Here is a 72089-nt window from a genome sequence, read left to right as displayed (position 1 = left end):
CTGGAGGCAACCAGGACCCGGTCCTTCACAGTCAGGTACAGCCGCTCTGCAGCGCTCTCTGCAGAGACCTCACCGGAAGAGCCACCCGCATCGCTGGGCTTCCAGTCCGAATGTGACGTGCCGTGACCCACAATGTCAAGCTCTGGGAGGCCGCACCCAGAGGGTGGCAGAGGTGCGTCCCCTAGAATCCCCTCAATGGGGATCCCATCACTTCGCCCGGCCCAGTATGACTTTAGCCAGGGACACAGCAGTGAGCTCTCCAGCTATACCAGCAGAGAAAGGCAGTACATCTTTTAACTGGGGTATGTCGAATGGTGGGGGGTTATAACCCCATGGGAGGGGCGGGACATAAGGGAAAGAAAAAAATTAATAGAAGAATGGTTCTAGGGAAGGTGGGGCACTACAAATATAAGTACAGGCGTCATTACATTGCATTTCTACGGATTCAACCTGCATTTGTATTCAATCATAAAACAGGGGGTAGTAAATAGGTATTCCGTCATGACCACTGTTGTAGTTGCTCGCAGTTGATCTTTGAAGGGCAGGGAGCTGGGAGGGGATTGATGGTCACGGTGTACGGGTTGAAGAATAAAGTATAACTCAACTTACCTGATCCGTGCTTTATTACAACCACCACATCAAAATCAGGTGTAAGCGGAGACACTCTCGGTTTCCCTGCACAAAGCGTGGAAATGACTACTGTAGATATCCTACCATGTCCCCCGTGCTCTGCAAGGGAATGAGTGCTGGCATGGATGTGTGAAAACGTGTTTTAACCATCAGTGTAAACACAATGAAAAGACAGGCAAGGCTTTTTTTCTAAAGCCAAGGGGGTGGGGGTAAGCAGGGGACTTTAAGGAGCCCTGGCACGGCCCGTCTCAGACACAATTTTTGGAGCTTGCCGAGGATCTCCCCGGGCTAGCCCCGACCCACTTAAAGCACTGGCTTTAATACATTCCTGTGAAATTAATGTACAGTTTATTGACACATGTTAGTGATCCATTCTGCTGCTAATTCGTACATAATAAACTGGACGAAATTAAGATAGTTGCTGGGCCAGAGCGCTCAAGTTTCCCGTGGTCATAAGGAAACCCAGTCCTGTTTTTTCCCTTTGAATACTGGGACTTGCTGTTTTATCTTTATCATTTTAACTTTCGGAAAACTACATGTCCCGGAATTCCAAGCAAAAAGGGCTGGAATCGGTATGGCCTTGGTCTGGGGAAAATCGGGGGAGTGCTCAGTCAAACCCATTTTGCGATTCTCTGGTTAAATGTGACTTCAAAAACATCAAATACGCTCAGTTCCAGACGTGCAGTACTGAGGGGGAGGGGCGATTCTAGCAGGCAGTAACTCCTCCTGTAATTGTCTGTGGAAGATTGTTTCCCTCCGATAAGGGACTCCCAGTGCCATTGCCTTTAGTGCATCAATCCTTTCTGTACACCGTGAACCCTGACCTTATTGAAATGATTGCAAGGGCAAAGAAATACGCATTTAAGATATTGGCACACCTGTTCTGTATTTTTATTTCTAATTTGTATTTGTAATTTTGCAACTACAATAAAGAGATCCAACAACACACTGTGCTGTGAACAAACGTCCTACAGATAACGTACCGAGATAGTATATCTGGCTGGCATATTTTTTAGCAAACGCTGGTGCTCTGTGTGGGGGAGGAGTGCGAATGGCTTATTAGCCAGACAGACACGTCTCATTTCTCTTTACCTTGCCAATCAACTTGACTTTCATTATATGTAAGTAGGGCTGTGGGATTGTTTCTATGGATACCAGCATGCTACCTGCTCTGACACTCAAGAAAAAATACCTTTGAAGTAATTACAAAATCAGCTTAAACGTGTGCCTTGCTTTCGCATCATGATCCAGGAGTGAAGGTTTTTTTGCTCTCATAATTGTAAATTGGCTCATTTTTTTTTAGCTTGCTGCATCGATTTGCTGCTATCTCTTGTAGTGCTGCAGCAAAAAGTAAGTTACGTGAACGATGCACATTGATTTCAACAGATCCATAATTCATACATACCAAGCCCCCTTCTATTTGCGAGGTGGTAGGCCAGACGCGTATATTTGATTTGCTTTCTGGGACTCGTAGTCCTGGTTTCATAATGGGGAAATCTAGGACTACAATACCCAGAATGACAACAACAAAAAAATAGGAGCGGACTAGCACCTCCCGAATGGAATGGATCATGCTATCATGTGTGATATTTGAATTCTTTTAATCCTCATGTGCGGACACCTTCTTTGCCATCAATATTCCAATAGAAAATTCAGAGATGTGCCAAATTCACAGGATGGGTAAACTGGGAAACAAAAAAGTGGGCCTGGAAATGTTTTTTTGAAAAAGCTCAGCTATTACACTGTGTAAGCGAACGCAGCGAAAAAAAAAGATGCCCTCTAAGGAGGCTGTGGAGGGGTCCTTCAGCCTAGAGAATTTGGAAAAAAAGGTTCCAATGGTGAATTAGAAAACAGATTTGTTCATATATAAGGAATTACAAAGTGGTACAACATAAAAAATGGGGATATAGCATTGATTAATTGATTTGTTATTTATTATGCGCCTATAAACAAGTGTTTCAAGGCGCAACAAGGCAAGTGAGGGGGCACAAAGGGAGGACAAGACAAGGATCTTACTAGGCCACGTGTCATTGAGATCATGCAAGTGCGCAACAAGACGTGCCGGGAGAAGTGCACCCAGAGCATCAGGGCCTTGAGTTAAGAGCAAGGAAGGCTTGGACTACAGGGGGCAACCCCAGCCGCGTTAGTGCAAGTTTAGCCAGGCAGCAGTGCAAGTTGGGCCAGCCACGGCAAGTGCAGGTGGACTGGGCGGGGGGTGGGCGGGACTGGTGTCCTGTAAGACTCAGGCGACACTGAGCAGCCAGTCAGCAGACGGAGCAGGAGCAAGGGAAGGTTAGCAGGGAAGAGGGAGCGAGAAAGATGAGGAGAAAGGCGAGGTCTTGAGGACTTTCTAGATCTTAAGGAGATCCGGCTCCTGGTGGAGAGAAGCAGGGAGGCCATTTCAGAGGGAGGCACCTGCAGAGGAGAGAGATCTACCCCCCATTCTCTGCTTAGAGAAGCGACTCAACCGCAGAAAGTTAGAAGTAGATGAGCGAAGGGCTCTAGGAGGAAGGTACTTAGGAAGAAAGAGTTGAAGGTAGTGAGGGCCACAGCCCCAAAAAAGCCTTGTGGACGATGCAGAGGGTCTTAAACTTGATCCTTGCAGCCACCGGGAGCCAGTGGAGCGATTTCAGAGCCAAAGAGATGTGGTCCCTGGTCATAAGGCCAAGGATAAGTCTTGAGCTCTGTTCTGGATGACTTGAAGAGGGTGAAGAGTAGAGATAGGCAGATTGAGAAAGAGGCTGTTGCAGTAGTCCAGAACCGGGGCTCTGGGGACAGTGACCTTCTGGGGGAAGGTGAGAAAAGGGAGAATATCTATGAGGATAAACAGCCGGGAATGGGCCTTCTTGGTAAGGTCTGTGATGTGTGGAGAGACGGAGAGAGCAGAGTCGAAGATGACTCCAAGGTTTTATGCCTCACAGTAGTGTGAGGGCAGAAGGCCCGAGGAGGGTGGCCAGGGTGAGAGAGGAAAAATGGGAGCAGGGGTCCTAATGAGAAGGATCTCAGTCTTACTGGCATTAAGGCAGAGATCGTTAGTGTTGCACCATGCCTGAATAGCAGATTGACAGTCAGGGATGAGTGAGGAGGAGGACGAGGGTAGCCTGAAAGAGAGCTGTGTTTCATCCCCATAAAACTGAAAGTTAGAGGAAAAGGCAGAGATCCTGAGGGCCAAAGGGGCCAGATAGACATTGAAGAGTCAGGGGGAGAGGATAGAACCCTTGGGAACACCACATATGGAGAGAGAGGTGATGGAGAGAAAGGGCCCCAGTTGAAACTGGGAAGGTTGGTCTGGGAGGAAGGAGGTCAGTCACGCCAGAGCCTGTTCCGTGATGCCAAGGGTCTTGCGGAGACCAGTAATCAGGATGTTGTGGTTAACCATGTCAAATTCAGAGGAAAGGCACAAGGAGAATGAGGACAGAGAGAGAGCTAGAGTCAAGGTTAGATAGCAGATCTTCACGGGTGTTCAGGAAGGCAGTTTCCATGCATCTGGCTGCTCTGAAGCCAGAATGATGGTCATGGAGACAACCAACAGATTCAGTCTGGTGGGTTAGCTGGCAGATAGGCATAATCCCTGTGCCATGCCACCATTTACATTTTGTAGTACTTCCTTCCCTTTTTGGAACTCATTAGGTGTCTCCTTTCCTTTATTTTTACAGGCTTGGAGTTTGTTTTCCTTTTACCCTCTTGGGTGCCTGAATCTACCCTTTCAACACGGTGTGGAAGAGATTAGTGGATGCTTTTAAATTTATCCCCTGAAGAATGTTCGCCTGAACTGGGCAGTTAAGAACAGAAACATGTTGGGATGCTTGTTGTTTTAGTGACACATTGAGATTTTTTTGTGTGTTATGTGATATCTTTTGTGTCGTATAAATAAGTTATTTGATGTTTTACATTTGTTTTATATTTGTTTTTTAATGTTTAGTACACTGTGTTAGGTGAGGGTAATGTTTTTTGTTTAAATTCAGTTTAAATTATTTGAATAATAAACTTGTTATACATTTGTGTAAATCAGTTATAGCAGATGGTCCATTTTTTCAGGACTAGTGATGCTGGAAAACCTTATAGAGTTTTTGTGTGAGGGGGTTGGAGGCAAGTAAACAACACGTATCATCTTGCTCTTTATTGTATTACATATATCTATATCCCCGTTGGTGGAGTAGGATGTTTTCATGTTAATAGGGATTCTTTATACCTATTTAAACATATTAGATAGCCAACTTCTCCAGGAGTTTGCCCAAGAAAGGAGTGATAGAGATCAGGCGATACTTTGCCAGAATAGAGGGGTAGGCAGAAGACTTTTTAGGTAGGGGGTGCACAAGGCAGTGCCTGAGAAGAGAGAGGAAAGATCCAGTAGCGAAGTAGTGATTACAGAAATCGTCAAAGGCTGGAGCGAGAGAACCAATGTTGTCCTTAATGGTTCTGGAGGAGCAGGGGACCACCTGATTGGATGAGACTTTCATAGACTGGACTTGTCTGGAAACATCTTGAGGTGTTTCAGTAGAGAGGGAGGAGAGAAGGAGAGGAGGGCAGGGGGTGTGCTAAGGAGGGCCTTTGAGAGGTGGAGAGAGAGAGAAGAGGAGGACAGTGCAGATAGGATGTCCTGGGTTTTAGTGGTGAAATGAGAAGCCAGAGCCGTGCACAGGACTTGGGTAGGTGTAGAAGAGGTAAATACTGCAGTAGAATTGGCCAGCTCCTTGCAGATTTTGAAACGTTTGGCTGTGTTGTTATAGGCCGCAGAGATGCAGGCTTGCATATGGACCCTCAGGGAAGATGGAGAGTCTGTATTGCCTTTGGAGCAGGTGGCAGGCCAGTTTGTCAGAGAGTGCACCCAAAGCTCCCCACTTTCGTTCACCTACTCTGCACTTATGTTTCAGAGCGGTCGGATCGGAGCCATACCAAGAATTGCACTTGGTGGCAGGCTTTAGGCAGATCCTCATAACAGGGGCAAAGATATCCAGAGTGTTAGAGATGGAAAGTTGAAGGTTGGTAAGAGCTGTGTCAGGATGGAAGTCAGCCGCAGGAGTCGCTGGAGGAGAGAAAGTGGAGACAAAGGCAGCCACCGACACTCACTTCATAGGTCGAATGACTGCAAAGGAAGGTGGCAGTGCTGGGTGGGCCATTGTCTAGGGAACAGGAAGCCTTAAGTACGGAGAAAGACGAAAGCGGTCAATCCAAGATAGAGGAGCAGTGAGAGGATTAGAGAGGTGTGTCCGGCAGAGTGCGTCAGACCAGAGAGTAGAATGGAGAGGGAAAGAGAGTCGCATAGGTTGCGAAAAAGCCCAGAGGAGTCCAGGTGGATGTTGAGATCCCAAGGAGGAGAAGGTGGGAGGTAGAGGAAAGGAGAGAGGAAGTGAGGTCAGCCCATTCAGAGAGATCGAGGGTGACCTGACCAGGTGGCCTGTAGATGGTGACCAAGGTCATAGAGAGGCCAGGAGAGATAGAGAGCCTGCAGACCAGGCATTCAATGAGGAATAGCTCTGAGTGGGGATGATGGAAGCAGGGATCCACTCAGGAAAGATCAGGGCAACTCCACCTCCAGGCCTAATGGGCCTGAGCTCTGAGAGGATCTTGTAGCCCTCTGGGAGGAGTGTGTCAAAACTTGTGATAGAGCTGGCCTTGAACCATGTCTCGGAAAGAGCAAGAACATCCAGGTCCAAGTGTTCAAGGAGGTGGCAGATGTCAAAGGAGTGTTTGACAGCAAAGCGAGAGTTCAGAGTAGCCACGTGGAGCAGGTTGCCACTTTTAAAATACTTCCAGGGGGGGTACAGGGGAGAGGATTACCCATCAGAAGTGGCAGAGGAGCCAGAGAGGCGGAAGGAGGAGGCAGCAGAGAAGCCAGAGAGGTAGTGGATGGCAAGGGAGCCCGAGAGGTGGAGGACAGAGATGGCAGAGGAGCCAGAGAGGTGGTAGAAGGAATAGCAGGAGGAAGAAGGAAGGTGATGAGGCGAGTGAGGCACCTATCAAATAGTTGGAGATTGGGCGGAGGGCCCTGGACCATGACAGTGCCAATTAGATGGACATTAATGATGATTCTGGAGGACTGGAAGGGGACTGAGAGGACATCCCACGGGGGCCACCATTAATGGAAGAAGAGAAGGAAGGAGAGAGAAGTAACACCATATGAAGGGTCCAAAGGTCGGGCGAAGGAACGACAGAGGATGTCGGTGAGAGTCTGTCTGGAGGAAGCACTAACATAGGTCTCAGCGATGGGAAGGCCTGGATTGGAGACCAAGGTGTCCTTTTTGAGCTTCTTCCTACCAGTCTCAGTGAGAAGAGTAGGATAGGAGATAGACAAACAGTTACAGAAGATGGGGGTAATTGAGAGCACGGTAGTGGGTGTGCTAGAGGGCAGAGAAAGGGCAGGCGAGAGGAGAAGAAGAGGAGGAAACACTGCAAAGAGCTACGCCCCACAGGGTACACAAGGAGGGGATTTGTGAAAAAAAGGGGATTAAACAGAGGGAGCAACAGGCAACAGCAGAGCGAAGAGACAAGTAAGCAATGGCAGCAACAGGCCGTGAGTCGAGAAAACGGTGGGAGCTGACCAGGCTCAGCTCAACCTAGAGAGGAAAAAGGCCTGTAGGGCAAAAGTAGTGATCACAGCATAGGAGGAAACGTAGAGAAGAGGAGAGAGGCCTAGTGGACACAGCAACCCATGTGCAAGCACACTCAGGAACATTTTCCTAGAGGGGAGATGCAGAGAATGCAGAGGAAATGCAAAGAACAGTGATAGAGGTCAATACATTCACATAGGCGGGAAAAATGCAGAACAAGCAGGGGAAAGCAGAGAAACAGTGATGGAGGCCAAAACAATCACCTAGATGGAAGCAAATGCAGAAGATGCAAAAGAAATGCAGAGAAACAGTTGCAAAGATACAGAAAAACAAAGTACGGCTACCCAGTACCCAGGAGAGGGACAGCCTAATGGATGCGTAGAGACAGTGCAGGGCGAGATTCGCATTGAAAAGGAAGTAAGCACGAGGTAGGGCTGTTTAGTAGGATGCAGTAATGACTGCGTCCCCGCCAGCACCTGTCTTACCTTGCGGTCGCTACTGGTTGACAGCTGCGCTGCATGCCCGCACTCTGCGTTCCAAACCCTTCATCGCCAAACACCTCTGTCACACAACACTGCAGCCTTGTCCTGCGAGAGCTTTGTCAGTTTCAGGTGTGCAGAAATGTTACTTATGTCTGTCATATCTCACTTTAGCCCAGTTGGGATACGACCCAACATTAAAATATCAGCGTATCCAGCAATTGGACTGGGGTTTCCCTCAATTTCGATGGAATACCTCTTTATAAGCAGACTGGGAAGATCTGCTGTGCAGAGGTTAAATAATGTAGGTGTTATATTTTATTCTAAGCTATCTTTGGTGCAATAGACCAAATTCCACCGTCATCTACACAAACTTAAGTGGAAACACCTTTCCCTTACTTTCCACGACACACAGGGCATGGCAGTGGTTGTTTCTAGACTAGTCTCTTGTAATAGTTTATAGTTAGGCCCCCCGAACAAAACTATCCTTTGGCTACAAAGCCAACGAAAGAGGGCAGTACGAATTCTGTTGGGCCGCAAGGGGAGAGACCACATCACCTGAGTCCTCATTCCTATTATTTGGCTACGTATGTCCAAAGAATAGTGTTCAAAACTCTCTCCATTATGCATTGCTCGTTCTGGGCCAAGCTAGTGCCTGCCCACAACAATCACTAAGGCAAATGCCTTCCGAAGGCTAACTGTAATATTGTGAGGTCCAGAGGGCCAAGGATGACAGGACGCAGTTACTGCAGACAAGTGTCCTTTATTGTGAAGACATGAACACTCAAGTAAGATGGTGGCAGTAGGTATTAGGAGGACAGAGACACCTGCCATCGACATCAGACTCTGACTAACTGACACACACGGAACACTTAGGACAGAACACACAGGGAACATTCTGAGGGACCATGCAGCAACCAGGCACCCAGGATTCCATTCTTCCACACACAGACAGGGAAGACATGATGTAACGATAACGATAACGCTTGTCTTTGGACATGTAACTCTGGCCAGTCGCCTTCAACGGAGTCCACCATGGAGGAAAAACTCTTGCAGGGTGTGGTCCCAAACTCTGAACAACTTGCAGTAGACAATGAGGCTGGAAGATGACATGAAGTTTGAGAAACTGTTTAGTCACTTACATGTCCAGACATGGGAATCCGCATTCTGGGCCAGGCTTCTCTGCTGCCATGGATGTGGCCGTCCACATCCTATCAGCATTCACATTCAAAAGGCAGCAGCACTACAAAAAGAAAAGCTGCAGCCTTAACGTTATTAGGTAGGACTTTGTGTGTTTACGGTAGCTGGTGAAATCTGGACTCCACCGTTCTATTTGCTGTTTAGGCTTTTCTACTAGTGTATAATGTTGTAGCAGTTTCTCCTCCAGTAATGTGCTTGAATTTTCACTTGCATAACTAAGGATATGTTGTTTCTCACTGGGAATGATTAGTTTCCCTTCTCTCCTCCTCTCTGCACTATGCTCCCCTCACTACCCGTGGGATCTTGAAAGAGCACTGTACCGCATCGTGCCCCTAACAGTTTACTAAGTAACAGGGGGCAACACCCAAGGGACATCAACAAACAAGACAAAGTTAGAAAATACATGAGTGGATTGAGCTAGAACAGTGGACACTGGCCACTTGATATAATCCAAAACATCTGCTCAGAGAACACATAGGTCATCACAGACCACCCACCAAAACCACCCAGAAATGTTGATTTTACAGCCAACTGAGCCCCTGGATTGTGACCTCAATGCCTACCCAGAACAAGTGAAGCCTAAGGAAAAACTCCAAGTTACAACTAAAGCAATGGGTAATGTGGACAGAAGACAGGCCAGGCAAAGTAGCCCTGATACCTTTGTCACAAGAATGTCTAAGGCAGCATTGAGTGCAGCAGATGCCCAACACTATGAAGCCCAGTGTGCCCTACAAGACGGGAAGGAGGCTGATGAGAACATCAAATAAATGTTTACAACAATGAAAGTTGGGATATTGGAGGTATCTCATAAGGCAGAAAGTATTTCCTGTAAAGTCCACTTCATGCACCTGACGTTCGAAAAGCATGCACGTAAAATGAACGAGGACACCAACCCAATCACAGTCTACATCCTCAATTATAGAGGCAGAGAGGAAAGGTTGAGAAGAAGGAGACCAAAGATGATATACACTTTCAAAAAGCAAGAATATCCATCTACCCGCACTTCACCACTTCGGTCCAGGCAGCGAGAAAAATATTCCAAGGAGGCAAGAAAAAGCTATGCAAGTGCAATATGCGCTATTCAGAGTTTACTCAGCAAAGCTGCAATAGCCAACCAATAAAGGGAAGATTAATTTCTTCACCACACTAGGCCAAGGAAACCTCAAACAAAGGTAGCAACAACGCCACAAGACCACCATACTTGAACTACAGTTGACCATAATGTGGTGAATGGAGAGGCACAGGGCACACATAGATATATAAACTTTACGAATAGTCAAGCACTGCTGGAGCACACGGCTGAAGTATAAGCATCTCCCAACAGCAGTAGCTCCCACGAAGAACCATATAGTTAAGAACTACCTAAAAAATCTTCACAGTGGCATATGTGTGGGCAAAGGGTGTGCTTATTTTGACAAAGAGAGTTTATCTCCCAAATATTTCAGACTACTTTCGGGCACATTGAGGCTAGTACCCCAGAGAAACATTCAAATGTTTTGTGGACAAGAACCCCCATAAAGTCAAAGTATAATAATCATCTTCTCCCTTACAAGCAAAGCTGTGGTCGTTACACCTAATACGTTACGCCTTACAACCATACTTGTATCAATTCCATTACCCACACATTCATTTTTCACCCGTGAACAGCGTTAAACACACATATCACCCAATGCCCCACAGAAGCACAGTTGACTTGTTTGCGAGATCTATTGGTCAGCATTACCGGGTACTTCCTTAATCAATAAACACCCCCTAAAGAGTTTGTCTGGATTGAGATTCTACGAGAATCATAAATTCATTGAAAGCAAGGTCTAGGTTTAGTATTTATGTAGACCTTGTGTACATTATTGGCATACTCACCTGGGCTCTCGTCCCCAGTAGGACCCCAAACAGCCCACCTTTTTGACACTCTCGACAGAGAAATGGGACAGACCACTAGTGGAGGAAGTTCTCTAGGCTGGTCCCAAACCCACTTTGTAAATGATGTATAGTTAGAGATTATTTTATACAATACGAATAGCCCCACTAACTAAATTTACTTTGCACATTATCAGACAATATTAACATGCTCCAAGGAACCCACTTTCATGGGGGGATGAGGGAATACCTAATATTAGGGAAGGAAAGTGTGTCAAAGGGTAGGGTCACATATACAGTAAAGTGAAGTCCTTCCAGAGGAAGAGCCTGTCTGGTCTCAAGAGTAGACATGTAGTAATTCAAGGTACCAATCAGGAAAAGGAGGTGGTCCTGGTCCAAACCACAGGTGGCATCATTATTTCATACTATAGCTAGGAAATTACAGACAATATCCCAAGGTATACTAATTCTGGGGGCTAGCCCTTCATGCTGAGGATCCTGGTATGATGTTTTTTCTGTAACATTCAAAACTTGGATTTACATTTCTGGAGGGGACTATTGGTAAATACGGAAGAGGATCAGCATACAAGATAAAGACCAATAATATAGGGATACTGATGATGCAGGCTTACAAGTATGCACTTAAGCAATAAATGCATAATATATATAGGGATTAAGAATACAGCAAAAAAAGCCCCTCTACAAAGAGAGGTAAACACCACTTTTAAGCACAATGTATAGAAGTGCCTTCGCAAGTGCCTGTAAGAAGCCTGCAAGAAGCACTGCAAATTTTGTAGCCTGCTGTTGCGAGTTACTATGTGTTTGAAAGTCTTCACGTGAACGGTGCGTTATGCCCAAGGACTCCTGTGACTGCTTGCCTTTTGCATCTGCTTAGAGTCTTTAACTCTTATTTTGGACTTTGCGTGGATTTTGTGCGGACTCAGGTTTAAGTACACTAACCATCGTCTATTTTTTCTTTACTCTTATTAGATCTTTGAGACCCCGCCCCTTTTTGTGTCAGCTTCACCATGAAGCAAGAAGCCTGTTTGCCTGTTCGCCGTCTTCGCATGCGAGAAGGCTTTGGGTTTTTCTTGCATGGTTTTGTTTTTGTGCTTTTGGTCTAAGATTAACATAGACGTCCACTTTAAGGGACGGGTATGTTTTTTGTACGGTAGGATTGGGGGTTTTACCTACCGACCATACTAGAAAGCTCCCCAAAATTTCTACCTCTTGCAGTGGGGAGAAAACCAAATTGTAAGGATGCCATAACCCTGACGAGTCCTCAGTGTAACAATACCAGCATTGAATGCTCCTCCCCTCTAAAAACCAAGGTACTTGTCGCAAAAAGGAAAAACAACAAGCGTGTGTTTGGTAGAGGCCAAACCAAGTCTGCCAGGAATATCTGGCGCAATTTGATTAAAGAAGACTTATTAGGTTCAGACAGAACATCGTATCTAGATACATCTGGAGAGGGGGCTGTATTTTGTAATCGGGAAGGCAGCATCTTGGCGGCTGACACCATTTCCGAAACCATGAAAAATAAATGTAAAAATCAAAAGGGGATAACATAAGGGTGCACCTGTGAGAAAAATAACGACCAAATAAAGGGGGACCTATTCAAGCTCTTTCCAAAAAAAATAGTCACTGAGTCAACGGGCAAGTCGGTTGGAACCTCTGTTGTGCCTGGTGCTCTCTTAAAGAAAGGGGTCGAGGAGTGAAATGAAAATGACCCAGAAAAGGTAACAGTCGGCTTTTCACCGAAAGAAACTGCTCTCAGTAATGTGGATGATATTACTATAGTTACGCCTATGACATTTGTTGATATTTGTGACATGTCTTCAACAGTAAAGGGCGGCCTCTTAGTCCCCATCTGGAATTGTTCTTAGGGTCAGTAAAGTTGCCTAAATATTTCGGAACAAGATCAGGTCAAACTGTCCAAGCTGCTATGTCAGAGAATAAAACAGGATCCTCAAATCGGATAACGCATGAACAAGCAAGGTGCTTGAAAAAAACAGAGATAAAAACGGGGGAAGACTCTCTTATGGAAGATATAATAAAGAGAGTTGTGAAACAACTAATGGCTGACTGTCCTGAGAAGCAAAATCTTTTTATTGCTCAGGTGAATGTCCCAACCCTGGGTGTCCCAGGAATAAAAATATTTGAAGTAGGAATTCAAGCTGAGTGTCCCATGAAACAAAACTACCTCTGGATCAGGAGGTTTCTCCAGTCCCTGATGTACTGGGAACAAACATTTCTGAAGTGGGAAGTAAAGCTGACACTCTGCTGCCAATACCAGCCAATAACAGGGTGGGAGGTCAGAATGACAAATCAATTGGCAGCACTCGAAAAAATATATCTGAAGAAAAAAGTTTAAGTGTCAAATAACAACACATTTATAATCATTCGATGGGCCAAAACTATTTAAATAACATGCATTGTGCAGTAGATGGGAAGCTTGACTCACACAAAACGGTTCAAAATAGCATTTTGAAGGTGGTGCAATGGGGGCAACCATCTAAATTATCCAAGTCTCTTGTTGTATTATTTATTTGACTATGGGGAGCCTGAGTCTTTAAACAGATGGCGAATCTTAGCTCTATTAAACGAGATTCCTGCTTTGAGAACTCTGTCCTCTGCGGACATTAAGCATGTTGACTTCATACACCCTGTGCGGTATGATCATGTCCGGCTTGTATTCAACACAAGGTCGGTGTATGATGCTTTTTTACAGAAGACAGAGGCATTCAATAAAATGGGCGATGTCATATTATCGTTTTCTCCTGGTTTCATAAGAGCGGAAACTAAAAACACTGCCCTGACAGACAAGCGGCTACTGTGGAGGATTGTTTGCCTTTAATCTCCAATAGATCTTTGGGTGTAGGGGAGGATAAAACAAGCTGGCATTGGCTGGCAATGACACCAAGATACTCTATTCACCAGTTGAAAGATTTAAAGGCAAATCTTTAATAATTGCGAAATCTCGATCCTCTCCTGGAATACTCGCCATGGTCATTTGGAAAATTCTGCTGATCTGTGTACTCAATTAGTGAGACATTCGTTTTTGTGTTTTCAGGAGACTGGGATGACATGTATATATGCATTGGATGGTTATGAGTTCTATTGTTAACTAGCCATACAGGGCTCATTAGGGTGTCCTGCTGGAGGTCTTTTAATTGCTGTAAAATTGGACAGAAACATCAAAGTGGTTAAATGCATTAACGTTGCGGAAGGTATTCTGGCACTTAAGATCAATATTTATACTTCGAAATGTATTATTCACTTACTGTTACTAAATGTTTATTGGTCTCCTAAGAACAATCTGGCATTGTGTCTAGAACTCTTGAACAATTCCATTTCGGAAGAAATGACAAATTGTATTGGATAGCAGGCAGTAGTTGCGGGTGATCTAAATGTACACTTTAAACAAGCCATTGTTTCCTCCGCCTCACAGACAAATGGAACAATGCTTGGAACAAAATCCTCAGGTGATCCCAGACTAATGGGTACAGCTGGTCTCCTTGGCGACCAAAAAACTCGCAAAAGGACCATGCAAGTCTTAAAAATTAGTTGCTAAAGGTAACTTAGAAGGAACAGTGTGTCCCTTGGGTTTCAGATACTAAATTCGGGTAAGGTCGCAGGTCACTGGATGGATGGACAGCCGGGAAACCCGTCATAAAAAATCAAACAGAATAAGAAAAAATCCAGGGCGAAGCGCCCAATCCGGTGCAAAAGGTTTCTTTAATTGTGTAATTCCTTAACAAAATGGCCCTTAGTATGACACGTGTTTCGGCCCAAGAGGCCTTCCTCAAAACAGGGCTAAGTGCATTCCTTACAAAAACATTAGAAAATGTAACAAACCTTGCGTGTGTATGTACAAAAAATTAAATTGAAAGCATGTAAATGAGAATCGAATCCAATACCATGCCAACCAATACATGAGTGTAAAACACACAATATCAGTACCAGAAACCATATATATACATAGTATGTTCAAAGATTGAAGCAAAAAACATAAATATTCATGTGTAAAGTGCACCAGACAGAGAGAAAAGGGTTGGCAATGGGAAGGATACAAGGGAATTAGTGAGAAACAAAATATTTGGTTTGTCCCAAACACAATAAATCCATGAGTGAAACAATAAAAGTAAATTATAAACAATACAAGTGACGATTCAATGAGAGGGGAAGGGGAGAGAAGACATCCACATGAAAAACAGAAGACAAAAAAGAGATAAGTCCCATTAGTATTATTCATTAGAAACAGTATCATTTGTTGAAATAATGTCTCAAACTGAAAGGCTTACCCTTCGCATGAGTTATGCTATTTCTCACAAAATGTTCCTGGTTTTAATCCCATAGATTAGGCTGCTGTTATAGTAATAGTTGAGATAGGGTAACCATCAGTCCAAATTATTCCAAATCCATGTACAAAAAAAATCAATCAGTACAGATGTAACGTGCCGGTATATAAGGTAAAAGAATTACCATCCCTCGATTGTCATCAAGTAAGGTCATAAGCACGCCCTGTTGAAACGTGCTCACCAAAAACTTAACGCTATTATCCTGTATATATGATTGTGCGATCACATATCAGCCGAAAACAAACACTTTATATTGTGAAAAACACATATCGTGAAATCCTGACATTTTATGGTGAAATGCTACCGTGCCGAAGCAGATCTAGTGTGCCGCTATCGTGACTAAGCATTATGCTTTCAAGCCGAAAACAAAAAGCGTAACGTACTTACCAAGTCATTTGCGTTGGCTAGACGAGTGAGAGTTAGGCGGGCCGGCGCCATCTTGGGACTATTTGTTTACTAGTTCCCAAGGTGACATATGGATCGGTCCGCCTGTGGCATGCCGTTGCTAGGCAGCAAAAAACGCAGTTGCAAGTAGCAACGAAGTTTGAACCAAGCTATTCAAGGTTGTAACTTTCTAGTTCCATACTATATAATAAGAGATGAAGAGAAAAGTATCTCGGCTTGAGGGGCAAAGAAATGGTGAATCATGTAAGCCACTTACTGTGAACTCAGCGACACAAAAATAGTTGTCGAAAAAGTAAGAACACATTCAGGTCATTACCAAGGTAACCTCCCACACAATTGGGAATCAAATGTAAGCGAGTAGCATATTAAACAAATACATTATTCTCTGTATCATGATGGATACTAATTCTAAACGATCTATTTAACCTTGCAGTTTAACAATATTATCTCCTAATTGCATTGCACATAGAAAAACGCACACAGGTAGTCCCACATTTTCACTCTAATTAAAAATCCTGATACATAGCAATAACAATGATGTATGTACACCTGCAAATTATTTACATTCTAATGTGTTAGTCAGGTCAGACATTAAGGTCCCCATACTTGCTCATAAATATCTTATAAGAATGATGCCATTTCCGTATCAAAGTTCAAACCCAACATAGTTGTGTAACAAATGAGTCTCGCCTCTGCTTGGCGAAGCGCTAGGACTCTATCCCCCCTCTTTTATTCGATTGGACCTGTTGTAGCCCTACACATTTAATTAATGATTTCTCATCACATTGATGGTTTCTCTGCCAATGTACCGACAGGGGTAGGGTCGGGTCCTGTCTTCCGATTTTACTTACATGCTCACGGATCCTAGTCCTTAGTTCCCTCTTGGTGCTACCAATATATAACTTGTTACAAATACAGATAATTACATATATTACAAATTTTGATCTGCAGTTCAAACTCTGTTTTATCCTAAACTTTTTACCATTAGGGCCCATGAGTTCTTTGGTCTTGTCCCCTGCATAGGGACACATAGTACAGTACCCACATTTACGAAAACAAGGTGCATGTTCCGTGAGCCAGGTATGTGTATTCTCCTTCTGTACATCTGGTAATAGTGATGGACAAATAATGGTTTTCAGTGTATTAGCCTTCTTGAAGATGATTGTTGGTCTCTCATCTATAAATTCCTTAAGGTGTTCATCTAAATGCAATAACTGCCAATGTTTCTGTAAAGTCTTCCTGATCAGTTGGTGATCTTTATTAAACTGTGTAATAAACATAAGCTTCAAATGCTTGGCCTTTGATGTGTTCTTGGCAATTAACGTGTCAGTTTGCTGAAGATTTCTCGTTTTTTCAAAAGCTTTCTGTACACATTTATTAGGATATCCTCTTTTCCTGTATCTATGTCTCAGAAATTGGCATTCTTGTTGGAATTTAGAGTCATCTTGACAATTTCTCCTTCCTCGGATATATTCTCCTAGGGGAATGTTGTGAATTGTAGAGTGTTGGTGACAGCTCTGTGCATGCAATATTGAATTGACTTCTGTCGGTTTACGAAATGTCCAGGTTTCAAGATGATCATTCTCTACATGTATAGTTAAGGAATTACACAATTAAAGAAACCTTTTGCACCGGATTGGGCGCTCCGTCCTGGATTTTTTCTTATTCTGTTTGATTATTTATGACGGGTTTCCCAGCTGTCCGTCCATCCAGTGACCTGCGACCTTACCCGAATTTAGTATCTGAAACCCAAGGGACACACTGTTCCTTCCAAGTTACCTTTAGCAACTAATCTTTAAGACTTACATGGTCCTTTTGCGAGTTTTTTGGTCGCCAAGGAGACCAGGTGTACCCCTTTGCCTGGGATCGCCTGAAGATTTTGATTAACTTACAGCTTGGCAACAAGGCAGGCCTGGCCAATACCGTGATAAGATGACAGTTTACTTGAGAAATCGAGAAGAAGAAACGAAAAATCTTTTTACTAAGAAAGGAGACATGACACATGCTTTCTCAAATCTAAACAAAAGATAGGAAGATCTACGTACTAAATTTATGAAGTTGGAAAGATTGTCTAAAAAAGAAATAGACAAATATTGGGAAAAAGTTTCACTGGAAAACTATGTCAAGAATGACCAGGTTCCACGTGACCTCAGAATCCTGATCTTCCCCAATTTTAACAGCAATGATGACAACGATCTAGCAGAAGCATGGGAGACTTACCTTAGCAATAGCTCCATGAAGATGCTTGATCTATTAATAGAACATGCGTCAAGAGAACACAATAAAGCAATAGAGGGGATCGAGGCCATTAAAAAGGAGTTTGGAGAAATGAAAGCGAATGAAGAGTCAAAGAAGAAGAACTTTGATAAAATGTATGATATCTTACAAATTTACCAAGACGAAGTCAAGATTAGAAAACTATGCAAAAGCTATAGGGATGATCGTGACTATAGAAAGGACAGAGTTTATACCTTTCAAACTGAATACGATAACTCTACTAAGCCAACATCCAGAAGCTCTACACCGAACACATCATCCGCTAGCTCAGAAGTAGATTCAGAACCTGATTCTGGAGATATAGAAGTCACAAAAGAAAAGGATAAATCGGATAAAAGCTATATGAATCAAATTAAAAGATACAAAAAGGGAAACCGTAATTTACTTCAGAAGACAGTCCGTTTTCAAATACCACCAGTAGTGGACGTTCCTACCCCACCGCAAGGAGGAGAGGAAGGAGGGGGGATGCAGCCAGCGGAACACAAGGCAACGCATCAGAAAACAAACGGCAAACCAGGCCCAGCTCAAAGGAGTTGAGCAGGAACAAATAACTTGTGATCTAGTACTCAATCTTTCGACCAGACCGATTTTAGCAGATGAAAGAAATCTACTTAACAAAGGGTTATCCTTTTCACCATCAAAAGGATACAATGACATTGATATTCATATAGATCTGTTTAGATTTATAAGGAAACTAAGGCAAAACATTTTTTTTCGACTAAAGCACCAGGCGATTACAATGCCAAAGAGGCCCCAGTACCTCTCAGTGAATTGACCATACAGGATATAGAGGATACCTTCATATTAAGATCTCTAATGGAAGACGAGTACTTTGAAATACATAATCTCCTGTTTGAGTTACAGATTACACCAGACCTCCTATCATCTAAAGAATTGAAAACAAAATCTAAATTCAACCCACAAATCTCATCAGATAACATCATTGATACTTTTTATCAGGTGGTCACACAAGACTTCTACGATTTAGCCCGTAAGAAACATTTTGTACCTATGGATAAATTAACAAAGGGAGAAAGACTTGCACTTAAAACCCTATCGGAAGACACCTCCATAGTGATCAAAGAGGCTGATAAAGGGGGAAACATTGTTATAATGGACAGAAAAGACTATCTCTTTATGGCACATAATCATTTACTAACGCCAGGTTGCTACAGAAAGCTTGCCTTGTCTGAGCGTCAAACTATACTAAATCGGATTGAAGAATCTGTGCTTAACTGGGATAGGAAGGGTATGATCACAGATGAAGAAAGAGCATACTTCCTCACCAAGAATCCGATAACCCCAACTATGTACTTCTTATCTAAAGTTCATAAGTAGTACGAAAGTATCCCTGAGGGACGCCCAATCCTGAGTGAAATAGGGTGGGTCACTGAAAATCTTTCTGAATATTTGGACAGCATACTAAAACCGCGAGCAAGCTTAGTCAAATCGTATCTACAAGACTCCTCCAACCTGATTCGCATACTACAAACATCTGTCTGGCAAGACTCTTTTGTGCTGGCAACTTTGGATGTCAAGGCGTTGTACACGTCGATTCAGCATAAATGGGCACTGGCTTCAATTGATTATACCTTCAGAAATGACTCTGCGTCCTACTACTTGCAAATAGATATGTTAAAGGAAATGCTACAGATAACCTTGGATTCTAATATGTTCACATTCAATGACTGTACCAGCAACTCAAAGGGGTGGCTATGGGAACCAAATATGCCCCTGCATTAGCAAATATTTTTATGGGGATGTTGGAAGAACATACAGTACATCAAGACCCAGCATTTAAGGAGAAAGTTAAACTTTGGACCAGATATATTGATGACATTTTTGTAATCTGGGAAGGAACAGAAGCTTCCCTCTGCGAATTCACCAACAGACTCAATCTGAATTCCTTTGAAATTGAATTTACTGGTGAACAGAACCGTAATCTAATTAATTTCCTGGACCTTACTATACATGTAGAGAATGATCATCTTGAAACCTGGACATTTCGTAAACCGACAGAAGTCAATTCAATATTGCATGCACAGAGCTGTCACCAATGCTGTACAATTCACAACATTCCCCTAGGAGAATATATCCGAGCAAGGAGAAATTGTCAAGATGACTCTAAATCCCAACAAGAATGCCAATTTCTGAGATATAGATATAGGAAAAGAAGATATCCTAATAAATGTGTACAGAAAGCTTTTGAAAAAATGAGAAATCTTCAGCAAACTGACACGCGAATTGCCAAGAACACATCAAAGGCCAAGCATTTGAAGCTTATGTTTATTACACAGTTTAATAAAGATCACCAACTGATCAGGAAGACTTTACAGAAACATTGGCATTTATTGCATTTAGATGAACACCTTAAGGAATGTATAGATCAGAGACCAACAATCATCTTCAAGAAGGCTAATACACTGAAAACCATTATTTGTCCATCACTATTACCAGATGTACAGAAGGAGAATACACATACCTGGCTCACGGAACATGCACCTTGTTTTCGTAAATGTGGTTACTGTACTATGTGTCTGTATGCAGGGGACAAGACCAAAGAACTCATGGGCCCTAATGGTAAAAAGTTTAGGATAAAACTGTTTGAACTGCAGATCAAAATTTGTAATATATGTAATTATCTGTATTTGTAACAAGTTATATATTGGTAGCACCAAGAGGGAACTAAGGACTAGGAACTGTGAGCATCTAAGTAAAATCGGAAGCCAGGACCCGACCCTACCCTGTCGGTACATTGGCAGAGAAACCATCAATGTGATGAGAAATCATTAATTAAATGTGTAGGGCTACAACAGGTCCAATTGAATAAAAGAGCGGGGATAGAGTCCTAGCGCTTCGGCAAGCAGAGGCGAGACTCATTTGTTACTTTAACACAACTATGTTGGGTTTGAACTTTGATACGGAAATGGCATCATTCTTATAAAATATTTATGAGCAAGTATGGGGACCTTAATGTCTGACCTGACTAACACATTAGAATGTAAATAATTTACAGGTGTACATACATAATTGTTATTGATATGTATCAGGATTTTTAATTAGAGTGAAAAAGTGGGACTACCCGTGTGTGTTTTTCTATGTGCAATGCAATTAGGAGATAATATTGTTAAACTGCAAGGTTAAATATATTGTTTAGAATTAGTATCCATCATGATACAGAGAATAATGTATTTGTTTAATATGCTACTCGCTTACATTTGATTCCCAATTGTGTGGGAGGTTACCTTGGTAACGACCTGAATGTGTTCTTACTTTTTCGACAACTGTTTTTTTTGTGTCGCTGAATTCACAGTAAGTGGCTTACATGATTCACCATTTCTTTGCCCCTCAAGCCGAGATACCTTTCTCTTCATCTCTAATTATATAGTATGGAACTGGAAAGTTACAACCTTGAATAGCTTGGTTCAAACTTCGTTGCTACTTGCAACTGCCGTTTTGTGCTGCCCAGCAACGGCATGCTGCAGGCAGACCGATCCATGTGTCACCTTGGGAACTAGTAAACAAACAGTCCCAAGATGATGCCCGCCCGCGTTACTCTCACTCGTCTAGCCAACGCGAATGACTTGGTAAGTGCGTTACGCTTTTCGTTTTCGGCTTGAAAGCATAATGCTTAGTCACGATAGCGGCACACTAGATCTGCTTCGGCACGGTAGCATTTCACCACAAAATATCTGGATTTCACGATATGTGTTTGTCACAATATAAAGTGTTTGTTGTCGGCTGATATGTGATCGCACAATTATATATACAGGATAATAGCGTTAAGTTTTTGGTGAGCACGTTTCAACAGGGCGTGCTTATGACCTTACTTGATGACAATCGAGGGATGGTCATTATTTTACCTTATATACCGGCATGTTACATCTGTACTGATTGATTTTTTTTTTGTACATGGATTTGGAATAATTTGGACTAATGGTTACCCTATCTCAACTATTACTATAACAGCAGCCTAATCTATGGGATTAAACCCAGGAACATTTTGTGAGGAATAGCAAAACCCCTGCGAAGGGTAAGCCTTTCAGTTTGAGACATCATTCCAACAAATGAGACTGTTTCTAATTAATAATACTAATAGGATTTATCTCTTTTTTGTCTTGTGTTTTTCGTGTGGATGTCTTCTCTCCCCTTCCCCTCTTCTTGAATCGTGGCTTGTATTGTTTAAAATTTACTTTTATTGTTTCACTCATGGATTTATTGTGTTTGGGACAAACCAAATATTTTGTTTCTCACCAATTCCCTTGTATCCTTCCCATTGCCAACCCTTTTCTCTCTGTCTGGTGCACTTTACAAATTAATATTTATGTTTTTTGCTTCAATCTTTGAACATACCATGTATATATATGGTTTCCGGTACTGATATTGTATGTTTTACACTCATGTATTGGTTGGCATGGTATTGGATTCTATTCTCATTTACATGCTTTCAATTTAATTTTTTGTACATACACAAGCAACGTTTGTTACATTTTCTTATGTTTTTGTAAGGAATGCACTTAGCCCTGTTTTGAGGAAGGCCTATTGGGCCGAAACATGTGCCATACTAAGGGCCGTTTTGTTAAGGAATTACACAATTAAAGAAACCTTTTGCACCGGATTGGGCGCTCCGTCCTGGATTTTTTCTTATTCTGTTTAATTCTTGGAACAAACTTTCTCCCTGGGGGTTGGGTGTCACTTCTGACTGACAGCCCTATGCAAGGAACGAAAGTGGAGCAGAGGAACCAATGGTGTACCTTTTTCTTGAAGCTAGGATTTGTCTTCAGTTAGAGAGACGGAAGGCTCATATTGTAAAGTTCCAACATGGTCAGATGGCCTCAGATCTTCTGTAATAGACTATATTTTCATGACCCAATTTTTGTCTGAGGCAGTATTGTCGTTTAAAATAATGAAGTCCGGTCTGAGTGACCATAGCATGTTAGAATTAATTTGGGACTTGGGGATGAAGCAAGATTCTAGCCACTGCCGGGCAGTAAATCTGAATGTTAATCAGGCTAAAACAAGACTTCCCAAGGAACATATTGAAAGTAAATAAACTGTTTTTGAAAGAAAATTCTCAAACTACAATAAATGAAAAGCGAATACTGTGTACTCATAATTACTTTGGGTTGTTCACAGATAGACAAATTAGGTCTATAGCTAACAAAACAGCAAACAGACGTCCGCAGGGAGTAAAGCATAAACATGGTTATGATAACCAAGTTAGAGAAAAGAAAAATGGATGCAATAGGGAGATTAGACACTTAAGAAATTCTGGCTTAAATCGGGTACTTATTACAGAGGGGATAATGAAAATAAAGCTGAAGCATAAAAATTGGATGAAAAACCATAAGATGCAACTTCTTCAAGAAGATAATGAAAACATGTTGGCAGCCATAAAAGACAGCTCAAGCAGAAACATTTAGCTCTTACTTAATAAGCTAGAATCAAGCCAAAGCATTTCTCAGTCAAACTCCATTTCGGAACAAGCTTGGCCACTTTGGAACAACATATGTCTCAAATGCTACACTGAAAAGTTGGGATTCCACTTTCATATTGCTGTGGGATGTCAAATTTACGGTGGATGAAATCAAGACTCACATAGAAAGTGCAAGTTTGTCTCGTACTGCTGGTCCTTATAATCTATCAAGTGCACTGATGAAAAGGGATAGTGGACTCTGGGCTAAGGCCCTATCGTTTTTGTTTGATGACATTATTAGCACAAAAACCATACCATCCTCCTGGCACTTCTCCTATATTATCCCCATTCATAAACAAGGGGATAAAATACAACCGAAGAACTATCGGCCTATAGCGATTTTGGATGCTGATTCCAAAATATTTACGGGGCTAATACTTCGGAGTGGTCCGAAGAAAATCATATTTTATCAGCGCAACAGTTTGGATTTAGAAAGCAAACGGGAACAGATGAAGGAGGTCTTTTACTGACAATACTAAAGCAAAGGGCATGGAAAGCTGGGTCAAATCCAATATATTTATTGGCGATTGATCTTTCATTGGCCTTTGACTTGGTGGACAGGGATGTTTCATGGCCAAAAAAAAAGAGCTGGGAATACCGGGTAGTATTCTATCAATCCTAATTCACCTCTATGAGGACTCTCATGTTCAGGTATGTTTGAACACGGATGGTATGTTATGTTGACAGTCCCAATAGAAATTGCCAAAGGCTTGAGACAGGGGTGTATATTCGCCCAGACACTATTTTATCTTTATGTGTCAGATGCAGGAAACTGCCTGGATGGGCCTCTTTTGTACCACCACGAATCGTTGGGAAGAGAGTCGCCTGGTGTGCTTACCCCTACGAGTTTCTTCTCATCAACCAAACTCCAAGGGGACTGCAGTACATGATAACAGCATTTTGTTCCTATGTTGCATTTGACCTTTTACGAATAAATGCGAGTAAGAGAGTTATCATGAAATTAACAAATTGTAAATCTGTGAAGGGATATTCATGGTATATAAATAAGGTAAAATTAGAAGTGAAGAGTTCAATGAAATATTTGGGTTTTCACATTTTTGACAAATTCAATAAATATCAATATCAAAAACATTTGCAACAAAAGATATCCCTACAACTTACCCAAATGAGGAAGGTAGAAAATAAATATGGAAAGTACTCTTTGATTCCATTGATACGATTTTATAATTTAAAGTTCAACCCAAAAATGACATATAGCCTGGAATTATTCCCAAAAAGTATTATTATGGTCCTTAGGAAATTCAAGGACAAGATATGGAAGGCCATAATGTTCTGCATACCAAAATCTGTTCCCATTGAGGCAATACGGTGTGAATTAGGGTTGTTATCATTGGGTCACCATGTTCTTTGGCCTCAATTGTCACTGTATAGAAGGTTGTTTGTACACTCATCTGATAATCTGTATAGAATACTGGGCGGGGGTCTAAAGCAGGGGTACTCACAGGTCAAAATATTATTAAAGCTGCAGACATTGTGTTTAAAAATGCTCGAAATTCTGGGACTTTCCCGTAACACTCTTATAGAAAATCCAGTACGGGTAAAGAAGTTAATACAATTCGCAGATTGGACTGCGACGATGAACCAAGTAGTCTCCATGACACTTTTTTTCTCAATTGGTTACACATCAAAAGCACTTGGGCCAACTGGAAACCTATTTGTTTAGATTTCCAAATAAATGGTGGCGAAATGCCTATATGAGATTTCACTTTAATGTTTGCCCGACAGAAGAAATAATGGAAATAAGATCATTGAAAAGGTCTCCTGTGATACATAACGGAATGTTCGCCTGTCGCTTTGTAAAGAACAAACGTAGAAAGAAACACTTCAACACCTGCTCCTTCACTGTAAGGTATTACTTACGGATCATATCAATGTCTTTAAACCGTTTGTCCCTAATTTAGAATGGGTACATTCTGATTGTCTGTGGTGGGGCATGCTGCATGGTCCATCTGTGTCCCTGAAAATCGCTGTGGTCCATTTTTTATCACAAATCTGTGGTGTTGTAACAACGGGCCCTGATAGAAGCAATATTCCTCAAGTGTCCTTGTGTGAGGAATAGTTGTAGGAGTTTTAATTTATTATATTAACTGCAATACAAATGGGGAATGGTTTGAGTGATATGTTCCAAACTTGGTAGTTGAGGACTATTGTGGCTTTGATTAGAGGCCCAAATGGGCAGAAACAGCAATGAAAATGTTCTTGTACAATGATTGGAATTTAAAATGTTATTATGAGGCCGAAAAACTGTTTATACTTTCTTTAGGTATTATTATAATTTTAACTTTATCAAAAGTGTTTTAGGAAATCTTTATACTATTCATGTGATTTCTTATTTATTTTTGTAAAGGTTTGCTTTGCAAAGCATAAACAAATAGTAAAAAAATAAAAATAAAAAAGTATAGACATAGAACGCTGGGGCAATTTTTGAGTCTTTCTTAGGCAGAGGCTATGCATATTATAATTGAATGTCCCCCAACACATTTGTATTGTTACTCCAATGCCTGCTGTTTCCAGTGTCTAGAAATCACTAAAAAGATCTAGACGCAGCCATAGGCAGAATCATATGGAATGGCAAGAAAGCCAGGAAAAGTAGGAATGCGTCAACCCTGTTCAAAGAGCAGGTGGCACTCTCCATGTCAGACATAAAGCTATATCCCAGGGCAACTCATTTCTACTACCTAACAAAGAGCCCAAACCAGCCACGGTAAGAATAAAAGAATCATTATATGACCCTTGCACATTGGAGTCATACCACTTCCCAGCATAAACGAGGGGAATCTATAGTTGTAGGGAAACCATATAATATACTCAACAATTAAGGGAATGTTATAATATATTGTAAATGTGTAGCATGGAACCCCAGCTTCTCAGGGACTATCCAGATCTGGGACAGAGTTTGCCTGATAAACCTCTAAGCACAGGGGGAAGAAAGGAGTCAAACATATATCGCAGCTGGAAGACAATGGTGCAGTCAGACCCCTCGAAGATAGGAGGAGGATAGGAGGGGACTCCTTCTACCAAAGAAGATGTTCTTTAAATACTTCCTATCACAACACCACATCCATAGAATGTCACGTCCTTAATTAATGAAATTAACGTGGGAATGTCAGTGAATGTACACCATTAACAATGTGCAGAAGTGCCATGTGACCTGAAGGGTGGTGTTCCACTTCTGCAGAGCAGACATGATCTTACAAAGAAAGGACAGAGCCATGGAGCGCACAATGACATGTGAACAAGATCAAGGAAGGGAGCACCCGGACGAATGGTGGTGGGAAGGGATGCTATTCGAATGAAACCATAGAGTGAATTTTTCACCAGGCTAGTAGGAAATTCTAGTAGAAACTGGTAATGGGATTTCTTTTAGGGACATATCAGTGACACGGCCACGCTTTGGCCGATGTTGGAGGAGATGCCCATCAGAAGGTACGCATGGGCAAATATAAAGATTCTTATCAGGCACACAGTCAGATCTTATGGCACAAGATACTCCTGTCCCCAATTCCGAATTGTATGTGGATGCTCCTCAGAAGGGAGCATATCTGCAGTAGATTGGTATCTCTGAAGAACCTCAGCCACTGTTTCTAATAAATGCTTCACCATAAATTCGATCAAATCAGATCCACCAGCTCTAGAGTGGTGGTGGAATAGACTGTTGGTACTGATGGCCACAGAAAGGATTTCTCATACATTGCAAAGGCACCAGGGTCTATTCCAGGCAAAATGTGGGGGATCCTGTATGAGGGAGTGTAGAAAAAGAGTAAGTTACTATCCGGATATACACTTCCTATCTCCATCAGATATTCATAGAACCGAGGGGGATTGGTAAGGTGACGATAACATATCATAAATGAAAAGTCACTAGTTCAGAAGCTTACATACCCAGCCAGGGGCAAGAGACCCGGAGCAGGGAATATGATGGGGGATGAATCTTATAGAATCAAGTCTATAGAGGTTTAGCACTGATTGTCTATTCAAATGCTAAAACATGATGCATTAGAAGTTGTGAGGAGGTGGATGGGGGCAGGTGAGGGGAAGCCACCCCTAGGCCTTTTTTGGTGTTGATATATCAAGATAAAGAGCTCAGACTATGAATGAAACAATCTGTCTCTCAGTGTCATTTTTTTATGCAATGAAAATATTAAATAAAATAAATACAAACAAGTACATCATTTGTCTTATATAAATAACTCTACATAAGGATCTATGGGATCACTGCCAATAAGAAATATCGAATGCAAAAATGCCGACTTATTTTCCTCTGATTTCTGCAGTTATATGTGGGGGAGACCCGCGCAGCCCCTCCGCCCCCACACCCATGACATAATAAAATTACACCCCCCAAACATATATTTACTGCGAAAATCGGGGGGAAAAACCATGACATTTTAGCATTCTGGATTTTTTGATACCCATAACAAAATGGAGGTCTTTATTTATATAAGAAGAAATAATAGCAAGTCACAAGGAATTATATAACAAAATTGGTCCATTGTGAAAAGTAATAAGCATTAATGATTTTAATCAACATAGATTTGCAATGCTCTTTTCCATTTGTTGGTTTTGTTTAAATTTCAATATTTGCTGATTGGAATCGACATAAAAACTGTATAAAAACTTACATAAACATCCATTTGCTATTGGTTTGTGTGCGCAATGCACTTAATTAATGATCAATTATTAAAGTCTGAAGTTTTGAAGAAGGAACATTTTCCAGAATAACGTAGAGGAAAGGCTTCCTTCTCTTACAGACACGGAGGCAAGCATTATGCTTTCTATTTCTAGATTTTAAAGTCCAAGCAGCAATGATTTAAACTTAAAAATCATATCATCCTATCAAAAACACAACATTTCCCCTAGAATTCCGGGAAAATGTGCTAGTTCAAACCATAGTAAACAGGCTGTCAATAGTTGACAGGAGTCCACCAATCCAGAAGCTTCCTGTCCCTTCAAACTGGCTCTCCTGTCTCCTGGTGTCCTCTGCTTCGCTGTGACTGGAACCTGCAGATTTAAGTGAACGACGTGAAAACCATAACCACCAAACAATGAGGAACTGCAAATATGCGAATTTCCACTCTGCTGACTGTCCTCCGGGAAGATACAGGGCCTCATTACGACCCTGGCACTCCCGTAATGAAAGGTGCCGGTACGGGACCAGCACCGTTCATTACGGGATGCCTTATTATGAGGTCCCCTAGCGGGACCTGCACAGAACATCTGGTCAGACCAGACGTCCTTAGCAGGTCCTGCAAGGGGACGAGGAGCAAATAACAGGCCCGTTATTAACGGGCCCGTTATTAGCTCCATCCCCATTTCCATTGAGCCCTATGGGGGCTCAATGGGAATGGGGATTGGTTTTGTGAATGAGGAATTACCGGGTCCTCCAAGGTTGGAATGGCCGGTAATTCCTCATTCACAGAACTCGGAGCTGGAACCTGGTATGGAAGCAGCCATGCCCTTATTAAGGGCATGGCTACCTCCATACTCGTAAAGAGGCCCACAGTGTCCAGCTTCCTCTAAAGACAACGCCGGCTTCACATCCGTCCTGAAACAAATAAAATGCGAATGATAAGCACTAGGGTAGTCATAAATTATTCATGATTCTCGCTCCTTGCACATACTAGAAATGATTTCCATCAAACCCTTAATCGTCAATACAAAAGTTATTAAACAGTCGTCCTCCCACATTGATTAGAAATAACATCTAGCATTCGTTCAAGAAATAATATCAATGCAATGTAAATATTTATCAATGAAGGGTGGGGAAATGCTCATCTCTGTGTCTTTAGTAGAATTAAGAGTTGCCTAGAAGTTATTATGGAACATCTTCATTGAGTATCAAGACTGTAGGTGAGAATTATGCTTGTTTATTTATTTATTTTAATCATTTGTATAGCGCACCAAGCCCGGAGGCATCTAGGCGCTTTTCTTAAGAGGGTTGGTTACAGTAGATGTTTGCAGTGGTCATAGTTTACAAACATTACAATATTCGCTTTGCACGTGTGTTCAGTTACTTACATTGCTTACATAGATCGCATGCATTGTTGTTTCATAGGTTGCTTTGTTTTACAGCATGCATTGGGCTGACGTCTGTATGACGGTTCATTGAGTGTACCATCTTTGACATGAGTACATCCTAGGTAAAGTTGTTCACATTACATTTGTTACATTGTCTAGTGGTGGCACAAATCTGTGTTGAGTGAGGATTGGTTGGGAGAGGGTAAATTGGCAATGAAGAGGGTGGGTGGTGGATAGTGGAATTAGGGTGCAGCAAGTGGAGGTAGGTAAGAGCTTCTAGCAGTGTAGAGCAAAGAGCCAGGTTTTGAGGCTTTTTTCGGAAGGACCAGAGGGAGGGGTCCGATCTTAGTGCCAGTGGCATGGAATTCCATTGTTTGGCCGCAACCACAGGGGAAGCTGCAGCCTTCAGCTTTTTGTCGTCTAAATCTGGGGATCTAAATCTGAGGAGGTGTGAGTAGGCTGAGCAGGTAGACCTTTTGGACTGGATTCTGGATATTTGGCTGGCAAGGTAGAACGGTGTGCTGTTGGAGAGGCACTTGTGAGTTAGTGATAAGGTTTTGAATTTGATGCGATCCTGAACCGGCAGCCAATGGATATTACGCCTGGGTGAGGAGATAAGTTCTTTTTTGGAGTTGTTGAGGGTGTCTCTGATTGCATTATTCTGAATTATTTGTAACTTACTGATGTTTTGGGCGTTAGATCCCGCAGAGAGGGAGTTACAGTAGCCGATTTTTTGATAAAATGAGTGCTCTAGCAAGGGTGATGCAATTGTCAGTAGTTAAGAAGGGTCTTCTAGCGATGATCAATTTGGAGGTGTAGGCTGCTGCTGAAACGATGGCATTGACTTGCCTTGTTAGGGAAAGTGATGAGTCCAGATAAACTCCCAGAGTTTTTACCTCCTTAGCAACTGAGATAATGTTGCTGTCAATGTTAAAGGATATGTAAGACTGAGGTAGTTTGTTTAGCCTAGAGTGATTGCCAATGATGAGTAATTCTGTTTTTTCATCATTAAGACAAAGCTCATGTTGTGCCATGCAGGCTTGGATGGTAAGATACATTTGGTTTCGTGATTTGGTGTTGGTGTCATGGTTTGCTGTGATAGGTGGGGGTATTTTGGTCTCATCTGCATAATTGGTATACGTGACACCCAATTTGTCTAGGAGGTCGAATAGAGGCTTAGTGAACATGTTGTATAATGTTAGAGAGACATGGGATCCTTGGAGGACTCCACAGGTAACTGGGGCCGGGATGGCTGCAAAAATGGAGAAAACTCTCATGGTACGGTTGGACAGGAAGGATTCAATCCATTTTAGGGCATTGGTCGAGAAGAAGGCAGCAAGGTCAAGGTGTTGGCAGAGTATATTATGGTTGACCAACTGGAAAACTGCGGAGCGGTCGAGGAGGAGGAGGATTGCCAGATCCCCTTTATCTTTGATTTGGTCCATTTGGATTTTGAAGTCCAAGAGGGCAGTTTCCGTGCTGCGACCCGGCCGGAAGCCTGATTGGCAGAGGCCTGAGAGGTTATGGGTTTCTAAGTATTTTTGAATGTGTAAGTATGCAACTCTGTCAAGTATTTTCAAAAGGAAGGGTACCATTGTGATTGGGCGGTAGTTGGTCGGGACATTTGGGTCTAAGGTGTTTTTTTTTTTAGCAGAGTGAGTACCCAGGCTTCTTTCAAATTTTCTGGTACATTGCTGGTGGAGAAGGTGCTATTAATCAAAGTTGTGATGAACGGGGCCAGCTTATCAGCACAGTCTTTGATGAGAGATGCTGTGCAGATACCTCCTTGACATCTTGATGGCTTTATTCCCTTGATAGTTTTTTGTGGTTTCGGCAATGGTGATCTGTGTGAATTTGAATCTGGGAGTGGAAGTTGGATGCGTGGGGTGTGGGTCTGGGGGCATGTTGACTGTGGCGAGTTTAGTTGATTTAGCTTTGATTTTGTTGTGGAGTACAGCAACTTTGTCGAAGAGGGCATTTTGGATATTTGTGCACCAGAGCACTGGTCTAGGGATGGGGCTGGTGATTCAAGCTTCCATAGTATAGTGAAGAGCTCTCTTTTGCCTGAATTGGCATTCTCATTTCTCGTATTGTTTGAGTTGCCCTTCCATTGGATGGTGGCTACCTTGTACTCAGAGCCTAAGGTGTTGAAATGCAGTTTGTTTGCATGGGTAGGTGTTTTTTTCCAGGCGCTCTCTGATGTTCATTTGGCGGTGCAAAGGTTTTTGAGGCTAGCAGTGTACCAAGAGTTGGTGTGGGCAATAGGTTTAGCTTTGCGGTTATCCAAGGGAGCAACTTTGCTAATGGCCTCCTGGAGGGCTTGGTTGTTATCAGATTTCGACACCTCGGACCCCAATTCTTGGTCACTCCACTCCCCTTCCTCCTCAACTGTGGGTTGTGGATCCAAGCTTCCGCCAAACCTCTTCTTCCACAACGCCTTTTTTTTGTATGAAGATAGGGTCTGCCCCGAAGGGAAGCCACCCTGACCCTTTGTTGAGTGGTCCAGGGAGCCCCTCTTCCGGCACAAACCAGTTTACTGGAAAAAGCCGTTAGGCATAAAAAAAACCCGGTCTGGGCGCTATCTGATGGTATCCCCACAGAGAGGTAATGGTGGGTAGAACTGGTGAAGGGTGAGTATGGAAGAGCCAGATAAATGCCCAGAAGATCTTCAGTAATAGCCAATAAGCAGGCAGAAAAATGGGAAAGGCAAAAGGTTAGCAGATGGGCATACAAGGGGACTGGAGAAGAAAAAATAAAAGCAACAAAGGAGGAAGCTGTGGGTAAACAATAGCACATGCAAAACAAAAGAATAAGGATGTAAGGTGGCAGAGTCCAAAGAGAGAGCTAACAAGCACAGGGTAAAGAAGAACAAAAGGAATAAATGGCCAAAAATACGCCAGAAAGGAAAACATGATCGCTCCAACCTGAAAGCCTAACATGACTGTGTTCCAATGCATAGGCTTCTGGGTTGGAACGGCGGAAAAGGGCTTCTGACTGCAGCAGCCTTGGAAGACTAGACCATCACAGAGGGCTGCGCGGAAACGTGGCGGGGTGGGCTAATGGCCGCTCCAATGTCATCGACTCCAAAGACGCCAGCCCCGACGGCGTGTGACATTTGTAGAGTGTTGCCATAGCGGTGGGGCCGGAGGTGGTGTTTAAGTGAGTAGTTAGCGGTAGTTGTCTGGGGTGATGTTCCTATGGTTTCTTGATAGTACCGCCAGGGTGAGTTGTGGAGGGGCATTAGGCTTTGTTGCCACACTAATAGAGACTAGAATGACATTGTAGTCTGACCACAGACATAGGTTGTTAGCTAGAATGTTGGTAAAGCAGTTGAGGTCTGCTTGCCAGTCCAGTGTACGTCCTTTGTCATGCGTAGGGTTGGTGATTAGGAAGGTGAAGCCTTGTGCTTCAATAGTATTTGCAAGAGCAATAGCCTGTGTGTCTAATGGGTCATTTAGACCTACATTGAAGTCTCCCAGAATGGTGATTTTTGTCAAGGGTTTGGTGTTGGTTGCGAGGAGTGACACTATGTCTTCCTCGAAGGAGGTCATGGGCCTGGTGGTTTGTAGATAAGGTGAAGAGGGAGGGTGGATGTGGCTGGGAATTTTGAAAAGGATCAGTTCTCCCGATGGGAAGGCTTGATTAGTGGTTTCTCTCAACCTGAGGTTATTTTTGGCCATGAGCGCCACTCCACCTCCTTTGAAGACCATTCTATCTTCCTAAGGATGGTGTACCCTTCAGGGATGGCCAAGGAGAGAATGGGTCCAGCTGCTGGGTGCAGCCAGGTTTCTGTGATTGCCAGGAACTCTAAGTCGTTAGTGGTAATAAACTCAGCGATGTCTAATGCATGTGCCAGGAGGCATCCAGCATTAATAAGAGCACCTTTAATGTTTGTTAAGGTATCTGTTTGCACATTGTCCAGGGAGTTGATTATCAGCAGTTAGGTTTCATTGGTTCTTTCTTTTCTGATGTGTGTTTTGTGGTTGGGAGTGAGTCAGGTTTTCTAGTTGTGTGTAGTTCTGAGGGAAGATTAGTTATCTTAGGGAGGCTAGCGTGAGTGACACTGTTTGGGCGTGAGCACGTTCGTTTTGCAAGGTGAAGACTTCTGGCTGACACGAGGGTCTTCGTTCTGGGGGTGAGTCGGTCATTCCTCCGGGTTGTGGGTGAGGCGGTGGTAGATAGGTTTTGAAAAATTGGAATTTGGTGAGAAGCTAGGGTTTTTTTCTGTGTTCAAGGGAGCATGGTGCCGTATGGAAGGAGAGGCTGGGAGCTGGAGGTACATTCCTGAACTCCAGCGGGTGTGGGGTTTTCATTTCAGTGGTGCTCATGAATGTGGTTAGAAGGTTAGTAGGCAACAGGAAGGGACGTGTCTTACGAAGCAAATCTGAGGGTGGAATGTCGTATGAGTTGGGGAGCACATGCGCCATTTGCAAAAGGCGTGGGAGTTTCGACTGGTGTGTTTGGTAAGGAGGGAGGCTATTTGGACCATGGTCACTTTGGTTTGGTGGGCCAAAGGGGAACAGGGCTGGTCATAGGGTGAGTTCTGTGGGGTAGTGTATGTAAAAGAGGTTGTTGGTTTGTAATATAGGGCTCCTACCTAGGTTTAGCTGGGCAGACATGGGTTAGCCGGGCCTATCTGACATGGGTTAGCTGGGGCCTATCTGACAAGTAATAATTATACTTAGATTTGCATGTGCGTGGGGTGGCTGCCACTGGCCGACCGGAGGTCGAAGGTCATAATGAACACACCATAAATTGATTTGCAGCCCTGAGGTTTGAAGCACATGGAACACACATCTAGATTTGATTTGCAGCCATAGGGCTTGGAACACAAGGGAAAATACACCTAGATTTGATTTGTGGCCGTAGGGCTTGAAGCACATGGAAAATACACCTAGATTTGATTTGCAGCCATAAGGCTTGAAACACATGGAGAACACATCTAGATTTGATTTGCAGCCATAGGGCTTGAAGCACATGGAAAACACATCGATTTGCACCCATAGGGCTTGAAGCACATGGAAAACACAATTAGATTTGATTTGCCGCCATAGGGCTTTAAACATATAGGAGAGTTTCCCGGATATAGCACCCTAGAGGGCAAGTCTAGTTGTACAGTATGACTTGTAGGTTTGTGAGTCGTGCTGTAGCAAGCCTAAAAGTGCAGGATGTTCAGTAAATTTTCAGTGTCCAGTGAAAGAAGACGTGGGTTAATGGGAGCGTAGGCCAATGAGGTGTAGTAGTCAAAGGTTTGTAGGGTGCAGTCAAAACTCGGATTGTTCGATGGAAAAGTCTCAGAAGGCGCTATGGTTAGCGTGCAATTAATTTCAATTTCACCATAAGTGGTGGGGAGGCAGGCTGACACAGTCTGCGGGCCGGTAGTGACTGAGGGTAATAGGGCATGTGGGGAGGTGGTGCAACGGTTAGGCACAGCACACTGAATCGTGTCTTACTTGTTATGTGGTCCTTGCCGTTGTATGCAAGAGGTGTGGGCAGCAATGAGCGGTGAGGGGGAATCTGTTGTGTGGTCGCGTGGTGCGCCTCCATGCTCTGACAGGCTCAGACAGGAGCGTTAGCAGTGGGGCCAGTGGGGCCCTGCACTTTTAGAATAATTTTCAAATATTTGTCCGTAGCACGCAAATAGATTCTGATGTGTGTGGCATACCTGTTTAAGCTCTCAGCATCCCGCAGATGGTGATGAGGAGTACAAGGAAGGCTCAGGGGCCTTAGCAGTGGGGCCTTTGCGGGGGGGGGGGCAGCCTACGCTTGCCGGCTGTACCATTGGGCGGTTTGTGGAGGGTACCAGCCAATCAGTGCCAAGTTAGGCTGCTGTAGCTGTCGATTTCTCTTAAGGTCATCAGGTGGCCTTAAGATCTACATCTTTGAAGGTGTAGATCACGGTAGGAAGTAAATAGCGACTATATAAGCTGATTCGTTTTGTAGGCAAAGCACATTCACTATGACACACAACATAGAATGCACTACACTTTTAGAATGATTTTCAAATATTCGTCTGTAGCGCACAAATATATTTCGATGCGTGTAGCATACCTGTTTATACACAATGTAAAAGGATGTGCATTGTGGGGCCTCGCAATGCAGGGGAGACACTTCGCAGCCGCAGAGGTGATGCTCAGGCTTCCCCTGGCGATGAGATGTTTAAAGCTTTCCTACCACTCACAAAACCATTTTGAGATAAACAATCACTGAAGATTTGCTGGACCAAGCAGCCATCTTTATAATATCTTCCAGTGATACTGCCACCTGGAACACTTTATATGTCATAGCCCATCTAACGGAACATGCTCTGCATGTGGATACCTGCTTGTCAAAGCGTCCAAAGTACCTATCTCAGAGTCTGTGGCATGACTGACTTGTAAGGCTTCCTGACCACTATGAGCAGTTGACCTCTGAGATAAACTCCAAGGGGCGCTATAGGCTCCCCTTAGGCTTAGAGACAACAAACCACACATAGCTGTGGATTTTCTGGAAACATAGGGGCACGATGACCTTGAAATTCCATTTTGTGTGTCTCAGTATATGAAAAGCAATATCATCCGGAGAGTATAACCTATCCCATAAGTCCAGAGCTCGAACGTCAGACACTCGCCTGCAGGATACTAACATAGCATGATGGTAAGTTTGCCCAATAGAGTTATATGGGAAAGGTCTGAGTTATTCACCCTAGCCTAAAATAGATTCTGACCACTGGCATAACAGGGGACCCCGCAGCCCCCGTGGCGACCACATGTTCTGGGAGGGGGCCCCACATGGAGTAAAACAAATTTTTATTTTTTTTTACTTTTTTTTACATTTTCTTTTTGAATTGAATTGAAATTATTATGAAGGCAGAGTGAATACAAAAATAAACATTCTTTTTGAAGTCCGGGGGTTACCCCCACCCCATGACATGAAGACCCTAGCCTGGAGGCCTCCATGTCATGGGGTGGGGAAAGCCCTATGACTTCAAAAATAAATAGTTTATTTTAGAAGTCACTCTGCCTTCATAAAAAAAAAAAATTCTGTTATGGTTCAGTCCTTAACGGAAATAATTTCTTTATAAAGTCAGAGTGACTTCAAAAAGAAACAATTTATTTTTGAAGTATTATGGCTTCCCTCAACCCTATGACGTGTGCGAGTATATGGTGAAAGAGTGCACACAAATATATGGGTGGCTGGGTATGCAAGTGTGCGTGTATGGTGAAAGGATGCACACTAACAGGCCGATTCATGTAATTCCTCACAAAAGTGTCGCACGCGGCTGGCGCACAGCGTGCCCGTGCGAATGACTGCGCCAGCCGCCTGCGATAAAATCAATTTCCGCGCACAGCGTATTCATGTATTCTCGTCTCCAAAAGCAGACGTGGCGCAGAGTGGCGCAGCGACACTGCAGCAGCGCCAGTTACGCCCCCAAGAACGCCCTTGCGCAAGGAAAAGCCATCAAGATCGCAAAACCATCGCAAAGGGCTGCGCCAACCCTGTACCAGTTTACCGGACTGGCAAACAGCAAACGCAAAGCGGGGAACGCGTATTACGGGTGTCGGGAACACACGTGCGCGAGAAGTTTCACACGCGATCTGGCCTGGGGGAGCGTGTGCGTGTATTTCAGGGGTGCGCGAGAAGTATTACACGCGAATGGCCTGGGCACGCGTATTTCAGAGGTGCGCGAGAAGTTCCACAGGCGATTGCCCTGGGCGCGTGTATTTCAGGGGTGCGCGAGAAGTTCCACACGCGATTGGCCTGGGCGCGTGTATCTCAGGGGTGCGCGAGAAGTTCCACACGCGATTGGCCTGGGTGCGTGTATTTCCGAGGTGCGCGAGAAGTTCCACACGCGATTGGCCTGGGGGAGCGTGTGCGTGTATTTCAGAGGTGCGCAAGAAGTTCCACACGCAATCTGGCCTGGGGGAGTGTGTGCGTGTATTTCAGGGGTGCGTGAGAAGTCTCACACGCGATCGGGCCTGGGGGAGCGTGTGCGTGTATTTCAGGGGTGCGCGAGAAGTTCCACACGCGATTGCCCTGGGCGCGTGTATTTCAGGGGTGCGCGAGAAGTTCCACACGCGATTGGCCTGGGCGCCTGTATCTCAGGGGTGCGCGAGAAGTTCCACACGCGATTGGCCTGGGCGCGTGTATTTCAGAGGTGCGCGAGAAGTCCCACACGCGATTCGCCTGGGGGAGCGTGTGCGTGTATTTCAGAGGTGCGCGAGAAGTTCCACACGCGATTGCCCTGGGCGCGTGTATTTCAGAGGTGCGCGAGAAGTTCCACACGCGATTGGCCTGTGCGCGTGTATTTCAGGGGTGCGCGAGAAGTTCCACACGCGATTGCCCTGGGCGCGTGTATTTCAGGGGTGCGCGAGAAGTTCCACACACGATTGGCCTGGGCGCGTGTATTTCAGGGGTGCGCGAGAAGTTCCACACGCCATTGGCCTGGGCGCGTGTATTTCAGAGGTGCGCGAGAAGTTCCACACGCGATTGGCCTGGGCGCGTGTATCTCAGGGGTGTGCGAGAAGTTCCACACGCGATTGGCCTGGGCGCGTGTATTTCCGAGGTGCGCGAGAAGTCCCACACGCGATTGGCCTGGGGGAGCGTGTGCGTGTATTTCAGGGGTGCGCGAGAAGTTCCACACGTGATCTGGCCTGGGGGAGCGTGTGCGTGTATTCCAGGGGTGCGCGGAAAGTTTTACACGCAATTTCAGCAGGGTACGTGTATTTCAGGGGTGCCGGGGAGTCCTACATGTGATTTGGCAGTGTGGGTCCTCCCAGGTGTTCCCTGTACACCCTCCACGGCCCCTGCAGGCAGCCCACACCACAGGGGACTACCCTGCATCCCTGGTCATGTCCCGCAGGCAGCCCACCCAACATGGGCATGCCCCCCAGCAAAGGCACATGTCTCCTTGCACTAATGATCAACCCCTTGCACCCCACCCCCAGCATTGCGGGGCACCTGCCAGCAGGCCCCCACTCATGTCCCACTCATGTCCCCACCACCCCCACCCCCCAACACTGTGGGGCACCTGCCAGCAGGCCCCCACCCATGTCCAACTCATGTTCCCCACCACCCCCACCCCCCAGCATTGCGGGGCACCTGCCAGCAGGCCCCCACTCATGTCCCACTCATGTCCCCACCACCCCCACCCCCCAGCAGTGCAGGGGCACCCTCCACCAGGCCCCCACCCATGTCCAACTCATGTCCCCACCACCCCCACCCCCCAGCACTTTGGGGCACCTGCCAGCAGGTCCCCACCCATGTCCAACTCATGTTCCCCACCACCCCCACCCCCCAGCACTGTGGGGCACCTGCCAGCAGGCCCCCACCCATGTCCAACTCATGTTCCCCACCCCCCCAACCCCCCAGCATTGCGGGGCACCTGCCAGCAGGCCCCCACTCATGTCCCACTCATGTCCCCACCACCCCCACCCCCCATCAGTGCAGGGGCACCCTCCACCAGGCCCCCACCCATGTCTCCCACCACCCCCACCCCCCAGCACTGTGGGGCACCTGCCAGCAGGCCCCCACCCATGTCCAACTCATGTCCCCACCACCCCCACCCCCCAGCACTGTGGGGCACCTGCCAGCAGGCCCCCACCCATGTCCAACTCATGTTCCCCACCACCCCCACCCCCCAGCACTGTGGGGCACCCTCCACCAGGCCCCCACCCATGTCTCCCACCACCCCCACCCCCCAGCAGTGCAGGGGCACCCTCCACCAGGCCCCCACCCATGTCTCCCACCACCCCCACCCCCCAGCAGTGCAGGGGCACCCTCCACCAGGCCCCCACCCATGTCTCCCACCCCCCCACCCCCCAGCACTGTGGGGCACCTGCCAGCAGGTCCCAACTCATGTTCCCCAGCCAACATGTCATCACAATCTAGATCCCTGGTCCCTATGGCCAGCCTCCAAATGCAAAACACCCACCCGAGTATTGCATCCACCCACTCAGAAATGGCAATTACATGACAGAACACCAATTGCAAGTTTCGAAACAAACACATGTCCCTCACATACACCCAATGGGTGTCAGTGAATCTCAAAACCCATATCATGATATGCATGAAACCAATGAGATGATACTACACATTGAAGTTCGATAAAAAAATATGTATTAAAGGAAACATAAATAGAATCAAAAATAAAGAAACAGAAATGGGAATGTACAAAAATGAAAAGAAGCATGTCCGTGAAAAAAAGCAAAAGCAAAAATCTTAATCCAAAGTAATGGTGTCCAAAGTCACTGTCCACAAAAGCAAATCCAATGGGAAATAATAATTGAAAGCCATTGCTCCATGGGTAAATTGTGAAAGAAAAATAAAATCCAACAGTGAACTATGTACAGACGAACAAGCCAGGGTCCATTATCCCAACAAAAGAAATGAAACCTATCAAACAACACTAACTAATAAAATAAACTATATACAAAAATGTGGCCAATGTCCAAAAGGTCCAAAATAAATCAAAAAACAAAGGAAACCTAACACTACCTACATAGCTATGTACAAGGGCAGCGGGCTAGTCTGACGGCTCACTTTTGGATGTCCCGGCCCAGGGCATCATCGAACTCCTGCTCAATGTCCCGGAGGCGGTCCTCCTCCATGGCCCCGAGGGTCCGCAGGGCCGTCGACGTGTCCACCTCCAACCCCCTGCGGATTGCCTCGAGGCACTCGGCACACCTCAGGGCCCTCCGCATGGAGTTCTGCGCCCTGACCATTGTGAGCCGTGCCTCTTCAGCCCGCTGCCGCTCCGCAACTATGGCGTGGCCCAACCGCTGCCACACGGAAGACACTCTCTGTCCTGGGTCCTCCTGCCCTCCGGCCGATGCCTGCCCCTCCGATGTTAAAGGCCCCGAGCCTTCATGGCTCCCACCACGTTGCTGCTGCTGCTGTGCCTCTGCCCGTGCACTGTCTTCTGCTGCCTGCACATCCTCCGCCGGCTGGGGTGCAGTCGTTGATGTGGCCACCCCTGCTGGACGTCCGACTCCCGACTGTGGCAGGGATGCCTCCTCCACCAGCCTGGCCGCACCGTCAGAGGCAGCTCCACAGGGCACCCAGGTGACTGATGGGTGGGAAGATGGCACGGAGGACGACTGGCGCGTAGGGGGTTCAGTTGAGGAGGGGGTCGTAGCAAGCCCCATCAAACGGAGGAATCCGGCCTAGGTGACCTGTCCCAGCAGGCTGACGTGGTCAACGAGCCATTCGAGATGACGTGCAGTCTCCTCATGAAAAGACTGCAGGTCACCTCGCATGGCCCGTTGACACAACGCCACACCAGTCAGGACAGGCTCAACCCGGACCCGGATAGCCACGTCCGCAGGCAGAGGAAGGCCAGTTGTTGTTTGCTCATCCCCTGCCTGAAAACGGGTCTGGACGTAGGCATCCCTGCTGGTGCAAGATGATGCAGGGACAGGATCAGGGACAGGATTGCACACAGGCACCTCCGCGGCGGCCTGTGCTGCCTCCTGTCCCTGGTCCTGCACTGCACCACTAGCACCAGTGGGATCCCCACCTCCAGACCCCGTCTCTGTTGCTTGCACGGCCTCCTCCTCCACCAAACCCCCCACCAACCTGGATGACTCTGTGCCATCTTCCCCCGTTGGGCCATGTGGGGTCCCAGCTGCCCCTTCTGCTGCCGAGGAGTCCAACTCCAACCGCCGCCTCTTGGACCTCCCCCCGGCAGCTGCGGCCTGGGACGCGGCACCGGACTCCTCACTCCCCGACGAGATGACAACATGGGAGGGGAGCCGGGCCTTGCGTCTCCGGCTGGCGGTGGGATCCCCGCCGCTGTGCTCCACAGCACCTTCTCCGCCCTCTTCATCAGTTGACGCTGCAGACAGGGAGAAATAAAACACAGGCATCAGGGCACTGTACAATGGACACATACACACATGACAGTTGTACATGAGTGGCATTGGCAAACCTCAGACATGCCATCACAATCCCCAACACACATGTCATTTCAACTCGCACACATGAGCCATACCACAGCCATTTCGCAACTGCCAGCACCATCCATACCCATACAACGGCATGAGCAGGCAAAGCTGAGCCAGACATCACATGCAACACAGGAAGTGCACCACACATGTACACACACCACCACACTTGCATGCATGTGTACACCTCTGGGATCCCCGCCGCTGTGCTCCACAGCACCTTCTCCGCCCTCTTCATCAGTTGACGCTGCAGACAGGGAGAAATAAAACACAGGCATCAGTGCACTGTACAATGGACACATACACACATGACAGTTGTACATGAGTGGCATTGGCAAACCTCAGACATGCCATCACAATCCCCAACACACATGTCATTTCAACTCGCACACATGAGCCATACCACAGCCATTTCGCAACTGCCAGCACCATCCATACCCATACAACAGCATGAGCAGGCAAAGCTGAGCCAGACATCACATGCAACACAGGAAGTGCACCACACATGTACACACACCACCACACTTGCATGCATGTGTACACCTCTGCCAAGTGTCGCAGTGTACAGATGGGCATCCATGTCACATCTGCCAATCAGGCTTCCACATCCCGCTGTCACATGCATCCATGTTGCATCACTGTTGCACCCTTGTCAAATACACACAAATGCACATGTACACAGTGCTGATACATGCAGCTGAAAACAACATACATGCGTGACATCACGGACATGTCTACTTACATACACATTCATCCAAACATGTGTACCCACACAACTGCATCTGGCATGCAAGCCTACACACACAAGCACCATCCATGTCTCACACATTACAGCCCTCGCATGTGTTAGCCCCACGTCCCTGTACACCCCCACCCATACTCGACCCCATACAAACAGATGTGCAACCTGCACTCTACTGAAACATCACCACACGCACAGCTCACAATCAGGATGCATGTACACTTACCGCTCGACTCCAGACGGGTCTGCCTCTCAAGGACCTGTACGTGGAGCGCTGGGGATATGCGTTCCAGGACCCTCATCTAATCTTCTGACAAGTGGCCCCAGCGCCCCTTGGCATCCGCTGCCTTCAAGAGGCGCCGGGCCTTGTTCAGGGTCCTGGACCGGAAGTCCTCCCAGCGCTTCTTGACATGTTGGAAGTCGCGGACTGCCACCCCCTCCGCGTTGATGGCAGTCACAATGTCAGTCCAGATCCGAGTCCTTCCTTCCTTGTCGGCGCGGGAACTTCCGAAGAGGGCATCATACTGCCCCAGGACTTGCTCCACCAGGACACCAACTTCGGCGGCACTGAAGCTGGTGCCCCTCTGCCTCTCTGGCCGGGGGTGGTCAGTGGTGCCAGATGTTGCAGTGCCCGACATGACAACCCCAGAGGCAGGAGTGGGTGGTCAACTGGGTCCTGGGGCTGGGCTGTGGAGCGATGGAATCCCAGTTCGGAGTCTTTGATTCCAGCAGGGGTGGTCACAGCAACAGCACCCCTGGCTGATGTGCAGGCAGCAAATGGCAGGGCACGTGGGCAGCAGGCAGTCAGGCAGCAGCAGATGGCAGGTGGGAGATTGCTCGGGGCTCTGGGGGGCAGTAGTTTGGCCTTCTGGGCAGGAGCGTGGTCTTCCGTGTGCTTACGCGTGGCCAGCTTGATACGGAGTGATTTGGCACGTGAAAATTCTGCACGTCAGCGTGTAATTCGAGGAAAGGCCCTTAGCGCGTAAGCGCGTCAGCATGCATACGCGATTCCATTGGACCAAAGGCCCTTAGCGCGTATGCGCGTCTGTGACGTATCGCGCACGGGCGTTGCTTTTCGTGGGGTGCGGTGCGTGTGTTTTGCAGACGTTGGGGTTCACACGCTATCACTTCACAGCGGGTGGGTGTTGGCTGCGCATTCTTCTACACGCAAGGCAGACGGTGAGTGGTACCCTGCTCCCCCAGGCCCGATCGCGTGTGAAACCACCCTCGAGCCACAGTAATACACGTACCCCGCTCCCCCAGGCCTGATTGCTTGTAAAACCACCCGCGAGCCCCTGAAATACACGCGCCCAGGCCAATCGTGTGTGGAACTTCTCGCGCACCTCTGAAATACACGCACACGCTCCCCCAGGCCCAATCGCGTGTGGAACTTCTCGCGCACCTCTGAAATACACGCACCCAGGCCAATCGCGTGTGGAACTTCTCGCGCACCTCTGAAATACACGCACACGCTCCCCCAGGCCCAATCGCGTGTGGAACTTCTCGCGCACCTCTGAAATACACGCGCCCAGGCCAATCGCGTGTGGACCTTCTCGCGCACCTCTGAAATACACGCACACGCTCCCCCAGGCCCAATCGCGTCTGGAACTTCTTGCGCACCTCTGAAATACACGCGCCCAGGCCAATCGCGTGTGAAACTTCTCGCGCACCTCTGAAATACACGCGCCCAGGCCAATCGCATGTGAAACTTCTCGCGCACCCCTGAAATACACGCGCCCAGGCCAATCGCGTGTGGAACTTCTCGCGCACCTCTGAAATACACGCACACGCTCCCCCAGGCCCAATCGCGTGTGGAACTTCTCGCACACCTCTGAAATACACGCGCCCAGGCCAATCGCGTGTGGAACTTCTCGCGCACCTCTGAAATACACGCACACGCTCCCCCAGGCCCAATCGCGTGTGGAACTTCTCGCGCACCCCTGAAATACACACGCCCAGGCCAATCGCGTGTGAAACTTCTCGCGCACCCCTGAAATACACGCGCCCAGGCCAATCGCGTGTGGAACTTCTCACGCACCTCTGAAATACACGCGCCCAGGCCAATCGCGTGTGGAACTTCTCGCGCATCCCTGAAATACACGCGCCCAGGCCAATCGCGTGTAGAACTTCTCGCGCACCCCTGAAATACACGCACCCAGGCCAATCGCGGGTGTAACTTCTCGCGCACCCCTGAAATACACGCGCCCAGGCCAATCGTGTGTGGAACTTCTCGAGCACCTCTGAAATACACGCACACGCTCCCCCAGGCCCGATCGCGTGTGAAACTTCTCGCGCACCTCTGGAATACACGCACACGCTCCCCCAGGCCCGATCGCGTGTGGAACTTCTCGCGCACCTCTGAAATACACGCACACGCTCCCCCAGGCCCGATCGCGTGTGAAACTTCTCGCGTACCTCTGAGATACACGCACACGCTCCCCCAGGCCCGATTGCGTGTGGGCCTTCTCGCGCGTGTAGAACTTTGGCGCACATTTTTTTCCTGCGCAGGGACGCTACCGCCTGCTTTCGTGTGGCGGACATGTATGGGCCTGTGCGCGTCTTTGCCCGTGCGCTGTTTTTCCCTATTCGATTGCATGAATACGTGTTGTAGGCGAGCGTGTGGGCGTTCTGCGCACTTGCCTCCTGTACTTCCCCCGTGACGCCCACATTTTCACGAGTTGTTCCCCATTCTGCGTGTGACGCCCCGTGTTACGCCTCCTTTTGTTATGTGCGCCACGCTATGTGCGAATTTGCTGTGGCCTTATCGCACGGCGTTCGATGACCTGTGTGTCAGCGTGCGCCAGCGTGCGCCGCACACTTTTTCAGCGCACATCCCACATTTTGCGCGTGCACGGACTTCCATGAATTGATGTGCGATGTTTTCTGTGCGATAATCGCACTTGCACTGCGATTTTCGCTATTTCACTGCGAATCGCACGTTTTTTCGGCACCCATTAATTCCATGAATCGGCCTGTTAATGTATGGGTGGATCCCTGGGTGTGCCTGTATGGTGAAAGGGTGCACACTTAAATGTATGGGTAGGTGCCTGGGTGTGTGTGCCTGTATGGTGAAAGGTTGCACACTTAAATGTACGGCTGGCTGCCTGGGTGTGACCGTATGGTGAAAGGGTGCACACTGAAATGTATGGGTGGCTGCCTGGGTGTGCCTGTACGGTGAAAGAGTGCACTCTTAAATATATGGATGGCTGGGTGTGCGTACGTGTATATGGTTAATGGTGTGTGTGCTTGTGTTCAGTGCTGCAACAAAACCTACATTTAAGGGGGGGCTAACCCTTCAAATGTTGGGAGATGTGCTAACTTCACGTGTGATGGGGAGGAGAAAGCTTATTTGTGTGGGGGCATCTAACTTTTTTACGCATTTTAATGAGACTATTCTAGTGCAGCTTCAATGTTACACGCAGTTAACTCTCTCCTTTAAGTCTGAAAACACCCACTTATGGACTTTTGTGAGAATGGCTGGTCTCCTGGTCCCTCTCTACCCTTCCTATGACTCCCCTGGCATGCAAGCACTAAACCCACATCACAATTTCAATTGCTTACAAAATGTGGCATTTGAATGCAGGTACTAACAGTGAAATGCTGTACATTAGTAATTGCTGGGCAGGGCCTTTTCTGTCCGGCAACTGCTCTGTAGGTCAGCCAGGTCAAGTCAACATGGCCTACAATTTCAGTGGAGGAGGGAGTGTTGAAGCCCAGTCAGCACAATGGTGTTGCACCACTACTTGAGTTTAATGCCTTGACTACTTATTGGTAATCTTCATTACTCCTAGCCCTATTCTTCCTCATCCCAGTACTTGTGTATGAGGCTGTACTTTTGTATGAGGCACTATGCCTCTTACACAAGAACTGGGATGGGGTAGAGGTACATGAAGGTAATGCCGGACTTAGCTACATGTAATCTTCATTACTCCTAGTCCCACTCTCCCTCATCCCAGTACTTACCAGTGAGGCAAGGAGCCTCATATGTAAGCACTGGGACAAGGAAGAGGGACGTGGAGGTAATTCTGGGCCAATGAGCTGATTTTGGAAGTTGGGGTAGGGGATGGGAGGGAGAAGGGATGTGTTCGGCTGTGGGATTGTGCAATAAATCATAATGTTCGTCCATGTCCATGCTAAGCAGGCATATGTGGTATTAGTGGCTAGAGAGGCATTTTGGTGCAGCCTAGTCATTCCTCAGTTTGGTATGACTTTTTTAAACTGGGCATTTCTGATAAAGCAGTCCTGCTAAGTGTAATTACCTGGCTAGACTGGCATTTGGGTTCTGCCAGTCTAGCCCTTTCTTACTGCGGCACTGTATATTTTTCTGGGCATCTGTGATCAAATTATATGATATGATAAGTCATACATAACGCACCTTTACACAAGTGTTTTTAGGCATGACAAGACAAGGGAAGGAAAACAAAGGGAGGACAAGACAAATGACGTTACTAAGCCTTGTGTTATTCAGATCATGCAAGTGCTTGAACGAGAAGTGCAAGGGGAAAGGGAGTCGGGAAGTGCAAGGGAGAGGGGAGGGGAAAACAGGGCAGCAATGCTCTGAGTAAGTGCAGCCAGGCCAGCGCAGCTCTGGGTAGTGCAAAGAGAACAAGGGACTGTAGGGTTACAGTTACAGCCCTTAACTGCGTGGTAGGCCCGGAGGCAGTGCAAGGGTGACTGATCAAGAAAGAGCCTGGACTCAGTGAGATTGAGGGTAGCCAAGCAATCTGTTGGTACAGCAGACAGGTAGGTCAGGTAGGTCAGCAGGGGAGGGAGAGAGAGAAAGCAGAGAAGAGGAACGTTTTGAGCTGCTTCCGGAACTTCAGGTGGTCAGGCTCAAGTTTCGGAGGGGCAGGGAGGTTATTCCAGAAGGAGGCACCTGCAGGGGAGAAGGATCTACCCCCCCACCCCACTCTCTGCCTGGAGAAGCATCTAACCCTTAGGGCCCGAGAAGGAAGGAATTTTGGAAGAGAGCGTTGAATGTAGTCGGATCCCACCCCCAGAAAGCCTTGTGGACAATGCAAAGGGTCTTGGACTTGATCCTTGCAGCCGCCGAGAGCCAGTGGAGAGATGTCATAGCTGGAGAGATACAGTCCTGTGGGCTTGAGGCCAAGGCTAAGTCTTGCAGTCCTGTTCTGGATGAGTTGCAGAGGGCGGAGAGTAGAGGAAGGCAGATTGAGATAACCAGAGCTCTGGAGACTGTGAGCTTTGGGGGAAAGTGAGAAACGGAAGAGTCCCTTTGAGGAGGTGCAGCTGGTAGTGGGACTTCTTGGCGACATCCGGAATGTGAGGAGAGAAAGAGAGAGTGGAGTTGAAGATGACACCAGGAATGAGCAAGAGAGGAGAGTAGGCTGAGGGGAGCCTGAAGGAAAGCTGAGTGTCATCCGCATAGCACTGTAAGTTAGAGGAGAAGGTAGAGATCAAGTGGGCCAAAGGGGCCAAGTAGAGGTTGAAAGACCAGGGTGAGAGGATAGAGCCCTGGAGAACGCCACATGTAGAGAGACGTGGTGGAGTGAAAGGGACCAAGTTGGACCTGCGAGGGGCGGTCCAAGAGGAAGGAGGTCAGCCACTCCAGGGCCTGATCCATGATGCCCAGGTTCTCACAGAGTCAATTGATCAGAATGGTGTGGTTTACCGTGTCGAAAGCAGAGGAAAAGTTCAAGGAGTATGAGGACAGAAGGACATGCTGGAATCAAGGTTAGAGATCAGATCTTCACAGGTTTTCAGGAGAGCAGTTTCCATGCCTCTGGCAGCTCTTAAACTAGACTGATGGTCATGGAGACAACCAACAGATTCAGTGTGGAGAGGAGAGTAAGCTGGCAGTTGGCCAGCTTTTCCAAGAGTTTGGGAGAGGAGAAAGTTCCAGTGGCAAAAGAATGATTACTGAATTCGGCCAACGCTGGATCAAGGATGTCAATGTGGTCCTTGATGGTTCTGGAAGAGCACGCGAGCACCTGTTTCGACGACACTTCCATAGATGGGACTTGTCTAGAAGCCTCGCCAGGTGTTAGAGCGAAAGAGGAGAAAAGAGGAGGAGAGGGAGAGATGGCCAAAGGGGGCCGAGAGAGGAAGAGGGAGAGGAGATAGTGGACAGGATGTCCTGAGTTTTAGCAGAGAAGCGAGAGGCCAAAGCCGTACAGAGAGCCTGTTCAGAGAACAGGAGAGGTGGAGACCGCAACAGGATTGGTCAGTTTCTTGCAGATTTTGAAGAGTTTGGCTGTGTTGTTAGAGGCCACAGAGACACAGGCTTGAATGTGTGATCTCTTCTTGATGAGTCCTATTGCTTCGACTGGCATTTTGGTGCAACCAGTCTAGGTATGTCTTAATGTGGCCTGGCATGCTTTACTGTAATGTTATTATGTGTCTGCACTGGTCCACATTATGCAGCCAGCTGGACATGTTTTCATTGTGACATGGAATTTTTAATAGCAAAGTATTAATGTTCATGTGTACTGTTGGTGACTAGCATGTATTGGATCGGTGTTACCGTACACAACAATAGCAAACGCTGTGGCTTTTCAGCCAATTTTTCTCTGAAAGTGTGCTGTATATTGCATTAAAACTCATATTTATATCTTTCTCCTAGTGCAGTGTGTGTGATATCCCTTCAGCAACACATTTGTGCGTATTGCGCAAGCGTGGAAATCTAGGCTAGCCCAGAGTGTGGCGTGACTCTTGATTTTTTGCCGACTTGAGGGGGGGGCCCTCAGCATGGCTCGCAGGGGGGCCCCCAGATCTTGTGTTACGCCACTGATTCTGACCAGCATTCGCATCCCACAAAGGTGCATAACAAGCAGGTGGTGCTGTTAATAACCTCACACCCTTTAACATGCGACAAACTAGCACGTTTTGCCCAACTGGTAAACTTTCCATTGTGTCATGCCCTGGGGAAATAGCAAAGTAGTATGCGTTTATTGTTCTATACTTTTCGCCTTGGCCCTCCAGAAAATGCAAGACTGACATTAAAGGTGCGGATAACAAATGCAAGTCCGCTCCAGACACCAGGGACTCCATTCTCCCCAAGAGGCCGCGTAATATTTGATGTGGAGGGAGCCGTGGTCTCTCTGATGAGACTGGAATCCTTTCTTGAGAGCCACGGGATCGTATTGTCCAAATAAATGATGAGCCGCGTACCCTTTTGTTAAGTTTAAATGGAGGAACACACGCAAACTGGATCTGCAGGCAGTCGTTAAGGCAAGCCCTTCACATAGCGACTGTTATGGGTGACCCTCCGTGTGCATTGCCCCTTTAAGGGGATGTGTCCCTCCCACGTGTATTGCCCCTTTAAGGTGGGCCATGACTGTGTCATGGACCAAGCTAATAAAAGGAGCTCCTGCAGGCACGTGAGACAGAACGGCTGCAGACTCCCAAAGAGGAACGACTGAGTCCGTGTCTCCTTTATGATGTAGGCTGCAGGCCTACACGTGGAGGCACAGGCCTGCAGGCCCCGATGCCGTGGGACCCCCCACCGCCAGTACGGTGGCAGAGGTCCGCATGGTCAGGGGCCTGGCAGGCTGTGACCCCACCTCATGGTGCTGATGTCCCATAGCACCCGAGGTCCTGCCGGATGTCCATGGCAGGCCCCAACCCCCACAGGCACCAGGCCTGTCGTGTGCTGAATGCCACAGCACCCAGAGGCGCCTGCCGGATGTCCATGGCAGGCGACCCCCCAACAATGGCGACGAAGACGAGTCCCATGGCCCCCCCATGCTGCCAGTGAGTGGTGGGGGGAGAGGAACGTTCAACCCCACCGTGGTCCAGCGTGGCCTGCGCCTCACCGCGTTCCGCTGTAAAGAGGATGAAGGACGAGGAGCGGCGACTCATTGCAGTGGCGGAAAGTGCAGGGGAGCCATGGCGTGCATCGCCCCGGCCGCGGCCCTCAGTAATGGGGGTGCTCGTGCGGCCGGGATCGGAGCATGGTGGCACCCCTGCGATGTTTGCTGCTCCTGCGACGTTCATTGCTGCAGGAAGGAGAGGATGAACACCACCCGCTGGGGGTGGGTCATGCCGCGGTGTATCCCCGGCACCCCTGCTGTGGGAAGGGTGATTGTGTGTGTGCCCCCAAGAAAAGCAATGAACGGTGTCCGCTGCGAAAGGAGGGGCCGATGGCGAACCCCTGTGGCACCTGCTGTGCGGGGCCGCCATGTCATGCCTGTGGCCCCGGCACGCCTGCCGTTGCAGAGGGGAACATGCCTGGGCCCCGTGGTCACCCCGCCCCAGCGACTGCGGATGCTGTTCCAGTCGGGAGCAAGCAAGAAGAGGTGCGGCCCGAGACGGCAGTGGTGTGCCCCCCCCCCGTGAGTCAAACTGTTATCCCGGCGGCATCTGCCGCGAGAAGAAGGGGAGGCCGTGCTGGCCCCACCCCCATGAAGAGGATAAGAAGCGGCATCTGCCGCAAAAGGGGAGGCTGTGCTGGCCCCGCCCCCACGAAGAGGATAAGAAGCGGCATCTGCCGCAAAAGGGGAGGCCGTGCTGGCCCCGCCCCATACAAAAAAATAAAAAAGTGACCGCGGAAGTCCCAAGCAGACGGGCAGCAAAGTGAGGGCCCTCCGGTGATCGTGGGCCCAGCTGGCAATGACTGTGGGTATGTGATCTGCTCCAAACACTCAGCGCATGCTTCCCCAGCAGTGATCCTGGCCCCCAGTGATGATGAGGTGTTCCAGGCAGATGGCAAAAGAGTCAATGGAACCAGGGGAACACAAGGAACGATGGGAAGCGCTGCCCACTGCACCTGTGATCACCTCCCTGCACAGTGCCACCAGCAAAACGAAAGGGGATACAATGCTGTGGATGTGTGGTAGGGCATGTGTGCACCAACTGCATCAAAAGTGTATATGCCTGCCCGGGGAACTACGTAATAAGCCGGTGGCGGCTTACACCACTCACAGAGCCCCACCATCGGCGTCACACTGTCATGGATGTCCCACTACCATGGATGCGCGCTCCTCCCTGTAGAAGAGATGGCCTTAGCGCACAAAAAAGGTAGCAGATTTGTTGACCGGGTGTGGCATTTCCACCCTCATGAGCATCAGCACCCCGAGCAAGGATATTTCAGCGTCCTACACCCTGTGCAGTGTACACCTGAATAACAGTGCCGTCGAGAAACCAGACACCCATGACAAGGAAGACTCTGTGCCGGCCCTGCAGGTGGCCTAGACCATCTGAGGACAAAGGAGTTGGTGGCCCTGCCTGCCTCCCAACATCACCCAGCGTGCCATCAGGTCAAAGGTCCAGGCCAGCGTGGGCTAGGGGAGATACATATCGCCCCCCCTGAGTACAAACACCATGGGGTCTGACCAGCGAACACGGGTGACACTGACACTCCCATGAAGAAGCGGTGCACTGGGCGGGTTGGGGTGAGTCCACCCAATCCAGAGGAAAATGAGTGATCACATACGCCATGTCGACACTGGCCGCCGGGCAGAATCAATCCACAAGCACCACAGCACTGCTCCACGCACAGTGAACCTGAGCATGCTGCACTCTGCGCATCAGGTACCCCACCACTGGTGCAGTGCCCAGAGTGCTGCACGGGATCGATGAATGACTCTGTGCACCAATGACCGGCCCGTACAATTGAATGATGGCATCGACCCAGCACCAACCATGGCCAATGTGGGACTCTCACCCTCACGCCCCTCACGGTTCACAGTTATGAGTGTCGGGACATCCGGCATTCTGGGTACCGTAGGGCTGAACAAAGTGTGGGGCCCCAACTCCGAGGAGGGAGCGCTGGTGGCTGTCAGGTGATCTGAGAGGGTGGCTCCCACCACGCACCGGTGACACCAATCCAGCCCAGCGTCACCAGCTGGACACGGACGGGTGCACTGTAACAGCAAGCAATTAATAAGGCAAATCAGCAGAGAAGTGGTCATCACCCGGCCTAGTGCCAGCAGAGCACGAGCCACCCTGTGCCAGCAGAACACGAGCCACCCTGCCTGCCAAACTGGTGGCCCTAACTGCCACGCCATCGAAGGACCAGAGTAAGCAGGGTTTGGGAGGAAAGGAAATACCTGCAGGACCCCGGTGGTCAGACAACATGTGTCTGGCCAATGAACCAGGCAGCCCTGGACCCCACCCCACGAAGCAGTGCACCAGGCTAGAGATGGGTTGCAGCTCGGCATGAGTGCTTGTGCGCCCTCGGCGCTCCTGATGGAAGGAGACACTCCGGACGGGGGAACATCACCGGAGATGGGGCAAGTGATGTCCTGCCACCCCGTGCCTGATGAACAGCACCGTGCCCCACCAACGGCACAGGGAGAGGCGTGGACGCCCGGTGACCGGTATCACCCTGCTCAGCTAGGCATGAGTGCTTGTGCGCCCCCGGGCGCTCCTGATGGAAGGAGACACTGCGGACTGGGGAACATCACCGGAGAAGGGGCAAGTGATGTCCTGCCACCCCGTGCCCGATGAACAGCACCGTGCCCCACCAACAGCACAGGGAGAGGCGTGGACGCCTGGTGACCGGTGTCGCCCTGCTCTGCTGTAAATATCAGGGAACTATGCCGATGTGGCCCCTGGCACCCGCCAGGTGCGGCTTTGCCGGCCGTGAATTGTATCATCACTGGGCCTGGACCTGGGTGGTGACTCCTGAGTAAACCCTGATGGAAGACGAACCGGTATCCTGCGGTCCTGCAACTGCTTAAAGAGGACTCTGTAATCCTGTGTGTTTGCTGCTGTGAACCTGCATAGTAGTCCCATGCTTAGAGTGGCCTCAGTAAAGAACAATAAGGTGAAGCGGTAGCCCCGCAGTTGTGCGGTGCGTAGAGCTGGCCGCCGACCTTGGCGTCTTGTCAGCAGTTGCGGTTCTGAGCCCCAGGTTAATAAAGGGTTTTGTGATTTGTGGAGGAATCGCCTGCATTCCATCGGCAGCTCACTCACCGCGACTGTCACCCGTGGAGTGGGTTTAGAATTAGTTAGCATGTGGCCTGTTTGTAGATATTTTCAGCTAGCTAGGCATGTGTCTGTGTCATGTTTTAGGATTTGGTTATCCCGCAAGGTCTGAAGTGAGAAGTAGCTGGTCGTTTTGTAATAGATGGGACACATGTATGTTTAGCCACATTTGTTGGTTTGTTATGGACAAGGAGGAGTGTTATGGGTGACCCTCCCGTGCGCATTGCCCCTTTAAGGGGATGTGTCCCTCCCACGTGTATTGCCCCTTTAAGGTGGGCCATGACTGTGTCATGGCCCAAGCTAACAAAAGGAGCTCCTGCAGGCACGTGAGACAGAACGGCTGCAGACTCCCAAAGAGGAACGACTGAGTCCGTGTCTCCTTTATGATGTAGGCTGCAGGCCTACACGTGGAGGCACAGGCCTGCAGGCCCCGATGCCGTGGGACCCCCCACCGCCAGGACGGTGGCAGAGGTCCGCATGTTCAGGGGCCTGGCAGGCTGTGACCCCACCTCATGGTGCTGATGTCCCATAGCACCCGGGGTCCTGCCGGATGTCCATGGCAGGCCCCAAACACCACAGGCACCAGGCCTGTCGTGTGCTGAATGCCACAGCACCCAGGGGCGCCTGCCGGATGTCCATGGCAGGCGACCCCCAACAGCGACCCCCAGCCAAATCCCTTCCACCACCTGACACACCTGGAACCGGGAACCTTCACTGGCAAGACTCCAGATTGCTTCTGTCGCTAACAATGTACATACAATAAATGGGAGCTAACAATTTGCATAAAAACCTATAAAATCATAAGAGTTCAACGGCAGCACTCCTAACACCCTCTCTCTCTCAGAGCAGCTAGAACTGGCTTCGTCAGTTTCATGAAGCAGCACGAGGCCAAGGAAATGCCCATGCGCAAACTCTTGAACCTCCAGTACTGATTCGCCCACCAATTCTGAAACAATCCCTGAAAGCCTCTACAAGGTTGATCCAGATCAACCAATCTCTGTGGGCGAGAAGGTCCTTGACCATCTGGTTGCCCTTCATTTTAAAGTGTTGATAGAGTACGAAGCTGTTAAAGTCTCTCAGGCGTATTACTTGCCTCACTTTTGACTCTCTTCTTACTAAAAAATGATTGGTGATGAAACCGTGGGTATGTCGCGCAGGGTTCCATGGGCTTTTGCGGACAGTAATTACTTTGCGGTACTTTACCACAAAGTAATTACTTTAAATGTTTTCATTGAATGATTTTTTTCTCCATTTGGGGGTTCCCCAATCGATTCCCCCGTTCCCTTTGTTACTGACCGTACCCCAAACCTCTCCCCACCCCCTTGTTGCGCCTTACCCCACAATTCCCTAAAGAATGTAATGAAAATGCGAAGTAATTACTTTGTGGTAAAGTACCACGGAGTAAATACTGTTGACAAAAGAATGCGATACCATCGAGAAGTGGCGCTTATAGCTCCTTTTTCTGCTAGTCTGCCCACTTCCTCGCCCATCGCTCTGTGGTCCTCTTCTCAAAGGGCTATGGCAGGAGGGATCCCTGGACTGGGAGGCTTTGATAAGAACTATTAAGTGAAAGCCTCTCACTGTCTTTTTAAGCAGTGGAGTAACTTTTCTGAAAATGTTACGGGACATGACAAATGAAAGGGGCCCCTGCCAAGTTTTGGGGGGGTGGGACAAACACCCTTGCCCCCCCCTAAAATGATGCCCTTGTGTATGACCCAGGAACACCCTGATATTGTGTCCTAAGCATGCACAACTGTACTGTTCTGCCCAGTATCTGTTGGGACTGTGTTTCACTCTTTGCACTCAAATGAGGTTTGGGCTGGTTGTCTTGAGGCTCACCTCTAGAACAGTTCTTCCACCACAACTCTGAATCGGAAAAATGTTGTTGACTTTTTGTTCTTGTCAGTATTGATAGACAGCTCAGTTAACCAGGGATCGCGTTCTCACTGTGAAGCAGAAGAAATAGCAATCCCTGCTTCCCCTGGCCCTGGCAAAAATGTTGCTGAAGAACACTCACTTTTGGGAGGATTGTTCTTGCCCAATGAGTACCTAAAGAGGAGCACTTCGGCTGCTGGTCCTGCCTCCGTCGAGGACAATTCACCAAGTTTGGAGTCCATTTTTATCAAACGTCTCTTTCGTCTATTGGGTAATATGGCACAGTTTTCATTTCCAAGGAAGCCAATGGTGTGCTGCACTCAATGGCTAGAGTGTCTGTATCTACTGGTTATCCGCTGTCAAATGCTTTCTCATGCCAACTCTAGGATTTTAGGTGGCAGTCCATACACATCAAGCAACTGATTCTGAGATGGGTGCTAAGCCTTGTCTATCCCTTTCTTGGGGTCCTTGCTGCTCTGGCTTAGAAATTTGATCATTCTCGCATCTATTTCAGGTGTCGTAGATACTATGGCACTCATTGCGAGTCTGCCAGTAACCTGCTGGTGCTACCGGTGGGTTACCGGAAGAGTTGCCTTACCGTTACTGGCACCCGATATCCCCGTGTTACCAGGATATTACGGGTGCAGGCAACGGCAGTCAGTTCCCATTCTGTGTAGTCCCAGAGAACTGAGGTAGGGGCCTAAGTAGGGGATGGCCCTCTTGACTCTTTCATGGAGTCCCAGAGGACTCCATGGAATGGGTTTGCCCCTATCACTGGCACCTGTAGTAACAGTGCCAGTGACAGATGCAATTCTTTGCTGCTAGGGGCCTGAACTCTCCGCAAACTCAGAGTGTGCTGGATCCGGTATTTACAGCCGTTTTACCAGCTTTTTTCCCTGACTGGCACACTCATAATGAGGGCCTATGTCTTGGATGTCCGGCCACGACGTTCCGCCCTGAAATGAACCTGTTTTTCTTTATAGAGGAATTGGCAAAGTCTTATCTTCTAGTATTATTGTATTTATTTATTTATTTATTTATTTATTTATTTATTTATTTGCATTTGTAAAGCGCCCAAGCCCGAGGACATCAGGGCGCTGTTTCCAACCGGTTACATTCATCTTGACAATCATAGAACATAAACATGGGGGGACATCTGGAACAGGGGCGTTCGGGAAGCCTTCAGACATATAAATAAGCAAGTCAGAGAAAGGAGTTGAGGCAAAGAAGTTTGATTATTTTTCCGATATGGTGTAGGTACCTGGAGGTTTTTAGGGCCTTACGAAAGGGCTGGTAGGAGGGTTCTGCTCTCAGGTCTGGAGGGAGGGCGTTCCACTGGTTTGCAGCTTCTGTAAGGAAGCTAACCCCTCCTGCTCCCACTCTTTTCACCTTTGGTAAGGCTGGACGGTGTGCCCGGGCGGCTCTTACTGGTCTGGTGGATTTGGATCTCTCATTTTTCCGAGCTAGGTATTGGGGGGCTGTGTTTGAGTGACACTTGTGCATGATGGAAAGAGTTTTGAAGATTATACTTTCGGGAACACGGAGCCAAACAGCTTTTCTTCTGGCGGCTGAGATATGGTCTCTTTTAGAGATGGTAAGGACCGCTTGTAAGACATTGGTTTGCATACCTGTATTTTGGGCAGGTTCTGTTTGAAGGTACCTGCCAATAGGGCATTGGAATAGACCATTCTTGCTCCAAAGATAGCACTGGCGATGGTAAGGCAGTTGGTCGGAGAGAGGAAGTGTCTAGCTACATTGATAAGCGGATAAGCGGAAGAGGAAGCAATTGCTTTCACTTGTTCGGTCAGAGAGAGTGGCATCCAGGTGGACTCCGAGCGTTTTTACAGATGAGCAGATGGGAATCTGGAAGGAGGAGAATTCTGCACTGAGTTTCTTGAGCATGGTCAGTGAACCGACTAGTAGAATGTCTGTTTTATCATCATTTGAAGCCATCCATGTCTGTATGGTGGCATAGATATTGTTGTTGGTGACGGAGAGTTCATGGAAGGAGCCTGTCATAGGGAGGAGGAGTTGAGTGTCGTCAGCGTAATTGGTGTAGGAGATGCCGAGAGTGTCAAGGAGGTCAATAAGGGGTTTAGCAAATGTATTGTAGAGTGAAGGAGAGACACAGGAGCCTTGGGGCACGCTGCAGGGTATAGGGGCGTGTGGGGCCTTGGCAGTATCAGAGAAGACTCTTCTGGACCTATTATCTAGGAAGGAAGCTATCCATGAGGTGACTTTGTTGGAGAAGGTGGCTGAGGCGCTGAGGTGGTGGCATAGTGTGTTATGGTCTACCTAGTCAATTACGGCAGAAAGGTCAAGGAGGAGGAGAAGGGCCAGCTTGCCCTTGTCTTTAAATGAGTCGAGTTGGATTTTGAGGTCTAAAAGAGCTGATTCTGTGCCGTCACCTGGGCGAAAGCCAGATTGACTCATACCTAGGATATGATAGGTTGCTAGACAGGCTTGTATTTGTAAGTATGCAGCCCTGTAGTTGAGAATCTTTAGGAGTAATGCAACTGTGGTGAAAGGCCTGTAGGTGTTGGGTGCCATGGGATCTAAGGTGGCTTTTGTTTTAGCAATGGGAGTACCCATGATTCTTTTAGGCTGGTAGGGACCTGACTGGATGAGAAGGAGGCGTTGATCAATCTTGGTATGAACAGAGTTACTGTTTCAGCGCATTATTTGATAATAGATGCTGGGCAAATGTCAACTTTGCATCTGGAAGGTTTTATGTTTTTGAGAATATTTGATACTTCTCCTTCAGAAACGTCTTTGAAGTTAAATGGCGTGGAGTGGGTTATTAATGAGTTGACTGGCAGGCTGGTGGGGTTAATTGCTGCTCATTTATTTCCATTTTTGTGCTACAGGGAGATGACTTTCACCCGCATAGCATTTTGAATGCTGATACACCACGCCTCGTCCTTGGAGATGATGTCTGGTGGCTGTGGTCTCTAGTTCTCTGAGGATTTTGAATAACTCATGCAAGTTGGAGCTGGTCTTAGCTATCCTGGAGTTGTAAAACTTCTACTTATGCGGCGATGATGGCCTGTCTGTATTCCTTGGCTAGAGTGATGAATGTAGTTTTGGTCATGTAGGTACGGTCTTTCTTCCACATGTTCTCTGCCTGTCTTTTTTTTTGGAGCGCAGGGCCGACAGGTCCAGGGAGAACCATGAGTTAAGGTAAGCTTTGAGTTTGGCCTTTGTAGGGTGAAGTGGAGCTACCAAGTTCACTGCTTTGGGTAGAGTAGTGGAGTAGAGGTCTGCGAGGGAGATGGTGTGTACTCAGACAATTTCGGAGGACGAGTTTGTCAGGGTCAAACATGACTTCTATTAAAGCGGCTGGCTAGGACGACGAGCCTCATCAAGATGTATTCTAGTGACCGCTCCTGTGGCTTGTCGGACTCTTACTCCGGCAGGTCAAGAAACTCGCATTCTGAGGTTCTCTGGCCAGCCACAGATGATCTGTCATCTTCTTAGCTCAAAGACTATTCCTCTAGGTGAGCTGGTCTCCTGTCCGTCCCCTGTCCCCTGTCTTGGAGATAGGCTGCTCTCAGACTGTCAAAAGCACTTGCAATATCGGTGTTTATCTCAGTATGCACATGGATAGAGCTCGGGGAGGTCACAGAGGTCTCAGATCTCTTGTGGGCTAGTGGACTGCCAGGCGCCTCTGTCTCCCTGGTCCCTGTATGCGTTTCTGACCTTCAATTTAGCAAGCGGGGTGGAGAGTCCCCCCCCAGGTGAACTTCCATATCATCCAATCTCAATTGACTTAGCTTCAGAATATCTGTTACTGCCTTCTTAGCATTCACCTCTACAGAGGAGCCTAGCACCCTCTTGAAACTTGCTGCAAGAGATGCATCTTGCTCCAGCTGGCCCTCCTGTTCTGACCCTTCAGCGTCAGAGTACTGTGGAGTGCTGCCTGATGGCACAACGCTTGTAACCATTTGTTATGATATGGACATTTTCAGTCTATATATTTGTTCTTGTTGACATTTCTTATGTATGCTTCAAACAAGGAGGTCTGACTATAAATGAATTTATTAGGGCATGTGAAATTGACCTGGACACTCCTGGGCATGCCTATTGGCAAATGTCGGCCTCAGAGTCTGAAGACTGGTTCACGCCAATATGTGTCAACCTAATCACTGGGGCTAGTGGCAACCTGAGCTGCTCCATGCAGGATGCATACTGTTCAGCGATGCATGCCCCCTTCACTGCACTGCTGAGGCTCCTGGTGTTGCGTCGCATTGTATTCAATGTACAGCCATGAACCGGTGACCTGTTTCATCCGTTGCGTCGTATTGTATTCACTGTACAGCCATGAACCGGTGACCTGTTTCATCCGGGGCTTTCCGATACAAAGAGCTCTGCGTGGAAACAGAAATTGGACTGCAACTTCCTGCAGCCCAGACATCTGAACGGGAGCTTGGGCAGGTGTCACCCGCCTGTTGAGTTCTACTGCAGGGGCCCCCTGCAGTGTGCGTAGCGGTTCAGCGCCATTGCTGTGTTCTAAGGCCGAAACGAGGTGAATCTTGCCTTTCTTCTTTGCACGTCCTGTCTCAACTGCCGCCGCTACACCGTTGTGTCCATCCTCTGATTCATCCGCAGTGGAGTGGTCTCCTGTCCCCACTAGCTTGTTTCTTCTTCTTGGGGTATGATTTTGGTGGTTGATGGTGGGCCGTTTGAAATTGAGCATGTTGCGGTGGTCCTGATGACTGGCATGCACGTGCGTAGTGATCGCGGCGTCAGCATGTGCCGCACGTGGTGCCCTAGGCGGGGCTTTTTCTATTTCCATGTCACGCACCTCTGCACCACCCACATTCGGTAGGTCCAGGTTTCCTTGGTTGCCAACGAGGGGTGGTGTGGGATTCATTGACCACGTCTCTGGCTGCTGGGCGATTGGTAATCTGTGCAACTGTGGTTGGTGGAGCAAGTTGTAGCTTTCGCAATGTTGTACCCATCTGCACAGCCCTAGCGTGTGACCGTTCGCTCTGGAGTCCGTAATCCAGTATTCTTGGTAGTGAAATCCCCTTCTCGCTCAGTACTATTCATCACAGTTTTTTAGAGTTCATGCCATATCCTTTTCTATGTCGTCAAACTCACAAGACAATGCCAGTCGCCTGAGCCTAGTGTGGTAGGCATCAAGGGTTTCTTCTTCTGTCTGGACTGTGGTGCAAAAGTTGAATATCTCGTAGTCAGCGTTTAGTTGTCGCATGAAATGTGCTGTGAGCACGTCTTTAGCAGACTGTTATGCATCCGTTCCATCCCTCACAGCCAGGGAGTTGAAAATGTGCAACACATCATCTCCGACATGCAGTAGTAGATGAGACCTAATTTCCTCAGTATCGTTATGTCCTTACATTCCATTGCCATTTCAAATTTCTGTATCCAGATCATCCATCTTGGTCCCACTGATGAGGGGTCTGTGTAGGGATCGAATTGCCACAAAGCTGATGTGTCACCGCCGTGATTATGTGGTGTTGGGGCAGGCGAGGTCAGTGACGCTGCCATCCTCGAAGGGGTGCCTGATCTGGGTGTTGAGAAACCTGTGGCCATGTTTCCTTTGTATTGGTCCTCTGGTATGGTGTCCCCCAGTGCTAGAGGCGGCCACTCCCTATCACCTGGTATGTAGCTGTGGTAGTGCTGTGTGCCAGGGTGAGTTCTGTCCTGTCATAGGAATGCTGATCGATACTGCGTGTGTTCCAAAAATTAGCATATTCCCCTCACACAGAAAAAAAACTGGGCTTGCGTGTGGTTTTCATCATGCCTTGTCGCCAGTGTTGAGTTCTACTGCAGGGGCCTCCTACAGTGTGAGTAGCAGTTCTGCGCCATTGCTGGAGCCCGTGGGTCTAGTGGCACAGAGGAAATGAAACACGTCACACTCGTTTCAGATATACTCCCGAACGGCCGGGTTTCCGCTGCCCAGGTCCTTTTATTACTCGTCATGTCCTGTTGTGCGCGGTGACGTAACGTGTACATAACACCGCCAAGCCACTTACGCACCCATATTTGTCTATTGGTTCTTACCAGCCAAAAACAAAATCTGTTTTTTTCACCCGCCAGGGGAACACAAAATGTTGTGAGCTATGTATCCCCTGTGTAAGGCTCTGGAGAAGCCTGCTTTCTAAAAGAGTGTAACGCTGAGCACACACACACACCTACATGTGCTCGGGAGGGACAGTTCTCTGAGCAGCAAGGCACTGCCACTGAATCCGCCCTTGAGGATAGGTGCAGAAGGGCCCTGTGTTTTGAGGAAAACTGTTAACTGAAATAATACAAGCATTGGCAATGCCAACAGTTTGGGCTTTTGTGTAGGCCTGGGGAAGGCACTTGACAGGCACTGCAATAGTGGTATTAACTTGCCATTAAGGGAAGAAGGTGCAAAATGATACAAGTACTTTGACATCCAGGGGCGTTGCTAGGGGGGGGCTAAGGGGGCTATAGCCCCTGATCTTTTGGTTGTAGCCCCGGATAGAATCTCAGGAGCTACAGCCAAAAGACTAGCTAGCCCCCAGTCCCAACAGTTCCGACATCAGCTTAGCCCCGGTTCTTTTCCAGACCTAGCAACTCCCCTGTTGACATCTAATAGCAGTGCCGGGCAAATGCCTAATACTTATACACAAGCCAAAACTGTTAGCTTTGCCAATGCTTGTTTTTAGCAGGACTTCAGTGAAGGGCGTGCAGGGTGCTTAAAAAACAAGTGGGTGAAGGCAGACCTGGTTAAGATATTTTTATTACTCTAGTAGTGGGTTTACAGCTCCAATAAAGTCATTTACTCGGAAGACTGATTTGAAAAAACACTGGCAGGCACTTCGAGTGCAAAGTTTGATGGTAAGGCTTGATTAAAGCGAGCTCAAAGAGATCCCAGGAGGAGGTGTTTTGGGCGAAGAGGGGCAAGAACCGAACGAGAATGAACGTGGGGATTAGCATGGCCACGGGCAGTCAATGGGTGGGCAAATAACCAAGCAACACGTACAAGCTGTGTGTCCCTCCCCAAATGACAATTCTCCCTATCTGTACTCTAATTGAATAGTTTCACCTTATAGGTGGTGCCACTTAGTAGGCCAAACTGAGTACAAGTCAATTAGGAGTCAAAGTTTGTGTGAGTTCCCGCTTGACAAAGAAACCTTTAAGCAATTTAATATCATTAAACCTTACCAGATACATTTTAATATAACAAAAAATATAAAGGCGTATTTATGAGTGAAGAAAAAGGACATCAGGAGACTGGATAAACAGTCTAAAGGGACAGGGAGCCTCTGAATTGGTCGACTTCTGTCAGCTGACAGTCTGTTTTCTGTGGTTTGAACTATTGCATTTTCTAAAATTCTATGGCGATTTTTTTGCTTGAAATGATTTCAGCTTGTGCTCCCAAATAAAGAAAGACATCACAATGCATGCCTCCGGTCTTTAATAGAATCCAGAGCTGAAGGGTAATTTAAGCTTGTCCTGGTGCGGGATGCTGAGTGCTGACCTGCTGGGATCTGTGTTCCTGAATTAAGAGATGTGTGTGGCGGTCCGGAAATAAGGGTGCCGGTCGCACCGTACCGGCACCCTTTCCGGACCGCCACACTACAACTCTGCGGGTGGGGAACGTTGCATCCAACAGGTCTGACCTGCCTGAGTTTTCATGGAAGCACCGACACCGTTGCTTCCGTCTCCCCACATTCATGCAGTCCTATGGGACTCCACAGGAATGGGGAACATTTTCAGGCGCCTAACATCCCGGGCCGCCCCGGTGGGTTACCGCCAGACTCGTAATGAGGTTCATGGGCCACATTACGAGTATGGTAGTATTATTTTCACAAATACCGCCAAACTGAAATACTGTTGCTGTGTTTTACTAATATCACCAATAGGGACAATCTAAAATACACTGTAGTAGGTAACTTCTGAATGTCTGCATGATTATGGGTTTTAGTTTTTCCCCATTGTTATGTCCAAAAGGACTGCATTGTGGAATGGCGATATACCTCCTGTGGTAATACCGCAGGCACCATCACTGCCATTTTTGTACATGTAATACTGCAGTGTCCAAGCAGGTTGCTCTCGTGATTGTGGAGTCACGAACTCGGTAAAAAAAGGCAGTATTTTAAAATACCGCCTGCTTTACCATTACCTCCGAATGAATAATGAGGCCCCACCTGAGATACTTTACATTTTATTAACAGTGGCTTTTTACTCGGAGCCCATATATATCATTTGCTTCGTTTGTTCGTGCATAGGGGTTGAGTTCACAAGTATTCCGTGTGAGTTGAAGTTGCCTGGCAACGGGGCGTTCAGGCCTCCTATTTAACGTTAGTGTTCCCTGGGGCCATGTCAATAAGAGTCAAATGTAATCATCTCGCATCTGAAATAGAGCAAATAGCTCGTACCTTTAATAATGTACTAAAAGAAAATGCAACGTCCGCCCTGTCCTCCACCAATAGCAGCAGCGTTTACATTGTTATGTCTGTAGCCCTCATGGCATGGCTGAAGTCGCGATTTCATCTCAGAGGACGCCACGTCTGGGGCGCTGGCGTGCTCGGATCCCGCTCCCGCAGCCACAGCCTCACAAAGGCAAACACAGGCCCAGGATGCCCACAGGACGTGCCTCGGAGACAAAGGTGAAGTCTGTTTGCATGTGTTCGTGCAGTGGCACATTTAATAACAGGGCATAGATGGGACAGGGGCCTATCAATTGCTGTACTAGTACATTTGGCTTCATGTGGCACTCAATGCCAGAGTCCCCTGCTTCTAGGCACTGCCATAATTAAGAAGCAATGCTGCAATCCTGAGGCATTATAGTATTAGAGCATTCCACAGGAGAGCGCAGAAGGAGGCTCGTGACAGGTGTTCTCGGCTCACACCTACGCAAAGCCAAGGGCGCATAAGGAGGTTAAGGGACAGTAAACACCAGTTCCTCCCCCACCCTCAGGGCTATTGTGATGACAATGAAGATCCACCCCCCCCTACCTCCCTCCCCACTAATAGCTCAGGGAGTCTTGATTCTATTAAAGACAAGGAGGCGCGAAGATGAAGCATAATGCTCGCCTCCGATTTGACATAGAATATAAAATGGCAAGATCACAGAAACAAATTAAAAATAGGTTCGAAACAAAAGAACAGTTTGATAAGGTGCTTAGGAACTTGCAGTGGACGTTCACCTGGCGGAATACTGTCCAGGGGAGGCGGAATGCTGGGAGAGAAACATCAAGCTTTGGAACAGTGGGTAGGGCCCTCTGCTGGCTCATTGTTTACAATGGGTTTGCCAACTTAAGCAATAATGCCCAATGCTGCAGACTGTACCGGCGTTTAGTAACAGTCCTCCCAGAGCACGAGTTAATAGGCCAAGCACAGCAAGGGCCTTTAACAAAGGTCTCCTGGTAGCACCCTGTACTGTACAGCCCATGGAAGAGGTCATTATTGCTATTAGCAGCCCAGGACTAAACCCTGAGGTTCTAATAGTCATTTATCACTTGGGGCTACCCAGGCTAGCCCACAGCTCCTTTGGAAATTGGTCTCCATGTGCATGAAATTCCGGAGATACGAGTGGAGTCCTTCTTTAATTTCTGTGGGGTAGGGGAGATGTGCTTGGTGATAGGTGACTTCCTGAGGACGGGACGGTAGCTGGAGGAGAGTGGCACGGCAGGAGATATGGAGGCACGGTGGGCAGGGGGCTGCAATGGTGACTAGAGAGTGAGAGTAGGGGGTGGGGCATGCTAATGAAGAGCGCACCTAGGACGTGGGTGGCGGTAGCAGGCATCATGGAACATGGACTTGGATAAGTAGTTTCATCTCTTTGATTGACCAGCTGCATTACACAGGCTGTTAATATTTTGTTTAAAACGGGGAGCAACAAAGGAGAAAGGTTGGAAGGCCTGTGCGAGAAGACATGTGCCAGCGATTACTGTCCTCTGCCACTGTATCGTCTGCAATGGAACTGCCAACATTCCAATGTTCTAATATGGGGATAATGGCACTGGTGAAGGTATACTGTGTGATAATGGCCCAACATTCTAAGGTAACTGCCCAAGCGAAGCTAGGTCATTGCTGGGGCAGCGGGCATTACCACATGGTATAGGCCAGGCGCGCTGCACCATTGAGCAAATCTGGCTTCATCCTCTCCTCCCTGAAATGTCAGCTGAGGGGCAGAGCTGAAGCCCGATTAGCTGAAGCGCGTTGCACGCCATACTTCCCTGTTAGTCAGAGGGGAAAGAAGCCTTTCCTGAAACAGGCGACTTTAAAGTGTTACTGTGTTTGTGCAGAATAATGTATTTGCACAAATGCAGCAAAACCTTAAAGCTGCAAGTTTCAAGAAAGGCTTTCTTCACCTCTCTCCCTAACAAAAATCAAATGGACACATCAGCCCCCTCCCCACGGATGTGTGCAAACATTATATGTTCTTTTGCATCTGAGGGGAAGGGGCTGATGTGCACACTTGCTTTTTGTCAGGCAGAGACGTGAGGAAAGCCTTTTCTGAAACTAGCAGTGCATATTAGCTCATTGTGTATGTATGTGTGCAAGGAGTGTGTATGTAATATATGTGTGAGTGAGTATGAGTGAATTAGTGTATGATGTATGGGGTGATGGGTGTGTATGTAAATGAGCGAGTGTATGGTAAATGGAATACATAAATGAGTGAGTGAATGTGTAATTGTGTGTGAGCCTTTGTGTAATACTGGGCTGCTACCATTTGATACTGCCTTTCAAAGTAGAGGTATGATTGCCCTGTGATAGGGGTGGGTTGATATTATTGGGTAGTGTGTCATGGCTGGAATTTTGGTGGTCTGGGGTGTATGTTTTATTTGTGTCTGATTTTCTGCAGAGCGTTGGTGAGAGTGTAGGCGAGAGCGTGGGGTGCCTTCTGGTGAATCTGTAGCCTAATCTAGTATTTCCGATGGTAGTTGGACATGGTACGTTTGGGGTGGGTTTTCGAGCAAATGTGTTTATCCATTGTTCTGGAGTGAGGCATGCTCCACTACAGTTGGTGTTAGAGGTGAGTTTAGTGCTGGATATTAAGATGTTTTGTCAGACGGCAGTTGTCTTGATGTTTAAGTGAGACAGTGAGGCAGTCATGTTTAATGCTTGGCTATAATCTATTTGCCTGGGTAGGTGACTGTCATTTAGCGGGTTGATGAAGGTATGGATGATCGTGGCGTCTATTGCATATTTACACATGCATAGGATTGGTATGATTGAATAGGTCAATAGCTCACACATCAACATATGGCTCGACATCCCCACCAACCCTATGACACACTCTCTGGTTGACGGTCTAGACGCGATTAACCTCCAACCCCACTTAAACGGCCCGACTCACTATAAAGGACACACTTGATGCCATCTTTAGCTCCCACTACCGGATACTTCCAAACCCCCCCACCCCTATTTTATGGTCCGATCACTTCATTGTTTCTTTCGCCATTCGCTCACCCGACCTGCTTCCCGTACTCAAACCTGAACCTCTGAATCTACGCAAATGCTGGAAAAACCTAATAATCGTTCCTGACCTAGCCGACGCACTCCTCCAGTCTCCTCCACCTACCTGCCAACTCAATAAACAACTAACCCCCGACGCCTTTGACTCATGGCTCAACACCTCACTAATGCGGCTCACACCCTCTTGCAAACCATCAACCCGCCGTGGCCTGTTCCCTAGATGGTTCACTCCTGATTTGAAGACCACTAAACAACTATATAAATACCTAGAACGCAAATGGCAGAAAGACAAAACCCAAGAGAGCAGAGCCGCCTTGGCCCGACACCTTCATCAGTACAAGGCCAAAATCCAGAAAGCACAAAAAGCCCACTACAACTCCCGAATCCTAAACTGCAAAAACCCCAGCAAAGAACTTCACAAAATCATCACCGAATTCACCAAACGGGCATGCGCTACCACTGTCCTGTACCCCCTCACAACCACTCTGCGACTCACTCTCTCTCCACTTTTACGCCACGGCTCTCGAAAGAACAAATGCGCTAACCACCAAACTGGCTCTCTTAGATCCACCAGGCAACCCTCCCCTCATACTGGCCAACCCACCGCCTGTGACCACTGCGCATCCAACGTTCGACTCCTTTAGTCCAATATCACCCGACCAATTTCTCAAACTTCTCTCTGCCCGTAAACCATCCGGCTCTCCACTAGACCCTTGCCCGGCCACAACCGCAAAGAAATTTTCGCTTCTACCTGCGCAGGAGAACACGCAAGATCCATCATAAATGACTCCCTTTCCTCGGGTATTTTTCCCCAACGCATTCAAAACGGTTCATGTCAAACCTCTTATAAGAAAACCTTCCCTCGACCCTCTCGAGCCCAAAAACTACTGCCCCATCTGAAACACCAGGTTCCTTGCCAAACTCATTGACCGAACCACCTACTCCCAACTAAATGCCTTTGTCGAAGCCAACAATCTCCTAGACCCCGCACAATCAGGTTTCAGAGCCCGACACGGAACAGAAACCACCCTAACCTCAATCTGGGATGACCTTAAAATCACAGCAGACTCCGCGGGATGCGCCGCATTAATTCTTCTTGACCTATCGGCCGCCTTCGACACAATCAATCACTCAATCCTCCTTGACCGCCTCCACTCCCTGGGAATTTGTGGAACCGCTCTCAAATGGATAGCTTCATTCCTCAAAGATAGGTACCAAATAACGCTACTCTCCACCTATTCCTCCAAGCCCGACCAGTCGACACGGGAGTTCCACAAGGAGCATGTCTATCTGCCCTCCTGTTCAATCTCTACTTGATCACCCTCCCACCAATAATTCATTCAGACAACATCCTGTGTTACAACTACGCTGATGACACTCAACTAATTTTAAAACTCCTGAACTCAAAACTCAACTGCCGACCTGACCTCGCCTCCTGCCTCCTCGATATAGAGCTCTGGATGACCCAAAGTCACCTCTTGTTAAACCCCTCGAAAACTGAAATCATGGTATGTGGCAACTCCGAACTTCTTCCACACCCACTACCCTGGCCATCTGCCATGGCCAACTCACCGACTCAACAACGTCTCAAAGTCCTGCCACTACCACCTTAAAACTCTAGGCGCATCTTTCCATATCTCTCCTTTCCCAACAGACTCTCCGCGGTTCAATCAATTGTTATATCAAGACTGGACTACGGTAACCCCCTCTACCTCAGAGTCCACGCTTACCAACTGAATAAACTTCAAAGAGCACAAACGCTGCAGCCAAACTGCTACTAGCGCTCGGCCCGAGAGACCACATCTCACCAGCCCTTAAAACTCTGCACTGGCTTCCAGTGGCCCAAAGGGTGACTTTCAAAACCTTATGCATCTCACATAGAGCATTGCATAAAACCGAACCTCAATGTCTTCAAGACAAGCTAAAGCCCTATCACCCTCCACGTACTCTAAGATCAAGCTCAGCCGGCCTCCTAGTCATACCTAAAACAAACTCAGTCAGGCTAGGCGGATCATCATTCTCAGCCTTGGCCCCCACGCTGTGGAACGCACTGCCATCCCACATCCGCCTAACTGAAGATCTAATGTCTTTCCGGAAACTACTGAAAACTTGGCTCTTCCCCTAAAACCAACCCTTACGCAAACTAACCCAAACTGAATAACAGCATCTCAATGACACCAACCCAATAAACTACTAAATCTTGAATAACAATAAAACAAATAACAATACAACATCAAGATCCATGCGAGAAATCGACAACTAATAACCGCCAATGTAAACTAAAAGGACAAACAGAATAGAACGAGTAAACTAGATCAAAGCAGTGAAGTGGATAAAAAGAATAAATTGTACAAAACAGTAAGGAGGTTTAAATGAATGAAATGGATGTAATAAGTGCAATGGACAAAAGGAACAAAATGGGCGAAATGAATAAAAAGAAGAGGATGGAAAGATGAATAAAAAGAATAAATTGTACAAAACAGTAAGGAGGTTTAAATGAATTAAATGGATGTAATAAGTGCAATGGACAAAAGGAACAAAATGGGCGAAATGAATAAAAAGAAGAGGATGGAAAGATGAATTCAAGAGACTGATGAATACACAGACTGATGACACCGACTGTATGAGTGCATGGCACAAATGGAAAGTATAGAATAGACGATTCAAGTACATGAGACCGGATAGTGCATGAAACAGATAGAGAGCACGGAACGAATCCATTGCGTACGAAAGGTGACATGGCCTGAATCGATAATGCATGATGAATGAACGAAGTGAATGGAGCGGATGAAATCGTTGGAATGGATGAAGCGCGTGGAACGGTTGAGTGCGCTGAGTGGATGAATGCGCTGAGCAGATGAGTGTGTAGATGGGATGAGTGTATAGAACGGATGAGTATGTTCAGCGGATGAGTGTGTAGAACGGACGAGTGTGTAGAGCGGATGAGTGCGTAAGTGCGGAAGAGTGTGTAGAACGCAGGAGTGCATAGAGCAGATGAATGTGCAGAGCGGAGGAGTGTATAGAGCGTAGGAGTGTATAGAGCGGACAAGTGTATAGAGCGGATGAGTGTGTATGAGCGAAAGACTTTGTAGAACAGATGAGTGTATATAGCAGATGAGTGCGTGGAAAGAACATGTGCATAGAGTGGATGAGTACAGGAAGAGGATGAGTGCGTGGAGCGGATGAGAGCGCAGAGTGGATGGGTGCGCAGAACGGTTGAGTGCGCAGAGCGTGATGGGTGCGCAGAGTGGAAGAGTACGCAGAGTGGAAGAGTGCGCAGAGTGGAAGAGTGTGCAGAGTGGAAGAGTGCCCAGAGTGGAAGAGTGCCCAGAGCGGAAGAGTGCCCAGAGCGGAAGAGTGCCCAGAGCGGAGGAGTGCGTAAGAGCGGGTGAGTGTGTAGAGCGGGTGAGTGCGTAGAGTGGGTGAGTGCATAACGCGTATGAGTGCCTTGAGCGGACAAGTCCATAGAACAGACGAGTGCGTAGGGCAGATGAGTGTGTAGAGCGAATGAGTGCGTAGAGCATGTAGAGCGGATGAGTGCCTAGAGCGGATGAGTGTGTAGAGCGGATGAGTACGTAGAGCCGTTGAGTTCATAGAGCGTATGGAACGGGTGAAGTATGTGGATGGAATGGGTGACGTATGTGGATGGAATGGGTGACGTATGTGGATGGAATGGGTGACATATGTGGATAGAGCTTGTGATGTATGTGAATATAACGGGTGACGTATGTGGATGGAACAGATGTCGTATGTGGATGGAATCGGGTGTCGTATGTGGATGGAACGGGTGAAATATGTGGATGGAATGGATGAAGTATGTGGAAGGTACTGGTGTAATATGTGAAAAGTACAAGGAAGTATGTGGATGGTACGGGTGAAATACATGGATTGAGTGCATAAAACAACTTAGAACTACACGGAACGGATCGGAATACATGGAACAGATTCGAACGCATGGAACGGATTCAAGTACGTGGAACGGATTCAAGTGCGTGGAACGAATTGGAGTGCGTGGAACGGATTGGAGTGCATGGAGCGGACTCGAGTGCGTAGAGCGGACTGGAGTGCGTGGAGAGGACTCGAGTGCGTGGAGCGGAATGGAATGCATGGAGCGGACTGAGCGCATGGAGCGGACTGGAGTGCATGGAGCAGACTGGAGTGCATGGAGCGGACCGGAGTGCATAGAACGGATTGGAGCACATAGAATTGCGCGACTTACATGGAATGGTTTGGAGTGCATGGAACTCACTTCTTTACACCACCATTCAACTAGAACACAGAGATACTATGACACCATTCGGTATAGCTGTTCTCGTATCAACATCTGCCTCATACTCCCCATCACTCTAACTAATCACTGCTGGTTACACACCCCCAGCCAGGCGTTTTCCTCAGGCCTAAAGCAGCCACAATCAGTCTGGATGAATCCTGCCCGAACGAACACATACTCTTGATCTCTCAACCACCACACCTACCGCTAAGAAGCAGCTATTACAAGAATGCCATACCAGCTGCACACATATCTGGTGCTCACACGCACCTTTGACTCTCTCTACTCTCTCTACTGTCTTGAACTTCGGTTCCCAAGGGCGTTCAACCTACCAGTGCCTTCAGACCATACCAATGGTACATAAGGCGCTATATAAATGCAAAATGACATAACATAACATAACTTGGGCCTCATCCCAGACAACCCTTTGGGTAGAACAGAGGGGTTGGAGCTTTCAAGTTTGCCATGCCCATTTTCTAAAGTGGCCCCTCCCATCAGCAGTTAGCCCCACCCCCCGAAATGTAGGTCTTGTTGCTCCCCTGGCTTCCCCTGCTGGCTTTATCACAGTTAGCACCGTTGAGGTGCCAGCGTAATGGCAAGAAGGAAATTCAGCATGCATGGATGCGTGGTCAGTGTTTTAAGTGGACTGGGGCCAGCCGGGGCCAGGCCCTGGCAGTCTCCAAAAAGTGCCGGTCCCACCACAACCTTGGCGGGACACATTATACCTCTGCGGACACAGCCGCGGCGGGAGATGTGCCCGCCATTAAAGGATAGTTCCGGGACTTTTTTTTTATTGTCCCTACGGTTCGGCCATGTGTTTTTAAGCATAAATCGGTAGATCGTAGAAAACTTTCCTATGGACCTTACCCGACTTTTCGTCCATTAACGCACTCGAAATCAGCCGCCATTTTCTGATAATCCTATCATTTCCCCCCATCGACCTGGCTCACCTGCTTTTGCGGCACTAAATCAAATCCCCCGCCCCTGAAACAGACTTTATCAAAACATTCATATTCCCCGCCTCTATCCGTGACGTGACTGTGCTGCGTAGGCAAACGTGCCCAGGCGTCTTCTACGCGACTCCACACAGAACCCGGAAACCAACACAGATCAGCTCACAACACAGCGCGCCACAATTCGGAATATGAAACTGTACTTTTAAATCAAACCGCAAGATTGTAAATTTGGTAAAGTACATTTATTTGACATCAAATGTTTAGAGAATATTCAGCGATTTGCATTTTTCTTTGCTCTCGATCCAAAATAGTTCGTCTTGAGGCAAGCGATGTTCCTTTGCTGTACACAGGGTCTTAGATCATCTCACAATACAGCGCCACAATTCGGAATATGAAACTGTGGTTTAAAAGCAAACGGCAAGATTGTACATTTGGCAAAGTACATTTATTGGACATCAAATGTTTAGAGAATATTCAGCGATTTGCATTTTTCTTTGCTCTCGATCCAAAATAGTTCGCCTTGAGGCAAGCGATGTTCGTGTGCAGTACACAGGGTGTTGGTTTACGATAAAATAAGCTCTTCGGTCGCACTGATAATCGCATGGCTGTTCCAACAACGAGGCACTAGGCCACCACAACGGTCTGTATGTTGCATCTAGCCATTAGTACCGCGTAAGGGCATACTTGTACTTGGCGATCGTCCCATAAAATGGTCAGGGTGGTAACGTTGTTCACG

This window comes from Ambystoma mexicanum, chromosome 8 (assembly GCF_040938575.1).
Source record: "Ambystoma mexicanum isolate Mex_15411 chromosome 8, UKY_AmexF1_1, whole genome shotgun sequence".
NCBI classification, from domain to species: domain Eukaryota; kingdom Metazoa; phylum Chordata; class Amphibia; order Caudata; family Ambystomatidae; genus Ambystoma; species Ambystoma mexicanum.
The sequence above is the reverse complement of the archived record's forward strand: the minus strand, read 5'-3'. Positions refer to the sequence as shown.